The sequence below is a fragment of the Accipiter gentilis genome, chromosome 7 (genome assembly GCF_929443795.1).
Source record: "Accipiter gentilis chromosome 7, bAccGen1.1, whole genome shotgun sequence".
Lineage (NCBI taxonomy): Eukaryota > Metazoa > Chordata > Aves > Accipitriformes > Accipitridae > Astur > Astur gentilis.
The window spans coordinates 30362559-30434647 of record NC_064886.1 but is presented as its reverse complement, the minus strand read 5'-3'; the positions used below and the strand labels follow the sequence as shown (position 1 = coordinate 30434647).

Sequence of the window (72089 nt, the reverse complement as noted above, 5' to 3'; positions counted from 1 at the left end):
TTTTTGAACACAGACATAAGTAAAGATCTTAAAGCCTTCTACTGTACAAAACTCCATGGCTGAGACAACATAGTGCCCATGATGGCATTGGCATATGCTGATTTCTGGGATTCACTTCTCTATAACGATGTGGTAAGAAGGCAAGAAAGGACCAGCTTCACCAAAACTTAATGATTAATACTTTAAAAAAATGCTGAAAAATATGTGGCAAAAATTATTAAAAGGAAACAATTTCATCACACTGTTTTGCTTCTTAGCTGAACTTTGAATGTGGAAGAGATCCAAAAAAGAGTCATTAGTCTCTGTACTAATTTGATACATTTTTTTACTTTCCTGGCCAAGGCCAACTCTGCATGACAGAACTTTGCCTTTAAAAACTGGAGGAGTTAATTTTCAATCTTGATCACTTCTAAGATAAACGTTTTAAAGAGATGTTGCTCCTGGCTGAGCTACTGCTCTAACATATCTAATATGTGAATTACCCTATTCATTTCAATAGGGAGTTAACTCTGGGGACTAATGATGCCTTGTTAAGAGTCAGTCTCCAAATGCTTTTAGCACATATGTCCATTTCACTTTTCTCCCATTTATGGAAAAAATTACTGCAACTGCACAGGCAAATTATCCTACTAAATAGGAGAACAGCCAAATAAGCCAAGAATACAAACAGTGTATCAACACTGCATTTATGTACCTTTTCTTTCTCTGCAATATGTGTCCCTCCTTTTGAAAGGCTGAGCACCTGCGATGCAGCTCAGGGGGAAGCCAGGCTCCAAGGGGCCCAGTTCGTCCCCAGCACGATGGCAAGCACTGTTTTTTTTCTTCTCTTCACAAATCCAGTTGACATTTAGGAGGATGGAATGACAGTTTGAAACCGTTTCTGTCTCTGCTTAGTGACTTGCACTCTCCCTGGGGCCCCGGTCCAGGTAGCTCTAACAGGGGGCTCTCTGTCTTGCATGACAGTGTAAGAAGTGGGAACCTTTCTGTTCCAAACACTGAGGTATCTTTGCAGGGCTACACTAGACTCCGGCCTTTGTCATGAGCAGGAATGCATGTGGACTATGCTTGCAGCCCTTCCTGCAGGTCCTAATGAAAAGTGTCATTTTGTCTTGCAGAGAATGAGTCTGACACACCAGTGAGAGCCAGAAGCATAGAGATCAGCAAAGGAAAACATTCAAGGGTCTATGTTACAACTCCTGCTCTATATGAACTCCAGAATGGATATATGCAAAAGAAAAAGCAATGAGATGTGCATTTGATAGACAAAAAGGGAACAAACATCTGTCACATCTAATTAGCAACTGGATGTGACTGTTGTTCCAGAGATCTATAGCTGAAAAGCCCTTTTTATTGGTGTAAGAAATGCATGTATGTGCATTAGAGAAAGCAGTTACATCATGAAAGATTTTGGAAAAACTGGCACTTTTCTGTTGAAAGCATCTGCACTGTAAGTAAAAGTATCATATATTTGTTTAACTAGCTGGGTAAGAAGGTAATATATAACATCCCTGAGATCATCATTAGAAAATTTAGCCTTTCCTGAGGTACAGAAGGCATTTAGAGCATAAGGAACAGACACTGGCCACCTCTTCTCCAGGCAGGATGCAAGCAGGAGGAGACAGCCCTGCAGGGATTAGCAAAGTCTAAGTGTTATCTCCTCCTGTTCTCAAAAGCCTGCAGAGTTCATGTAGGTCAACACCACTCAGTAATGCCAGCTGCCACAGCTTGAGGGGGCAAGGCAGACTCCGATACAGCACACAAACCAGGGGCAGGTGGACAGGGCTGTCTGGTGCAAGATTCCTGCTCCTGCAGACAAAGCAATAAAGTAAAAATCATGGCTACCACTGCCAGGGAAAATTTTAAGGGGATTGTGAAGAATAAAGCTATTTTAACATTATGCTTTGAAGGCTCATACATATTGTGGAGGATTGGAGACATCTGGAAGCAGATTGGTGCCTATTACTCAAGGCTGGGAGAAGAGTATTTGACCATGCATACCACCACCACAAATCTTATCTGCATAGTATGCACCTTATCTGCAAGTGACATCCTGTCTGATCCAGCACCAAACCCAACATCATCACTGAAAAGAAACCCCAAATCCAACAACTTAATGTAGAAAACTTTGCAGTCAGCTGCACTTACGGGTTTCCCTCTAATGCAATCAGCAGATATTGGCATATTGCAGCGTACACTGCGAGAGTATTAGGCAGAAAGTTACTGCATTTGTAATGGCTCTCAAAGGAAAAACAAGGAGGTAAAAGCCAAGTGGTAGCATGGGAGTCTGTTCTCTTTAATTAGTTAAACAAACTGTTTGAAAAGCTTCAGGGAAATAAAGACTTCTTTGCTGTTATACTTCAGGCACTACCTTCGCCATTATTGTCCAGAACCTATTGCATCTTTCTATTAAAGAAACATCAAAAATTATTTTAAAAATCCGTAAGAAAATCCCCAAGCCAAATGAAAAAGTAATCCTTCCTTCTGACCACTTCTTTCCCAGACACATCTATCAATTGCTGGAAAAAATGGCCTTGCAATTCAACCCAAAAGCTAACAAACCTAATCTAAATGCTGCCAGACTTGGTCGCCCCATGAGGATAAAGATATACCAGGGGTCTTTCATTAGAATGGAGAGCCACCTGCCCTCTCTAACAGGAGTACTACCATAAGCCAAAAGTACCACCTGATCAATCATATCACATCCACTTTTGTATACAGTAGCTCTTTTTAAAGAAGCCATAATCCATAGGAATTATTAAAAAAATAATAGCAGACCCAAGCTCTTTATGGTGTAACTGAAAAGTAGTAGGAGGCAGCAGATATTTCTATCACAAAGCATGTGTGAAGCAGATATATTGCATGACTTGCTGCCTAATAAAAAGGTTGTCACAGTTGCCCCAGCTGGGGTTTCCCAGAGGGTCTCAGCTGTGGGCTCTGTCCCCAGTGGAGCATGTTGCAGCACTCCAACTTCATGACCTGGAACACTGTGGCAACCAACCTCCATATCTCCAACACAAAGGCCTTAAAAGCAATACCAAGTGGAGGAAAAAGTGCACATGCTACCACCCCCCCTTGAACATTGACAAGACCACTCATATGCTGCATGTCTGACAGATTTTCTCCACTCAGGAGATCAGAAAACCTCACTGCCATTTAGTGTAGGTGCTATTAACAGCCTGTCAACTGCTTTGCTCAGCCAGCCTTCATCCAAGTGGAAAACTCCTTCAGACACTATTTAAATCCAGATTACCATCAAAGGCAGTTGATAAGTATCTGCTTGAAGTTTCAGTTTACTCTGTCTGTTTACTAGGCCTGCCAAAAAATATGAGAAGGCATAATATTTGACATGCAGTACATACTTATCTTCATCTGTTAACTGCTTGGTCACTTAAAAACCTTTGTATATGTAACATGGTTTACAACTACTTATATAAAGAATAATACAGAGCTACACATAGAGTACACTAAATTATTTCCTCTAATATTTTCTTCAAATATTAAGTGCAATCAAGAAAATACTTTCAAGATAAATTGGCATTTGACAGGGGAAAAAATTGCTCTTGAATCATTAATAAAAAAGAAAGGATATTATTAAGAAAGAATTGCTTTCAACCCTTCTAATTATGACCAAGCAAATACTTCCTAGCCCTGAAATATTTTGGATCTGTAGCAAGCCATGAGAACGATCATTCTGCCAAGACAGTTATCTGCTGAAATCTGAGACATAATTATGGTCACTGAAACTCCTAATCTTGAAAGACCTTAGATTTAATTCTTTACACTATCAATCTCTCTCTCTGGATTTCCTCCATGTTACATTTGGCATGATTAACTGTAAGTGGGGGATAGGTCCACAGAATTAGGTGCCTTCTGAAGTGGGACAAGGAAGGATTATTCAGTGCCTCATATAAGAGAGACATCTTCAGCATTAACCTTAACCTTTTGTGTGCTGGGATATGAGGCAATGATAGAGACAAAAATCCATTTCAGTGGCTTACTAAATACACAAGGCAGGTAGGGGACTGAGCAGATGCCTGAAAGCACTGTACAGTCCTATGCACACACTACACATTGCTGCCATTAAGTCTGTATTGGGTGTTGGAGCAGTTTCATCAGTGGGAGCAGGATAGGCCAAGCCAAGAAAGAACAACTTTCTAACCATGTCTTTGGAATCCAGCCACTGCAAAAGATGAGAGACTAGTGCAAAAATGACTGGATATAGCTGTGCTACCACCAGTAAGCCAGGCTGACATTCGAGGTAGACCACTTTTTTAAGCACACCAAATATATATAGATAAAAACATTATTTTTGGACGAGATTGCTGGCAGCAAGGACTGAACACAAGAACTGAGCTAAATTATCCAGATCTGCTAACTCAAACACCATAGCAGACTCACAGCTCCATGTGGCTGGGCACAAGAGGGAGAAAGAACTACTATGTCTTCATGAGTTACTATCTGTAAACAGGCGATAAATTATACTCCTAAACCCCATGGTTACAAACTAGAAGCCTGAAGCAGTATCTTTGATTTTGGGAAATCAGTCTAGAATGCAGGTGGACTCATTCTCCATTCCAGATCAATCCATGAAGTCTGAATCCTATATCACTCAGAAAGTGAAATGCAGCCTTTTCTGGTAATGATTACCAATTCTCTCAGATTTCAAACTATAATGGAAAAAAATAATCCTATTGTGATGTTATCTCATCTGGCAAAACATTTCAGCTTTATCTGGCAGGCATGACAGAAACCGTTTTTGCAAGCCTATAGTCCTCCCTAATTAGAATCTGAATTGAAATCTGATTTTATCACTTAATGACCCTTGGGACCATCCCTGATTTTTGCATCATTTTGGAAAGTGCTTCTATGTTGTTTTCACAGAACTGTCCAATACATATTGCACAAACAGCTAAGATGACAGGGTGTTCTCATGACAGAGAATGTAAGATGACAGAGCATCTTGAAGCATACAAGTATATTCTGAACTGTTGCCATATGTTTTTTTCCTAATAGCAAGAAAAGAAAGCAAAGGATTCTTTGTAAGAAAGATCCCTCTATAAGTGGGTTATAGTCCTAGCCAAGCACTTCTGCAAACCTGCTTTAAACCATGAACTAAATCTTAAGTGAAAGTAACTGGCTTGTCTCCATCTAGCTCTAGTGCATATTTAACAATACTAAAGCTAGAAAGACAGTGCATAAGGCACTTGGAGTCTCTGATAGATGCTTTTCACCAGAGCAGCAAGGGAGAATAATGTTGGGGTACTTTTTCTGTGTTTCTTCCTACAGAATTATTATTATTAGTCTCTGTGGCTGTATTCCAGTGGGTCTTATTATACTTTCATCTCATAAACAGCACAAATTGTTACATTTACAAATTTAAAAAATAATTTTTAAAAGTCCTCACCTGTTCTACTTCATAATTTAAAATACTCCATGGGTGGGTGGGTGTCTGAAATATTGTTCTAGCTGTAAAAAATCAACTAGTCTTTTCTCTTTTTGTTGGGAATCACAGAGCGTCTGGAATCTGCACTGGATTGACTTGATATTGACAAATGCTGAATTATGCAACCCTATAGGTAAAAAAAAGTTCAACATCAGTGTAATTTAGTAGCTGCTACAAGTGTGTGCCAGTATGAAAATACTCATTTTGGCAATCATGCAGTAAAATAATCAATATTTAATATTATTACTAAAAATATTGGCAACTTATATCTTTCAGCCATTTTATACATTCAGGTAATTCCTGTATTTATTTCTGATAGGAGAGAAAAAAATTATAAATAAATCTATTTCATTCCAAATATCCATTTGAAGAAATCGATTTTGCAGAACAATATAGTGTAGCATTTCTGAAATTTTCTCCCAAAAAGTAGAAATTGAGATCTTAGCTACAAGGTTAGCCTTAGTACAAGGCTAACTATTTTGCATTAGAAGAAAAACCGGCTCATTTATAGTAGGAAGGTTATGATCATTAATCTGCATAAATATGTAGAAAGCTGTGTTATATATGCCTGCACTGCACTGGCTGTGAGAGAAAAAAAACCACAAAACTTCATATTCCAGTGTTATGGGTCATTAATTTTTGAGAGCAACTATCTCCCTCTATTAAATCCCAACATATCCCCTTTTCTCCCACCCTCCCTTCAATTGGTCTAACACATGACGTCCTTCATGTAAATCTTAATGGATTTATTGACAAAAATGTTTTGGAATATTGGTGAACTCTGTTATTTGCTATGGGAGACTATTCATTACCTTGCAGGTGATTCAGGGGGAACTCCATTGTTTGGTGTGAAAGGGCAGCAAATGGAAAGTATGGTGTTCATTAAAATGGATCACACAACCAAGACTCAACCTCTACCTCATTCATGTGGATACTGATTTTTTCCATTTCTGCTACACTGAGCTTATCACAAGAGAGTGTGCCAGCAGCTGCATCTATGATATTCAGATTCCTTACCAGAGCTGATGAAATGTCTCAGTAATTCAGTGTTTGCTTTTTGCTTCCAAGTGACAAGAATAAAATGTATTGTCTGCACTCACTGCTTCTAACCACTGAAAGCTTATATTCACACAGAACAATTAATTTCTTCTCCTTTCTCACCCAAAAAGACATATTAGCTGTTTTTCCTTTACAATAAATTTAAATTGAATTTAATAGAAATGTCTTATTTAATAGAAATGTCTTTTATTTACTTTTCCTACTAAAATACAAAACAAAACCCCAGCTATTGATTCTCTGTTGTTTTGAAATAAAACTGTATAAGCTTTTCTCCTTTGGTTTCAACAAACAATTCCAAGCGGGACTTTTGATGAAGAGTTAGCAATACACTATCTTACTGTTAAGTACTATACTTATTTTAGCTCTTGCCTGCGGAAATGTTAAAGAGATCTGTCAGATTCTAATTCTAAAAGAGAAGTCCCCATATTTTCAAAGTATTTCACCCTGGACTGAAGCTTAATGCTGAGGTTAGCTCATCAAATCAGCCAGCTAAAAAAGTAACATCCCTGACAAAGGAAAACCATTGGATGGTCACAAACAAGATTCAGTTCTAGAAACAAAGGAAAAATATGAGACTAATATCTGGGATTTTCCACAGAAGAGATGCAGGATCCTGTGGGAGATACGTACAAAACTGGTGGTGACCATTTGCAACTCCAGACTGTACATCACACATCCCAGTCTGGGAATGTCACAGCCAGTGCCTCCACACTGGGGCCTCTCATTGGTTGCAGTCAGGAATGAATGCCTTACAAAACCATCATCTGTCCCTTCACAGAAGCAACAGCAGTGCAGCACAGAAGCATCATTGTCATTTACAAACAGGTTAGATATAATATTGGTCTAGCGCTGTCAGGCCACAGCTTGATATTAGTTAATTTTCCCTACTAAAAACTTTGCCAGAAGAGTTTTAGATGATGCTACAGATGAATCCCAGTGGCAGCTCAATTACTCGGCCAAGTGTAAAGTACACTTTAAAGTACAATGTCTTTAAAGTACAATGCTGTCACTCCTGCAAGCCTAAGGTAAACACAGCTTTAAACTCTGGACAATGGGGCAAACATCTCCTAGAATTTGGTTTCTGAATTGCCTGGTTGGCTGATTTGCTTAATATTAATGCAAGCCCAAAGGAAAACTTGACACCAGGGCTCTCTAGCAAAGGCTGCAAGGTATCTGATAACTGGGCTGTCAACTGTAGAGATAGGAGCTTTAGGAGAGGAGAACTATGCAAACACAGGAGAAGCTGATAGCAGGTTGCACACCTTGAGCTTCAGGGCTTATTTAAAAAAAACCAAACCCACAAAAACACAACAGTGTTTGAATCTGCTCACTTGTGTAATCCAGAATAAAGTCTAATGGCAAACCCAAGCAGTGACAAGGAGCAGACCATGCAGTCATGCTCCCTCATTCTTCCACCTCTTGGCCAGACAGACCCTTCCCTCTTGCATTAGCTCTCATGTTCATTGGGACTGAATTTAGTAAGCAAGAAGGCTTTTCTTTATTTTTGTTGTGCTAGCCAGCTGAATAATTTTAAAAAACATTTGATTAACATCAGAATGAGGACAAAGCAATGCCATGGTTTAACCCCAGCTGGCAACTAAGCACCACACAGCCACTCACTCACTCCCCCATGGTGGGATGCAAGAGAGGACTGGAAAGGTAAGAGTGAGAAAACTCATGGGTTGAGATAAAGATGGTTTAATAGGTAAAGCAAAAGCCACGCATGAAAGCAAAGCAAAACAAGGAATTAATTCACCACTTCCCATGGGCAGGCAGGTGTTCAGCCATCTCCAGGAAAGCAGGGCTCCATCACGCGTAACGGTTACTTGGGAAGCCAAACACCATCACTCCGAACGTCCCCCACTTCCTTCTTCTTCCTTCAGCTTTACATGCTGAGCATGACATTATATGGTCTGGAATATCCCTTTGGTCAGTTGGGGTCAGCTGTCCCAGCTGAGTCCCCTCCTAACTTGTTGTACACCCCCAGCCCACTCACTGGTGGGGCGGGGTGAGAAGCAGAAAAGTCCTTGGCTCTGTGTAAGCACTGCTCAGCGGTAACTAAAATATCTCTGAATTACCAACACTGTTTTCAGCACAAGTCCAAAACATAGCCCCATACTGGCTACTATGAAGAATATTAACTCTACCGCAGCTGAAACCAGGACAGGCAGGCAGGAGGAATAACAAGGAATATGTCTTTTTCTTCCAGTTTTGATAAAGCTGTGAGACCATCTCAAGCTCTGCAATGTAACTTCACTCACCCTCAAATTATATAAGCCCAGACACACTTCAGTGTTTTTCCATTGCTTTCAGCCATTTTCCAAAATGCCTTTTTGCTGCTAAAAGGCTCTTTATCACTGAATAGTACTGGTGAAAGAGAAGAAATGCAGGTATCTAGCTAGATGTGCATGATGATAAACAAGTGAGTTAAAGGTAAAATTTGTATCCAGATTCTGCATAGGAGCAAGCTCTACATGATTGCTCCTTGTGGGAGTAGTGTTTTTACTCACTTTCACCCCTTCAAAAGGGTGCTGTTTTCAAACTTCTTCACTCATTAGTTGGTCCTGGGTTCAGGCTTGATGGATAATACTCTCTGTAAATAGTCACAAACTATTTAAGAAGGTACAAACTAACAGCTCCATTTATGCTTTTGCTGGACACCTTAGAAGTGGATGCAAGCCATTACCAAAAAAAACAAAAACCAGAACAAAAAAAACCCCACCTTTGGTGTTCCTTAAGAGATTAGGTTGCCCCCACAGACACTGACAATGAAAGAACAGTTGAATCCCACCCCAGGAAGAAAAGATGACATAGCACTCAGATGTCATGGGGAGGGATGCCAGAAAAAGGACAAGAAGGTGGCTATAACCTTCTAACAAGTTTAAGGTCTGCTAAAAGAATTCAAGTCCTGTACCTGGTGACTGCATGAGAACAGGGCATCCAATAGCTGTTCAGTGACATGGTGATTGACATGAACATGATGACTGGCAGCAGAAAGCAAGTGCTGAAAGTATGTCTCCCCCAAGAGAGGTTTGCATCTTGATCCTGAGGAGGACTTTGCTGAGCTAAGCTGTACCATCCCACCCAGCATAGCTCAAGAGAAGGAGGTCACAGCCCCAGCAATATTTTTTGATCATATTTCTCTGTGGAGTTATCAAGTCCCACCTTTTAAATCACAGCACTGAGAGCGTAAGAGCTTATCATATTCATATTAATGGCTTACTTAGGGCTGCCACCAGCTTTCTTATTGAACAAGTGCCTCTAAACTCACAAGCCTTTTGCCATTTATCTGTTTGACTCTCAATGAACAGGAAATTAAAAATTGCACCACTAGGGTACCAAGATACCAGAAACTTCCCTCCAGGCACACTGTCAACGAAACTGAAAGTAGTGCAACGAACAGAGAAAAGCTTCAGACTCCTGTTTGAATCAGTGTTGTGTCTACCTAACCAGGACAGAAGGAAGCGACCACAGGAGCAGTTAGTCCTCAGCCCTGAGCTATTCGAAGTAGCTCCCTGAGGGAATGAGTAAAGTCCCAATTCTCATACCTGGCTGATGATATTTTACTGCAGGATATGCTGGCATCAAGCAAAAGTTAGAATCATTTTCAGAATACTCGGCTCTTGCTCATCTGCAAAAGACAGATTAATAATGAGCGTATGCTATACATACTCAGTAAAAGAATATTTTGACATGTCTATTTGTGTATTCAGGAGAAAGGCTAGAATAGAAATTTTTACACTTTTCTCACTTAACAACTCATTTTCCAGAGTCCCCTATGCTACAAGTTCACATGACTCAGAGAGGAGTCCTTCATCCTAGCTCTGAGAATGGCTAGATGCATGGTTGCGGGCCACAGAGCCTGTCCACAGCACTCCTGTCATATAATACTAAATCCAGAACAACTTTGCCAAGTCAAAATGGACATCCTTTAAAATTATACCATATAAAGTGTTCAGGGCCATTAATGGAAAAGACCACAATATAAATTCAGAGATGTATACATCACCTATTATACTTAAACAGAATAGAGGTATCTGCCCACTTAACAGCAGAATTTCAAAAGGTTACTATTGCATGACATATGGTAAGACACAACAAGGGTTAAACTAGACACTGCTACTGAAAAGTTTGGGACATGTTTTTAAATTATAAAATGTGATTGTTCAACTATGAAGCCTTAAGTTTTGCATTTTCAAGCGTCAATTCAGATTTTATGTTCTGTCATAAATCTAAGCCATTTCTTCAGCTGCATGGCCTCATGCACAGGTTTTAAAACATCTTTTTATGCAAGTGTCCAGCACGTGGACTCCAGCTAGCCTGAAAGGAGTTAAGTAACACTCATAATGAGGTCATGAAAGTTTTGTAATTCTTACAGTTACTCCGCCTTTGAATAAAACTATTAATGGAAATATAAAAAATTAAAATTTAAGCATTCAGCTCACCAGTTGCTGCAGCTGTCCAAATGGCAGCTTAGTATTCATCTTTCATCCTTCATAGGTTGCACAAAATTCAGGAGGTAATGTCAGATAGAGCTCTAGAAAAGTCAGAAAGTAAAGTGTTTTAACAGCTTCAAGCTATTTCTACATTGCCATGCTATATAGGTATTGCTGACAAAAAGAATGCCGTATCAGTCTTTCAGCTAAAATGATGTTATACAACTGAATTGAATATAAAAATGAAAGTCTTAGTATCTGTCAGTTATGTATTAGCCTGAGTTATTCTCAGAAGAAGATTAAAGTCTAATGGACTGTCTTGATCACGCAGAAGTAATGTGAGCCCAATTCAAGCTTGCTTTGCTATAGCATTTTTTTTCACAGTATTTTTTTTTAAGCCTATCCTGGGGATTTGTTTTCCTGATATGAATTGCTGGTTCAGGAAACCACATTCCTGGTCTCAGCTATAAGACTGTATGGGTCCTACAAAATCTAGGAGCAATGTTACACATTCCTGAACACCATTAATGGCGTTCTAAAAGCTTTAGAATCTTGTTCACAGGCTGTCAAAGAAAGAATCAAGACTGAACCTTTTTTCTGAATCAGAAGAGAGCAGAATCTTCAAATGCAATGGCAGCCAAGAAACTGATTACTCTAATCCTGCTCAATTTTATTTCAGGAGTTGTTAATATAACTGTAGTACAAATATGTGATGTATCTGAAATAGTGCAAGTATTACCTAGTTGATTTAATATTTCTGTGAAATCTCTCAAGTCATGAACTGATAGAATATGAGCAAAAAAAGAGAGCAATGATAGAAAATGAGGAGATGGCAGAGAAGAAAATGGTTTCTTTGCCCCAGTGTTGATCATACAGCTGTCCAGCATGTAAGTCTCCTCAATGGATTTTCTTCATTGAGCAAAACCACATTTTGTTTAGAACATACCTGCAGAGCCACTGATACACAACTGTTGTGCATCTGCTGATAAAGTTGGTTGATTAGCCTCGGTTAACTTCAGGTAAAAGAGTTAGTGAAGACATGCAAAGAGGGAAGTGACCCCCAAACTGACACACAACTATGCAAAGGCTAAAGATACATTCTGCTTCTTCATCTGTACTTGATCCTTTGTCATTCCATCTTCATCACATTTATTATCTGTGCTAGCTAGTTGCTATCATACATTCATGCTTTCAGTTTACTCTCAAGACAAACATCCAATGAAATAAATGTCTGGGTGAGATAATACTACTAGGTGTAGTGTATGGGAATGTAGGTAGCCAGAAGATTAATTACTGGGTTTAAAAATAGATTAAGAAAAGAAGGAACAAAATATAGGAATAAGCTTTCAACAGTCTGGTGAAAAAACACTGTTACAGAACCTCTATATATTCCATAATCATCAGTTATCTGGGAAACAGAACATCCAAGTGTTAAATGAAGGTGCCAATGGCAGATAAACACAAACATAAGCCCTTCTTAAACAATAATACAGCATATAAATCCTCAAGAGGAACACAGGACAACGAACAGTGAAAGCAGTTCACTTGGAGAAAACCCATGCTGACAAACTTGTATCATGCACAGAAAAAGAGCGAGTGTAGGCTCAACTTAGAAAATTTCAAGTTTTCTTAGAATCTGTAATCATTCTGAAGAAGTGGTGCAGTGTGAAAAATGAAAAAAAGGCAAAATAAGAGTGGCAAATACTTGCCACTTCTGAAAACTCCACTAACTGGAGAAAGCAGTATGTCTTGAGGATTACATAGCAGATTTTGTGTCAAACAAAATATATTGCTGTACCCTTGAGGTCTTCTAGATACCAGGTTGCTGTATGTGCCCCTTGACACTGTATCAGGACAAGAATAATGCATAGGCTAGCCCTGAACACCGGGTTTTCTAGAAGTATGCATAGACATGTTTTTAGGGAACCAGGACCCTGAAGGTGACAATAGACATGGATCAACCTACACCCAGCCTGAGGGATTCTGGCAATATGTGTTCCCCAGAGAACATGGCAAATGGGAAAATCCTAATACCATTTAAAACTATCCTCCCAGTAAAATTACAGTTGTTCTTCAACTGGAGTTAACAAAAGTTCATGTAAAAGTACCCTGAAAGAAAAAGACGTTTCAAGATTAGTAAGGTTATTAAGCACCTTTAAAAGACTCATGATTATATTAATGAGAGATACTGAAATGGAATAGCACTGTGCTTATTTCCATGAAACACAGCATTATAGCAAAGGGTGATACTTACTCACAAAAGATAACTATTTATCTTTTATATGTGTGAAAGGCCTACTGTATAATTTATACAGCATGGGCATCCTTTAGAGTAATGTTCAGTTTATGTACCTTTACAATGTCTTTATACATAAAAATTATATACAGCCATCTTCACAGTTATAAACAAGGCATTTATGGCAAAGCCAGCAAACTTTCTTGGAAGGATTATTCTATTTCCACATGTTAAATATAGTCAAAAGGCTATTTAATTTGTACTATTCCTTTACAAACACAGCTTCCTTGGCTGAGCCCTAGAGAAACCAAGATATTTGTCAAGCAGGTAATTTGTTTAAAAGGCCAAATATCAAGGATATATTAAAAATGTATCCCATTTTTCAAAAGGAAGAAAAGTCCTAGCTCAGTTGTTTGTTCATCATCAGCACAGAAAAAAGTAGGCAAAAATGTAGCAAGACACAATAGTAAAAACCTCTTCTTCAGTTAGTGATGTGATCTCCTATTGATTTATGTATTGTTTCCCTATTTATATGTTCCTCCAGAAGATATTATCAGCTAGAAAGACATCATTGAAGAGCTTCTATGCAGAAGCAGATTCCACATGAAGTATTTGGTGTGCCACAGAATTTTCCATTTCCTTTCCATTGCAGGTGCTGCTTCTAACTGACAACACAGAGTCACAGAAAAGACCAGTCCTCCACTTCCCTTGGCAAGCTGGAGATCTGCTGCTTAGGATCCGTCTGGCCACGAACGATACATCCACTCGCTCCTCAGCTCTGCATTCACAAATTTTAGTATCTCACAGAAGCTATACACAATGATGGATGCTAATTTCTCTTTCTCACACGTGACAGAAGTGTATGCTTTTAGAATAGCAGACCTTATGCATGCAAACAAATAGCTTCTTACTCATTTAGTCATAGCAGTAATTCAATTCTCTGTTTCTTTCCTTGCCTAGCTTGTGTAAGGTCACCAGAATAAGGGCCCAGGGATTGCCAAAGACTGCACTGGTAGTGTAGTATTTTTAATGTTGTGTTTGTTATCCATTCAAAGCAAATACTAACCTCAAAAGTTGGATATAATGGGGCAGATTACAATGCACACCATCAGCAAGTACAGTAAACTGTTAACCAACTTGCTTTTGGAGCTCTTACCTCCTAATCAAGCAGCTCCTCTTTTAGGGCAGAAACATTATCACATTGTCAGGTCTAAGACAGGCTACTATGACCAGCTGTGATCCTTGCTGGAGTTAATCCCACTTCCAACCACAATTATACTAGCACAACAATGGCAAAATACATGAACTCAATGGAGACTTCAGTACGAGCTGTTGAACCCCAATGAAGAAATCTATTTAATGCAAATACAACCTGATTGAATGATACCAAACTTGCTTATTCATCCAAAACCTCATGTATTTGTATTAGACTTTATATATGACTAAGATCTCAAAATAAACCTTGGGATGACACTCAATGTTCAAGTCACTGCACAACAAGACTTAATAATATACACATTTTTCCATGCCAGTAAAAACTTTCTGCTTTTTAGTAGTACAGACACGGCAAACAACTTCATCAGACAAAATACCGTTGTTATCCATAATATTCTGGTATGCCCCTCTTATCAAGCAGTCTGAACTCCCAACAGCATATCAATAAATGAGAAGAAAATATCACTGGTAATTTATTGACAGTTGTGACAACATGCTGATTGTTATTAACTGAAGAGTAAAAAAATATCACTGACATCTTAATGTCATTAATGTTTTCAACTAAATGCTTAAAATAGAAGCTCTCTGTACAACTCCTACATAGCTTTATCTGAGGATGCTGGGAATTGACTATAAACATTACAGTTCCAATGAATCTGCTGTAATAAATCTGGACACAGCATGGGATGGTTAACTTTGTTGACTTTCATATTTGAGTGAGTTTCCCTTTGCACTGAAGAACTCACTGTTAGGAGAAACCTGGTTTGTAGCACTGTTGGGGGAAATACCAACATCATAACAGAGATACCTGGCAATTATGCAGTCAGGGAAACACAAGAATGAAGGTGCAGTACTGGGCAGAAAACCAAAGTTATGTTTTTACAGAAACTTGTCAGTGTCTTCCTCTTCTATTATAATTCAAGGCTCATATTTTCTTTGCCAGGGTTTTCCGCACCTCTGTTAGCTTTTTATATCTCAAGGCCTTTCTACTCCCCATCACACCAAATGGGTAACAACAAAAGTGCTGCAAGTCCTGTGGTGGGACAGTTTAGTCTCTGACATTCGAATTCATAAGAGAGCAGTTCTACCACTGCAAACTACCTCAGGCTGCTTCCAGGGCATCCCACACTACCCAGAACTACTTCAGAAGACGGAATATTAGTTCTGTTATATACAGCTCTTTCCATCCTACATGTCTGCTGACAATTATTTATTACTATGTTAATAGTCTTCCAGAGTCATGTATGCCACTAAGTAATTATCAGAAGTAACAGAAAGGTTTAGGTCCCCACTACTGAAGTATAAGCTATCAGAAGATTTTGAAGTGGGTACAAAATTAGCACAGATCCCTGACCCTTCTCAGCTGCTTGGAGGAAAACGCTTCACCTGCAGTCACAGAGATGAAAAACTTCTCTAGCATTCAGCCAAAGCAAATTACATTTTGAGATATACATTAATTTGTAAGTAATCTGTTTTTAGAAAGGATTAAATTGTTGCAAAACTACCCAAATGAGACATTTTTATTTTCTTAAATAAGACTTTTTTTTTCCCTCTCCAGATTATCTTTTCAAAACCATCGTCAAAATTCTGGTCTTTACTGATCCAAGAAAAAACAGAAGAGAGGAAGGAGATTGCAAACTATTTCCCACCCACCTCTATTAGATGCTGTTCTTAGATACAGTAGCTAAGCATTTTTTTAAATGTTATTACTGTAACTGAAATCTCAGCAGATATGTCAATGATTTCTAAGATACCACCCCAGGACTGTACACCGTACTTAGATTCATCTGTTTAACGTTTCTTGCTGCCCTTTACCAAGGCCAACAGAACATAAAGTATATTCTGTGTGACAAGAAGCGAATTACTTTGCCTTTGCATAACTCTTTTTCTGCCCAGAAAGTACAATAGATCAAAGGGGTCTTGGATGGATCGTCCATTCAAACAGAAGTATTAAACATATTACTAACCTGTCATTCCTTGTTCATGCTTCATGACATGTTAGAATGTCTTTTTACTGACTCTGTCCTCTCTTGGGTTTGTTTTGTTTTGTTCTGTTTTGTTTTGTTTCTGACAGGGGTGTTTTGGGGGTTTTGCTTTTTGTTTTCAAAGATATTAAGTATAGAAGCATGGTAGAACTGCTTATATGTATGCCAAAAAAAGTTCACATGCTCAGCATTCTCATTTGACCACTTGTCATATCCACAGTATTGAAAATTTCCAAGGAGAAGCCCATTTGTAATGCTGGGGTCACAAAGAATTTTAAATGTATAAAACAACACATGCTTAGATAAGTAAATGATAGAACAAGAAATAAACCCCCAAAGTCATAGACGATAGCACTTTTCTTCTGACAAGTATACTTAAATAAGACATTAAAGTTACTTATTCTTATAAAATGTACCAGGAACATTGTGATTAGCTTAATGGAAACAAGCTATGACAGATTTTGGTTAAAAAAGATACAATTTACCCTGTTGGGGAAAATTATTTTCTCTATACTATTTTAGGACAGAGATTCTGTAGAAACACATAAGTCCAAATGAGGACAGTTTGACCAATAATGGTAATCCTATTATTTTTATAATTCTTACTTTAACTTTATTCGGATATCTAATATCTACAGAAGGAGGTGGACACTGCAGAACTTTAAGAAGGAAATGCAGTTTAAAAGATTCGAAATGTTGGTTTCGTTTTCAGTGATTTCCAAACCAGCACTAAAAGAAAATAAAAATATTATTATAAAAACCTTTTGCCCTGCCAATCTAAGAAACTTTTTTTCTTGGTCAGACTCCAAATGCTGTTAAAATTGTGCATCACTGAGATTAATAGTGATGTTAGGGGAGTTGTGAATTTTATTATGAGAATGTACTGATGTATTGTCTAGGGGCAGCAATTAAGCACTGGCAAGTATTTCTATGTCCTAATTCCTGGTAACAAAAATTCAGAGAGCTTGAAACTAGTACTTGGGTAGAATATAAAGTTTGATACTATGCACTTATTTGACCTGGAAATCAAGAGCCCAGTACACAATTCTAAATCCTTATATGTACAACTGGTCTCTCCAATCATAGTACACTGAAGTTATTTCTGTGCACTCAAGTTTTAGCTAGAAGAGAATCCTGCTGACATTAAAGTTCCTTAGCACAATTTGACATACTACTTTGATTTGGAAAACTCATTTTGCTGTCATTTCATCTATTACCCCAAAACTTCTTCAGGACTTAAAACCTTTGCAAAAGCCAACCAGCTGGAAAAAGGATTTCATATCTTAAGAGCCACAGCCACACATAGGCCTGCCATGCCAGATGGCTTATATAGGGCATATGTACTCCTCACCCTTCTGCAATAACATTTCTCTTTTCTGACATCCACCTCCTCCTTCACTAATATTACAATATCACTAGGCAGGGAACCAGGGAGAAGAAATAAGGACTATTGTCCACTTTAAATTCATTGCTTGCTCATTGCGTGTTACTTAGTAAATGAAGCACAAATACACCCTTCACACAAGAACTTTTAAGGATTCCCCATGCTTTTCTGTACATACCAATGCAACCTGTAAGAGTCTGGCTGGAACTGGGCAAGAGTGAGGAGAGAGTCTGGGACATCACAGAGATGTTGTACAGATCAGAGAAATGCAGTGTTACTACCTGCTGCAAGATAGAAGCACAGACAACTTCCATGGGACAGCACACAATAACCAATATTTATTTTGTTTGTTTTGGATCATCAGCAGAGAAGTCAATATATCCCCCACACACCAGCTGTCAGGAGCTATCTAGAGAATGCTTCACTGGGCACAGAATTGCAGAACTTAGAGATAAAAATGAGCCAGTCCAGGCCTTTTAGGAATAAAATTGTTTCTTACACAGCCCCTGCCTATGGCTTCTGCAGTTTAGTTTTAGAAGATCCTGATGGACAAAGTACCTGATATTCAGCTTACCTTTCCCTTTTTCTTAATTTCATCTTGATTCTCCTAATTATATTACCATGTACGACACTAATTGTTGTTCACACATGGTCAACTCAGCTACAGCTGGTCAAATTTACTGCGTCACACACCTAGCACAATTCGGGATTCCTTAAAATTCCAGTTGTGTTAGTTAAGCATTGCCAATAAATGTGAAAATACAACTGCACTATTTTCAGAGTTCTTTTTGTTTTTCCAATGGTTTGTGCTAAAGGAAAGACAGGCTCTCAGTTTGCATTTACTGTTTCCACCTCTTCCCCCCACATCAACTAGATCAAACTACCACAGATGTATTTAGGCACTGTCACAAGAGAAAATCCCGATGAGTGGAGAGAAGCCTTCCACTCACAACCCAAACACCACACATACCCCCCCACCCTACCTCCAGGCATCTGGGATAAATCTACTAGCAGTTTTGTTTGTGACACTGTTATCAGGTAATGACAATGCATTTCACCAAGAAAAGAGCAGCCTGCAAATTTGAAAAACCCACATAAATATCTGCATTAAGGTCATGGTAATGCATTCTAAAATGAGCTATAACAATTCTATGGTACTAACATCTCCCTTACTACCAATGTAATTGTTTCAGAAATTTAAGGTATGATTGCGAGCTTACGTGACATATCTGCAATGCAGGGAATTGCTGCAACCCATTTAACAGGACAGGAGGCCAAGTGATGTAACCAGGGTTATACGGACAATCCGTATTAAAGCACAAATCAATCTCATGCTAACACCAAGCCACAGAAAATGTCTTCCTCTGAAATTTAAGTTACAAAACTCTTGTAAATTTTACAAAGTGATAGGGTTTAAACAGATGACCACTTACATTCATACAAATACCTTGCCACTACACTAGCAAGCCAGCACCTTTCTCCCTTTGTCTAGTTAGCAAGAACACACTAATGTCCATTTCAGAATGCCAAAGGACACAGCACATCTCGGAGAGGTGCAGATTGAGATAAGGTCTATTCCACCTACATCAGGGGACTGGGACTAACTAATGTAGGTTAACGTAGAGCAATCTTTGAAAACAATCTCTAAGCATAGAGCAATCTTTGAAAACAATCTCTAAGCATGCTGACAAGAAAATGACTTTTGCCTGAGGCAAGCAGGTGGTTTGTGGGATCTCCCCAATCACTTCTTCACCTCTCCATATTTACCTGTGAAAAGCGTCTCCTCCATCAGAACAGCTGTACACAACAGGAGACCAGTTTAGAAACTCAAGGCATATCAAACCAGAGCAGCAAGGCCATGCCGATTTGGTGAGTACTGCATCTATTTTAGCACCATGCAAATTCACAAAATAGGTCATGATCTAACCTAGGTTACACAGGCTTCTACAGACTCAAAATCAGGCAGAAGAATAACACGGAAAAAAAGCCCACGGGAGACAAAGGTGCAGCATGACACAGTGCTACTGCCAAGGAAAAGCAGAAGGCAATAGAGGATAGATTTTCATCACCACAAATGTGTTGGTCTTTTTTGGTAAAAAGTAAATAATATTTATTTTTGTTTACTACAAAAGGCTTGCAGTGAACCAAAACCAAATGAAAAACATTAGCTATGGTTCAGTGGGGTGGCAGTCATCCGATATGAACTGTAAGTGCACTTGAAAGCAGGCTTTATTCATCCCAGTACTCACCAGGCTACTTGTACAAATCCATGCAGCCGCTGTGTCTTTCCTGGAAAGCTGCAAGGCTTTCTCGTGCCCTCGGTGGCAGGCAGGTGGCATGGCGGCAGCCACGTGAACTCAGCACAGGGAGGACCAGAAGACCATCATCTCCTTGCACAACAAAACTCTCCTGCCACTCTCGCTGAGACATTACCATGTAGCATAGGTTGCTTCAAAGGCACTTAATAAGAATGCATTCATCTTGAGTATGTCACCAGCAATTACTAAGAGTTAGATGGCAGCATCTGAGCACAGACACCAAAGTGCGTCACTGTTCACGCCTCGGAAGGACAATGCCCCTGTGGGGCAATCTCTATCTGTACACCCACACCCTCACCACAGGTTTTGGGTGTCCGTGCCCAGGCGCTGGCAGTGGGGGCTGTGGGGGGGTGTCTGGCTCTCTGTGAGGAGAGGCCAGGGCTGCCCCGTGCTGCACAGGGCCGGTTCCGGCCGGTTCTGGCCGGTTCAGCAGCCGCCCCAGCGCAGGGCACAGCTGAGCCCGTCAGCGAGGCTGTCGAAGCCTCTGTGGAAACGTGTATGAGAAAGGGCAAAACGCTGCCCAGCACCGAGGGGAAAGTGTGAGGGAGAGAAAGCATGAGGAGCAGCCGTGTGAGCACCCCGTGTTAGGAAGGTGGGAGGCCATGTTTGTGGCCCTCAGCCCTGCTGACTGCACCCCCTGGAGCTCCACTGAAACCAGAGGTAAACATGACACCAGAGAGGACACAAATGAGTCTTGAAAATGGAACAGAGCAGCTGGCTCCTTTTTACCTAGGAAAACAAAGGGAGACAAAACTTCTCCTCTCCCTCTGACAGGAGCTGATGCCTGGCACGATGCTATTGCAGGTGCTCTACCTGGTCCTGCCACCTTTCACCACAGCCACTGCTGGCCACGGCCAGTCCAGGCATATGGACAGAGAGCTGGTGACGCTCAAACCCGTCTCCTATATGGTAAGCTCCCCAAATTGTCACACTCTTCAATTTCTGCATCTTTTTGAAAGTAATGCATCCAAGAAGCGGATAAATGAGAGCATTTTAATTTGAGATCACCAAACAATTTAATAAGTAACCATGAACACCTAAGGAAAGAAAAAGCAATGCCCAAGCAAATTCCAGCACTCAAGCGCACCAAGTACTGTATTACACCACACATAACACCCCAGCAGTAAGAAAAAAATGACAAAATCACGATTCAAAGGACTCTGCTTCAGTGTCTGTGAGTACAGCTAAACAAATAATTCTGCTAATCAAACACTTTTAGCGTACTCACTCCCCTAGAACTATTTGCAGAGCTCTGAACTGCTTGGGTGCTGGTCAAATGGATTTGAACACGCAGAAACCAATCTTTTATTTTCATTTTTTCAAAATGCTTGAGAGATTATGTAACATTTAATAAACTACATCTGAGACTCAGTAATACACCATTCATATCTTTTACATTATATGGCACCAGTTTTATTGTGCATGCAATATTTTTAAATTATTTTTTCATTAGAGATGACAATTGATATTATACATTATTACAACAGAGGAAATATTCACCTGTTTTTCATTCATGCAAGTGAGATTTCCAAATATTAAAGAAATTTGAAATTTCTTTATAGATTTCTGATTACTAGTAGTTATTGCCATTGGCCAGTATGGAGTACAAAAAGGGAAGAAACCAATTCACTTTATTAAATGTGTCCATAAATCTACTATATTAAAATCTAATTCAAGGTGTAAAACACAAATATATTTCACTTCGGGGGAAAAAAACCCAAACAACTGGAAGGTTGACAAGCAGGATGAAATTTTTAAAAATCATGTAAGAAAAGAAGTGATAATGAAATTAATAAAACCATAATAATAATAAGCATACTGGCCTGTACTCATCGACACAGGGAATACCTTAAATCTGCACAGAACTGCATGGGTCATAATATAGTTCCCATCTATACAGACTATTCTTGGGAAATTGGGATGCCAAGGGAAATGAGGATGCTTATTGGGAGGATGCAAAGACAGAGCAGGCGGTTAAACTGCACAGTCACCCCAGGAAGAAAGATGGAACTGGTGGTTCCAATTCCAATTTTGTAGCAGGTTCCCAAGACTCAAACAATGAAAATGGTGCAAAGCAGATTTTGCCTCCTGAATTGCTCTAACCTCACTGAATCCCAAAAGAGATGGACACCAGGAAAATGTATAAATGTGTTAACCTCAGGGAGTTAGGTATTTTTGGTATTTCTAGGGTGGCAATACTGTCTTCAGCTACAGATTCTTATTTAATACAGCGACTGCCAAACATACTGGGCTTTGATTTATGAGAGATGATCTCGCAACTCTGCTGGGTGGGTTCTTGTGCTGTGGGTGTTATAGTTGACACAATGAAATTGCATTTTCATCTGAATCATCCATATTTAAAGTATTTTTTGCTCCTCCACTTCCCTGGGTTGTGTCTCCACACAAGAGCAGCTCCAAGTGTGATGTTGTGTTTGGATGTCTCTGAAGTTCAGAGCTGCCCTGAACATTTAGAATCAAGACAGCTAATATTTGCCTAATATATCTTGATAAAATGTTTTAGTAGACTCCAATTCAAGTTTTTGTAAAGGTCTATTGGCCTTTGTGTTGGTCCATTCCTACTTTCAAGGACCAGCCCACTCACCTGTTTTTCATGTGCAGTTCAGACACCAAAGTAGACTGATAACAGTTTCTGACATCAAAAACAGTGTTGCTTTTTTTGTTAAAAAAAAAAAAAAATAAAAAAATTAATTTTAAAATGCAATCTATCATTTGTGTAGAACTGGCAACAGCATGGATGTAAAGCTAAAAGAAAATGTTCAGACCACATAAACTTAATAATGTGGTGCTAGCAAGAACATTTAATTAATTTACAGTGCAGCTCAATATATATTCACTGTGCTCTGAGTAAAGCTATAACGTAGTCCATCAGTTCTTAGTGGGCTTCCTCAAGAGCTTCATTCACAACCTTATTAATTAGCTTGGGTCCTTCAGTGTCCACCACTCAGATTTAAATCACTTGTTTCCCATTACGCTGTGTACTATACACTGCACTCCTATAAAATCAGGCATTAATACTTCTATCAGCAGGGCTTCTGGAAGTCAACTTTAATTATTATAGGTGAAATCTTCCTCATCCTTGCAAACAAAAATGATTGAAATACAATGAAGTAGTAATTCAGGGATAGTGTTAAACATTGGAGTATGTTATGGTCAAATACCATAAAGTTTATTCCTCTTAGTAGGAAAGAACATTTAAGATAGATATCTTTTTAAAAATGCCAGAAAATTATGTTTTTTCAAGCAAATTCAGAGAGTGAACGGATAAATTTAAGAGCCTTTCAAGTTCTTTAAATGCTCCATTTTTCATCATACATCTTCTATACTTTGTGATTCAGTTCACAGGAAAAATAAGCCAGACCATACGGCTAAAACTGATAGCAATATTTGCCAAGTGTATCACATGCACAAAATAATTAGATAAAATTATATTTAATTATTTTTAATATTTAGTTATTCATTCAAATTGAATACTTCCATATAAAATGAATTTTAGCATTACTTAATGTCATGTTCCGTGCTTATATTTGAGCATGGCTTTGATTTACATTGCAAACTAAGATCTACAGATTGTCAGTCAGCTTCAAAAATAGAAAAAGGCAAACAAGACAGGATTAAACAATAATATAACAGTCACAAATCAAATGCTTTCTACACTTCTGTGGAATATAAACAGCTGTTTCCTGGCTTTTAAAAAACATACTATGATTTAAAGCTCCTTAACAATTTGACAAAATTACTTTATAGCACTTTAAAATATTGCCTGCAAATGAATCTGACAAGCAATGAAGAAAAAATGTTCTCGATACCATTTCAAATTATATTTGTTGTGCCACACAACCAACAAAATTTAGAACTTCACTTTTAAACTAGAGCTACATCATCATCTGTGACTGACCTGTGATACCTAGAAATATCAAAGAACAGCAATCTTTCAGGCTCACATCCAGTTCTGACTGAGGTTCACATTTCTTTCACTTACATTCCCTTGTACAGTGTTTAGCTGGTTCTTATTTTTTCAGTGAAAACACTACCACAATAGCAACCCCCTCCCCCCCCTTTTCATACAATAGCCTGTTTACAGATTCAACCTTGCAAATTACCCATCAGATTAGTATTTAGAAAAAATTAGTAATTGATGCTGTTACTAAGAACTTCCTTATCACATTACATAAGATAGAAAAATATAAACAAGCATCTCCAGTGGTTTATATTATGGTATAAACACTCCAACAGTCAGTGTTAAAATTAAAACCGAAGCAAATAGGAACTGTCAAGTTACCCCACTTGGCTATTACTAGATTTCTTGCACTGTCCTGTGAAGCAGCTGGTGCTTGCTGCTCTTGGGGCAGGGACATTGCCCCTGCAATACTATTGTTCTTATTGACTACCATCCTATATTCTTCAAATCCATCTTACTGGGATGTGTTATGCAACAGCTAAAGAAATTAAATAATTTATCACTTAAATGAAAACGTAATTTTTATCACTTAACTAAAAACTGGACTTCAGTTGCAGTGAAAACAATTCATTGGGTCAGCACTGTGCTAAAGACAGTAAATCTTACAGATGAGAGGGAGGAAAATGCTTATTGCAATGCCTCTGAATTACAGAGGATGTATTGCATTAAAACACACTGCTGGGTAGCATTTAGGAAATGCTAAAAAGAGACAAATTGAAAGAGATAAAAACCCATATCCTGCTATGGAGCTTAATGTAAAATTCCCATAGATGTCAACAGATAACTCTCTATCACAGTTTGCGGCCAAAGGCAGTTTGGCAGGTTTGGGGCCAAAGGCAAAACTATTAAAGATACTTTGAAGATTACACCAGATTTTGAGATTCCAAAATTAAAACACTTCACAGTGGTGACTACCATGAAAGTTTGGTTACATTTTGCAAACCATGTATAATAAAGCTTTGTAAATTAATGTACAGAAGTACCTTAATCTATTATCTCCCTTAAAGTCAGTGAAAAGCTGTTGAGAAAAGCCTGGCAGTTTCATTCTAGCTACAGTGTTATTAAGCAAAACACCTGGCAGATGTATTAAATAAAAACCACATTTCAGTAGCTGACAAACCTCCCTTACACTGTGTACTAGTGCCACAGCTTTGTCCGCGTACATGTTTTGCTGTTCTCTTTCACATCTAATTGTAGTTCCTGCTCATTAAAAGCTTTAAAAAATCTCTGGGAGTCTTAGAAAGCATGAAGTTATTAACTGGGTTGTCCTGTCAGGATTGAGACTGAAGGCTAACTCCATCTTTCTGTATGCCACATCCTATAATAGAAGTATGCAGTTCTCTATTTCAGTAATTGCTTTGTTCAGGGATGTTGAAGAACAGTTGTATTGAATAAGCATCTATTTACAATATGTCAGTCAAAGCCTCTAAATATAACATTAAGCTCAAGCAACATTCTTGCAGGGCAATACTTCTTAGTAAACACTCATGGGTGGATTTTGGAGGCTGTTTCTTTTAGCAGTGAAGAGCCAAGGCTACATACACTATCGCTGTTCACAACAAATAAGATCTAGGACAGATGTTCCTTTTTTAGGTGACAGCATGAGCTCTGTTTTAGAGCTTTGAAGAAAAAGCCACAGTCCTTGAATTAGTCCACATAATCATTTTGACACTGCTGAAATCTGTATAACACCGATGAGACATTTCACTTGTCCTGTTCAGGTGGAAGAATCCTGAAGCCCGGAGTAGTTCACATGCTTTCCATCATCACCTTCCACCTTCAGCAAAATCATTTACTGTCTTTCACTCTAAAGGTTTATTAATTTGATCAAGGGCAAAGATAGTATGTTCCACCAGTTAATAAAGTTTATAAAGCACTAGGGAATCTACTTGGATGAGAATCATCACAGAAATGCAAGACTTAATCAGACCAAAACCAGCTGCTAATGCCAGAGAGATGTAAAACTCATTTAGAAATTAGAAGGGGTGGCTGAGCAAGCAGACAAAATTGAAAAGTTGTATTATGAGACACAGGTGCAAAGACTTTTAACCTAAGTTAAGGTTAGCTTTTAAGGCTTAAAAAGAAAGTACTGTGAAACGCACCTGAGGTGAGTAGTTGAAAGGATACTCGGACACAAGGTATGCGCTGATCATAAGAATTTTCAAATGGGGGAGTAGGAGATTCCAGCAGAGAAAAAATGTTTTTTAAAAAATATTTAAACACTGAAGCTCTATCAACATTATAAGCTAGGAATTACAATAGAAGTGACAAAATTAGAGAGTTTTAAAAGAGCATTGTATAATCCAATGACGATTGAAAGAGTAACCTGCAAGCCAGTCTAAGCAGACGCATCAGAGGTATGGTTGTGTGTTCACAATGGTTCTGGACTACTAGTCACGTGCAGACTCAGGAACATCCATATGTGTAACAGCATTCGTCAATAAAGTACCAATATTCAAAAGGAGCGAATGAATGAAAACACTAACTTTACTGCACTTCAAGATCACTGGTGCAGGTGGAGAGTTTTTTGTAAAGAAACTGGGTGATGTAACAAGTGTTATTACAGTGCCATCTAGTGCAAACGAGGCATTTGAATGAAGATGGCAGATGGGTGAAATCTCTGCAGCCCACAGCACCACCACGGGAGGAGAAAGCCTCTCCACTAGGGCCATGGTAGGTAGAGAGGCCATCCAGCTTCTTGCTAGGAGTTAGATCTGGCTCAGACAGTAATTAGAAAAATATTTCCATTCTTGCCTTTGGATGAATTGTCGCTCTGAGTATCAGTGTCCTGCATTTAGCATTTTTAAGTATATGGATTATGTGCTGGGCTACTTTTCTCTGTCATAGTCACTTGCTCCTCCCTCAGTCACACAACGAAGAGCTTTGTGCTGTCAAACAGAAAAAGCTCTGAACATGAGAAAATAGAACTCTGATTTGCCTGAATGAGAAAAGGCTATGATCAGCTTAGCAAGTAATAATACAGACTGGTACTTGGGCTCTGGCCAACTTTGTACCTGCAACTGCTCACAGACATAGGAAGCCCAGTTCTTTCATGACACCTTAAATATTGACAAGGTGGTCGATGCATCAGGTGCCAAGCCGAGAACAATAAGAGAAACCGGTTAACTGTGAGTGTTGCATTTGTTAAATTCTAAAGTGAACCTCTTAGATCTACCCCATGGGGGGTTTTGTCATGACCCAGACTGGACAGACCAGGGAGTTCTGTTTAATTCAAAATTCCCTCGGGCTAAATTAAGGTGAAACAACACCAAAAGATCAGTTAAAGATTTTATTCATGACAGAAGCAAACTGAACTGGGGAGGCCTGGTAGTAGGTGGCAGGGTTTCTCACAACAGGAATTGGCATAGGACTACTTCTGTAAACCATGTAACCATATACATCAATTCAGGGAATAAGGAGATCCCTCCCGTTGAGTCACGAGGTTCAGAGCGGACCCCCTTGCTTTCCAGACTCCTCAGAGAAGGGTCTAGGGGCAGCTGTATCCACTCTTAGTCTCAGACTTGGTCAACGGTTTATATCTTGAAATGGCTGAGGTGTAGGGGTTGTGGAAAAGGAAAGAGAAAAGAAGAAAGAGAGAGAGAAAGGAAAAGAGAAAGATTTCACCGGTCCTGGGTCCAGCATTGGTTCAGTCAGCCGAGGGGTCCAGTCCCGGTGGTCTTGCGCACCCCGGGGCTTCAGTTCGTGTCCTTTCACCACCCTTGCCCCTCCTTGGGGCGAGCACCCAAACTCCTCAGGTTAATGAGCAGTTTGTGAGCCTTTGGGCTTGGGGGTCGTTTGTGGAGTAACTTCTCCTTTCCTGCAGATGTGGCCATTGTTTAATCTTTGTATCAGAACAGCTTATCAGAACAGGGAGCTGTGCACCCTCCAGCACGCCCTCCCCCTCCTGTTGCTGATGTCTGAGCTGATGGGCTTTTCACCTTGGCTCCTTGCTGTGCAAGGATTGTCTTTAAGCAGAACTTGCCCCACCACAATGTTTGAGACATTAACTCTTTCAGTCTCTCACAGGTTTGCAAATTCTTTGAGAAGGAAATACAAATTCCAGCTGCTCACAAAGCTACAAAGAAAGCCTGGCTAGTTACTGCACATGCAGGTGACCTTGGGGCATCTCAGTTGGATCCGCAGGGGAACTCCATGAAGGAGAAGCCACTCCAAAATGCTGGCTTTGTTATTCTATTCCATCTTTTGTAAAGATAGATTTGGGTCCAAAATGAGAAGGTCTGTTCATATCTGCCATGCAAGTGACAAAAACTCATTAAATCTACAATAGTTTCCATGTAAACCCTGGAGACAAAAAATAAGTTCTAAGGCACAGCTGCCATACCAGCTTCAGAGCAGTTTTGTGCATTTAACTTCCTTCGGAATTATACAGTCTTGTATAAATTTTGTAGGCAATACAGAAAAGCACAAAACTTCCTATAAAAATTCTGAGAGAATTGTTTTGTGACACATGGGCTATCCTTGCTACTTCACAGGGAAGGGCACCCAAAATGCACATCTTGAGCAAGCGCAGGAGGTGCAATTCCACTAAGAGTGCAGTGGAAACACCTTCTAGCACTGTATGAACAACCTTCACTCTCTTGCTACACACACTGCTGCTCGCTTTCTGATGTCAGAGCTCTGCAGCCTGAGAGATACAGGCAATGAATCAAACTTGCTTTACATGAAATGAGAAAATTCTTCTTGAAATCACAAACCACAAATAAGGAGCCATACCCTTGTCTCCTCTCCTGCCTACACACAAACATGCACCCATACACATATCCACTTTGTTTTATAAGAGAAGTAGATGATACAATTACTGCCTGCCTAACAAACACAATGCATGCAGAAATGTTTTCTGTATTGCTTTACTTTCTAAGGTCTTTCACGGAATGATTGATCATTCATAAAAATAATGTATGGGCCCAGCATGGTTTCGTTGGATGGTATCAATGTCCAAAAGCCAAAATAAAGAAAGAAGACATGTTTGTTTGGATCTCTCTGATCCTGAGCTGGCCAGAGACTTGGCTCTGCTCAAACTACAATTGAAACTATCCTTCCTGGATGCAGGGAAGAAATCCAGCGGTTTTGTTCTTCCTTAGCTCCTTCCAGTTAGACATTCTGTATACAGAGGTCCCACATAAATCCCAAACCCTTTGTTTTGCCATTTATGGTTCCCTAGAGTCATATTACAATAGCTTTGATTAAAATACAAACCAAGTGAGTAATTGCAGGCTTTTTAATTTTACAGCATCAGTTTGTCATTGTAATGGATATGTTGGAACACGAAAGTCTCTTAATGAATTAAAGGAAATGCATATTTAGAAGGACTTAAAACTTCCCATGACCAGCAACCTCATACACTCACACAAAATAAGAGAGGGAGAACAACTTTTCTTGTCAGTGATACAAACCCCCAATAAAAATGATGAACTGTATGTCCTCCTGACTGCAGCTCTCAAAGTGGCTTCATTGAATATCATTAAGCAGAACTCTTGTGTACTTATTTTGAACCGGCCCTTCCATCTATATGTATCCATAATGCTGAAAAAAAGTTACTTTTACAACAAGAGTTGAATGGAAAATAAAAAAGAAATCGCTCTGTTAATAATTTTTGTCCCCTCCAATCTGTAACATCTCACCTTAAAAGAAGCAATACATTTCAGGGATGTTTGTTTCCAGGAAGCAGGTGCTTGTTTTCCCTTCTGCATGTTGTTCATCATTCAGCGCATGTTTCACAAAAGCCACAGTGAGAAGCATATTGTAGTGGAAATGCTGGAATACCATTTTTATTGTGAAAATCTAATTAGTAGATCTCATCACACTTGGACTACCCCTCCGATAAGCAGAGTAAACCCAAGTACCATTAAGGAAACTGATATATTTTTCCTGATGCACACTCCAAACAAGTAGGAAATCCATTTCGACAGCTGTGGTAATTAGCAAAATACAGGGCTGAATATGTTTTGTTATTTAAAGGACAACAGAGTAAAATAATCATTAGGGATTTGCACTCATATTACAAAAGTAGTATTGGCTGGTAGAGGGCATTTCATAAAGGAGAGACCCACTCCCACTCCATCTCTGCTATCAGTCTTTTGAAGTAACAATAGGGAACAGCAGAGCTACAATGTCGCTGCTGCAGTCATGCCACAAAGTATTTATGCATCATTGTCAATGCCGCTAGCTATTATTCTTCAAGTAACACGTACCAGATTAAACTTAACTGTAAAATAGAACACCACTTTTTCCTTCCAGTTTATGCATGAAAATTACATGCACATGTGTGCACACAGAGTGGTAAATGCAGAAATGAATGCAAATTTTATCCCTTTCAGGGAAGGCATTTCTGGGCATTGGAAAAGCAACAGACCCTAAAAATAAAATTTAAAAAAAAAAAAAAAAAAAAAAAAGGAAGAAAAAAGACCAGAAACAAAATATCTTTTTCCACTTATTCCAGAGCTACCAAGGCAGGAGTAGAGCTTTCTTCATGGTCCATTGCTGCACTCCGAGTGTCTCTTGGTGTATACACAAGACTCGTAAAGATTTCTGGGTTTGGTGGTCTCTGCTTTCCATGGCAAAGCAATTTCTCCAGCTGAAAAAAGCAGAAGATGGCACCACACTAAGCTGTTTAATGCAGCTGTAACTCTTGCCTCGACTTCCTTGGCAATTTGCCAAGTTGCAGTCAGAATGACTCAATTTTTTCCCTGATTTTAACTTAAATCCTCAGACGTGACAAGCACCTGCAATTTGTAATGATTAGAAAGTGGGAAGTACTCAGTAACTTTCCTATTCCAGCCCTGAGACCATAAGCTTACTCCACACTCTAAAGATTTTAATAGCTTTTCCTTGGCGTTTACGGAACAACCTTTTAGGAAAGCATTTTCCATTTCTGAGAGATGCAGCTCTAGCTGGACCTAGGCAGAGTGGCAGAGCAGGGTGGCACTGGACTTTGGAAATGGGAAATACACATTTATACTCTGCATCTTCTTTCCATAGGGCTCCTCCCACACCAACTAAGTGTGCTCCAACATGACATCATTCTGCTACCTTCTACCCACATCCCAAACCCTTCTTTTGGGACTTGCAGCTCTTTAATAGTGTCAACACTCCACTGCAGCCCTCAAGTTTTACTGAAATTGCTGTTTACTCACATTGGTGACTACATTGAATAAGACTCCAATTCAACAAACACTTGTGCACCCACTTGATTTGAAGTATGCACATGGTCCAATTGACTTCAGTGAAGTAAAGCATATGGATAAGTGCAGGGCAAGGACGAAGACTGAATGCAAAGCATGTTTACTGGACACTGCCATACAATCATATGTAGTATTGCTTTACTTATGGTGACTAAACTTAACTAGATTTTTGTCCACAGGAATGTCCACATCCACACCTCTTACACCAATTACTCTGAGCAAAACTATTCAATACAGCGTCTGTTAATATGATCCCTTCACAACCACTAATTTTATAACTCTTGCAAAAATACCTCAGTCCCCCAATCTTATTTGGCAAGCAATTTCTAATACATAAAGGAAATAAATGTACTTTAACAAATTTACCTCCCTTCACTTGCATATCATTTTCTGCTAAAAATCAGCCCTTTTCCCAAAAGCAGTATGTGTTTGATAAGCATAAATTGTCTCTGCTTCCATTTTTTAGCAGAGGGATGTAAGTTAAGAAATAAAAATGCAAGCAATTGTTCCTCCTGCTTGCTATTCATTCCTCAAATACTGAAAGTCTCTTTATGAATAACATGAATTGATGTTCTTGTCAGTAGCAACAATATTTACAGAATGTATGTGACATTAAAGAGGAAATTGAAAGTAAAGATGTGATTCCACTAAGAGAGACATTGAAACATGCAGACTATCTCACCCTTGCAAAGTCTGCTCACCTTTTGTCAAGATGTTTTGCTTAGTATTCATAAACCTTTTGTATTTGATGTTGACTATTTAAATCAGTTATTATCTGTCAAAGTGGGTCTCTGCAAACATTTGTGATACCACAAAGAAATAAACAGCAAGTTACTATAAAGCATAACAAAAACCTGGCATTTTTCATAAGCTATAGAAAGTTTCCACCATTCAGCTAAGGACGTTCCTTGTGGGAAACACAGAGGAAATGTTCTGAAAGTGAAATACAGAACTAAAACAGCTACTCTGATTCACTAAAGTCTTTCAGTGTACCTAAGGAACTACTATAGGCTCCATTAGCATAGCAGCTTAGCGCCAAATGCTATCATTAAAATTGACATAGAGCTGATCATAGTGCAGACTACAAAGGTCCCATCAATACCAGTGAGCTCAAGAAGGAACCTCATCTGAATAAATGTATCTCCACGATTTTCAAGCTGGTGGAACTACGGTGCTTAATTCCTTCCCAATATTCTCTTAAAAAAAAAAAAAAAAAGTAGTTCATTTTCCTTAAAGTAATTCCTGAACTCCTGAAAGGAGAAGAAGAGTGCATTCAGCACATAGTTCTTAGGGTGCATAGAAAATGATCACATTTTATTATTTACTTGGAGATCAATAAATATACTTCTAGCCCAAGTGTTTTATGGCCCACAGCCATTGAAAGTACAACCAAAACTCAAACTCATAAAATCCAAATTACATTTCCTTTTCTCCATACACAGAAGCACGATGCACCAAAACATACCACAAAAAAACCCAGTGAGAATCTAGCTTTCTTTACATTATCCAAAACATCTTTTTCAGATGCTCTTTGACCACGGGAACAGGGGAGAGAATTCCAGAGCCAGACATCTGAGGGCAGTGTGTTTTGTCAACAGTGCCCTCTCCTCTCTCAAACAGAAACCAAGCCCCTTCCCAAAGGAAGGAGGGAATCTGTTCAGGAGATTGCTGAGGAGCCTTGCACAGAGTCACCATAGAGAAAAAGAAGTGTAAAATAGGCCCTTTTAAACAAATATTTTGAAATTATGGACTTGCTGACACTTAACAGAATTTACAAAGTACATGTTAACAAAATACACCTCTGGGTAACCAGCTCCCTCCACCCCAAAATACCTAAGCCAAGTAATAGAGTGTAGTGAGTAAAAGAAGTTAATTAGGAAACGAAACCAAAACAAAAATCCTCCAAACCAAAAAAACACCACAACAACAAAAAAACCCAACCTAAAGAAAAGAGCAAAACAGGAAACCTGGAAAAAGAGGAAAGGTGTAGTTATTATTTTACCACACTGTATTTCATCTAAAAACAGCTATTTTAAAAGACCGCTGCAAATTAAAAAAAAAATAATAAATCCTAATGATGCTGAATATATGCAGTAGGGGCCATGCATGAATGGAAAGATGATGCCTTTAACAGGTTTTTCTCTTACGGTTACATTCAAAGCAGACAATTATGCAAATAAAAAGAAGGAAAACTCTGTAGAGGAAAATACTTCTCTCTCACAGAATGAAAATGAGAACAGTATTAATAATATGGCTCTGGAGAATTTGGTATTAAGCACTACTAGTTATGAAAGATAAAAAACAGTAATTCAAATGCATTTCAACTGTCAATACATCCATTAATATTCTTTTCTCTCAAATTTTACATTTCTCATTTCTTTCCTCAATGAAATAGCAAAAAGGCTTATGAGGGGGGATGGAAGGCAAAGAAAGCAAATCAAATGGAATTGCAACAGGTCGGTAAAAAGCAAGCCATGCTTCAAGCCAAGACAGCGGCTTGAATGGATTTATATTACTGCATAACTGAAGTACTGTGCCATGATTTTTGGATAGATTTGCTGAGGAGTATATTCCCAAAGCCAAATTGAAAACACACAGTTATCCAGAAAATGTCATAAGAAATTGTCCTAATTTGTCCATAATAATGAAGCTGTCACAGTATAAATGCAAATATTTATATTTTTCAGTGAAAACACACTTTTTTTTTTTTTTTTTTTTTTTAAGTATGTCTCAACACTTCATGCTTTTCAGTAGACAATTTCCAAAACTGGCATTGGCAGGCTTATACATCTCATGGCAATACTTGGTAAACTGGACTGATTCCTAAGACACTCTCCCTTTTGGTTGAGAAAAAGAACATAATTTTCTTCTAACTGGACAGTGAAACAATGCACAAGTCAAATGGCAGTCAGTGCAAGAAACGAGAGCAACAGTAGAAAAATCATGCTATTTTTTTATACTAAATCTGAAATGGAGAGTCAAACTGCCCTTAACTAGAGGAATAATTAAAATATCATCTAGAGGTGAAGGTTCAAACCCCCTTTTGTATGAAATGGTTGATAAATATGCTCCAGTAAAAATGCTGTTCTGTTCCTACCAGCACTTCTGACAATGCTGTTATGGAATTTTACCTTTCTCCTCTTCAGTTCCTCAAGCAAGGTGTTCTGTCTCAAAATCAAGACAGGTATCTATACATATTCTCTCTCACCATCAGCCCTGCCGATACACCTAGACATGTGCATCAGTAGCATTCATTCTGCACACCCTTGTTCACATCTCATCTTCAAATCATGTTCTCATTACTCCTCCGATATCTCATCCCATTCACTGTATCCATAAAGATACATGTGACTGAACCTATTTCCTTCATACATTGGTCTTCCAAGTTACACTGTAAACTGGCACGGCTTATTCATGTTACCAACTCACTTTCATATGCTGCTCGCTGGCCCTTATATTTCAATATACTGCTTATCCAACAGAAATGGTACAATGGCCTTTCTCGAAACTTTCCTGAAATCCCCAATGACCAGAAATCTGTACAGCCACATGTATTTGCAAAAGAGGTTTTCCAGGACTTTTTGTACAGCCCATGTAAAAATTGGACATTGTCCAAGAACAGTTTTTGCAACACAGAACGCAACCACTAATTTAGGAATGGGTTTCTGTTTTATCAAACCCAGTATCTTCTTTATAAAAATATGATTCCCCTCCTACCAAGCTGCTGACTGATATATTCTGTTTCTTTTCACTGAAACTTAGTATCATGCTGTGTATTCATGTTGAGATGAAAATTGGAAAACAGGTATACAGGTTTATTCTGTCATGTTGACAATCTGTTCTTTCCCTGTGATATTTTAATCCACTTTCCATACTTTCAACAATAACAACTTCTGACAAATTTTTCTTCACCCATGAAGATAACATCCTCATAAATGACCTTACACTATGTCTGAGGCTTAGAACATGAATTTATTTCCTTTTATCGCTCTGTACTAAAAAGGAAGAAAATGAACCATTATTGAATAGGGCTTTCCTCCCGTCCTTTTTAAGTCTCCTTAGGAATAACAGTTTCTTTTGCTTTTACCTTTTCATTCTGAACTACAGGTACAGTCCTATTATATCACTTGCTGATACCTTTAAGCATAATAATTCAGCTCAAATGCATTCCTTAAAGCAATGAAAATGAATTAAATTAGTATCTGCAGGCAGAATAAATTAAATAAAATGTATAATAATACAATTCTTACACATTTTTGTCTGTGCAAAAACATTAATATTCTGTGCCTGACATTCAAATAAACAATTTTATCCCATTAAAATAAAATATCCATATTTTCAATTTTTTTCTTATTAAAATTTAAGATTTTTTTAGAATGACAGTATTCCAAGAGAAAAGGTAATAATCTGTTTTCCCACAGAGAAAAGGAAGGCAGAGGATTCTCATTTACATTTTAAAGAATTGTACCACTTACAAAAAATACTGGTTTTCTAGGACTGAAAAAGTGAATTTCCTTCTTTACCCACAGGACAAAACAAAACCAACTGTGGAAAAAGCAACCCGCGTTGTTTCACACAGACGTTTCTGCTATCAATGTGGTATTTTTATAAGCAAGCAGTTTGTACACGTCCTGGTCTCTGCTTGAAATATGAGTAAGGATTGAACTTCTGATAGAGTTACCCACAAGAAGCAAGGCTGAGCGTACACACACACATTTAAAATGAGACACTGAATATTGAGTAACATTGTAATCTGCAATTATTTTAGATAAAATTGGGATTTGCATCAGTTCTTACTGTTAAGTGTTCAGCATCACCTCCAACACCCTTGCTTATAGATTCTAAACTATGTGTTATGAACCTTTTCCAGTTGACCCACAATAAAAAAAAAAAAAGCATCTTGATTCAGAATAAAGGTCAAACTGCATTAGAAATTCCATAGTCGGATAAATAAATTGTGAAAATGAACTTTTTGCCAACGGCTATTTCCATAGCATCAACAATCTAATCTGTGTGATAGCCATAAATCCAACAGGAAATCATTATTTTAGGAAGTAATAAGGTTGCTGTGAATGGCATGCACTCACTAGGTCAAGATCAGGGAGTAGCCCCAAGGGATATTCCACTGTTCCCTCTCTCTTCCTCCAAATTATCTAAAGGGAAAGGGGTTTACGCATCTCCCAAAATTCATTTTTCCTTTGGAAAATAAGGAAAGATAGAGAATATAGAGAAGAAATAATAAAAGCTTTCAGACTTGCTTTCCTTTGCTCCTTTCTGCCTAAAGTCTACCTAATTACCTTATTTAGCCTCAGCCTCTAAGCACCTCTTGATTTTTCATGTATTAATAAGGCACATTCCAGATGAGGCACAGAGGCAAAGCAATTTGCCCAAGCTGCCCGCAAGCCCACGGGTTTCTCAAACTCCAGCCTAATGCCATAATCAGTAGGCCATTCCCTGGCTTTGCAATAGGTGAGAACCCAGGGTGTTTTTCAAATGTTCATTTTAAGTTTCATTGTAGCATAGCTAATGTTGCCTACAAGAGAATTTCATCTTATGTGAGAGTGTGGGGAATCTTGTGCTGACAAACTCAGCTGATGACAGCTCTCCAGAGTCCACTGATAATATGTCTGTGGACAGCCAGTGACTCCCTGCTGGGTATCAGTGCACAGCATTCATCACCCCGCTGCCAAACAGAGCCTGGTGTAGTGAAAGAAGTCAGAAAATACATCCTGGCCAAAATGAAATCAATGGCAAACACCTGTTCACTGGTGGGCCACAGATTAAACCTCACACCTGGAACACCTTCCTTTTGAATGGAAAAAGAGACAGTGTTTATGGTAAGCTATTTTTTAAATTTTGAGGGTGGTAGTCGTCTCAAAGACCTGTGGAAGCATCTACTAATTTCAGATGATGTCACATATAGAAAGTGAGTGAGCACACTTTCTTCCCCTAGGATTTGAAACAGACTAAAAAGAAAAATTATTTCCTCTTATTTTTTAATTAGAATTGCCCACCCCTCAGCAGGTGGAAGGACACTGCCTGCAGGAGCTTTTTTGTTGGCTAAAAACCTGGTTTATATAATCAGCATGGTAATTAGTGAGCTCTTTGCTATTAAAAGGAACTCATTACTGCTATATTTTTCTGATTGATCCATACTCATGAAGCAATTTAAAAATGTAAAAAGCATTTTGTGAACCACTTAAAATAAAATCTTCGATATGAATATCAAGAAAACGTAACTGACAGTTGTCTTTGACTAACCTCCAATCTATAATTCTCTAGCAGTTCGAGCAAATCTACATGGAACTGGAAAGCCAAAATAATTACCTTAAGTCATATATTGTTCTCTGCTACTTGTCAGATTTCCTTTGCAAGCGATGGGGTCTGTTTAGATCAAGTAAATAGTTCAGATTCTGTGACACTTTCACAGGTGATGCAATCAGACAAAGCAACCAAGTTCCTACACAAGTAGTTGTAGAGTCACTGGATTCCCCCGGATGACTCCGCAACTTGCAGTGATGCTGCTCTTTTCCCTGAGGGCTCCTGGGAGGCTTGCCATATCCATGAAGTCCTGTTAGTCACATGGAGAGATAGCTTTCTGAGAAGCAGTTTGAAAATAAAATCACCTTTACTCAAAATTAACAATAAGCATGGATCTGCAACTGTTACTTTCAGTTTGTACTGAAAGTACAGAATGAGTTACTTTCAACTTTGTACCCTCTGCCAAGTTTTCTCATGCTTCAAAAAGAAGTGATAAATTATCCAACAATTTCTAATATTCAAATTCAAGGAGAAGGGAGAAGAATGAAGGAGAGATGACAAGAGGGTGGACACATGTCAACTGCTCAAAGAATTTCCCTTATTCAGGAAAATCTCAAGTGAAATTCTGCCTCCAATGAAGTCAACACACAATTCAATGAACTCAACAGTGCCAGTATTTCAGCCTTGACCTCCATCCTCTAGTGCTTCTAATAAGCAGTCTGTTCCTTTCTCCCTGACCAGCTCAGGTGCCACTTAATTTCCAAGCTAGCTGTGGCTCTGAGGTTGACCCCATTCTTTTAGGCATTAAAAAAAAATATTTGATTCTTCCATCACGACAGCAAGCCAATCTGGTGTTTATAGGCCTCACTACAGCACCAAATACTTCTACAAACTGAAATGGCATCACTAGTAACTGAAATGGGTACTTTTTTTTGACAGGGATCATAAGTAACTATGGCTGGCCCAATTCATCTGCTATTAAAGTGAAAAGCAGACTTCAGTGAGAGTTGGGTCAGGCCCTAAAATCATGCAGCATGGTCACACAGTGCTTACAACAGGAAGGCAATATAGATTTCAGTTCAGACGTTCATGAGAATCAAGGTAGGTCACTGTCCTGGAGGGCATGAAGACAGCCATATCACTGTTCATGTACTTCTGGGCACTTTATGTGGACAAGTGATCTCCACGACCTATTTGTATAATTTTCATTCTATGCTCTCACAGACACACTCTCCTGCCAGCATGAAAACCACCGATGTGCCGTTTCAGAACAATTCCTTTAAGATAACGAATTTCAATATTTAAAGGTCTATTTCCCTACCCTGTTCCTTCCCATTTCCATATTTCGAAGAGGCAAGGATTATGCTATTTCAGCCTTTGCTCTTGTTTTTTTTAGTGCAATAAGTATTTTTAGGCTCTTTTCCCCTTCCACAAAAATGAGTGCTTCTAGCACTCACTTTGCTTTAAGAAATTTATTCTTGCTTTCAAGCTGCGGAAACAACTCTTACTGAATATTATTTTTATCTTTCTTGGAGATGGATGACTTATTTTTAATTGCTTCTTTAGGTCAGGATGCTGCTTACCACTATGCCTACATTTACTGTGTTCATTAGTTTAAGCTTTTTTAAAAAGTAAAATGTCAAATCACTTTTTTTCTCCTGGAAAGGGAAGTCATGGTAGAGAGAGAAATCAATTATTAATCACCATTAACTGAAAGTAAAAAAAAAAAACAAGAAGCATCTTAAAGACTCAAGTGCTCTTGAGTGAATGAATTTATACCAGATAGCAGAAGCTCTCCTAGGAAATTAAAGCACAGGGAGATAGAGGTCTAAGTCCTCAGAGCTATTGAGGTCCTTTATTTTTATTTCAAGGCAACCCTCCCCCCCCAAACCCCACACTTAAAATTAAAACAAAAAAAAGAAGGAAAAAAGAAAACAAGAAGAGAAAGAACAACCTCCACAGTTACAAAGATATACACAAAACCAAAGACCACAGCCAGCTCTTCCAAATATTAAACTCCAGTTAATGCAAATCCAGCTGTCCAACCCCTCTGAGTTAATAATTTAATATAGTCCTAGAAGTACAAGATTGTAAACCCAGCACGATAAATTGTAACATCTACAGATTTCAGCACATGCAAGTAAATATACCCTTTGTTATTTCCTGCACTTTAATTTAACAAGTATGAAAAAAAGTACATGCAAAAACCCTGGAAAAATGCCACTGCTTCTCAATCCTACATATTTATTACATGGATCATAGGGGAAAGCCCATAAACATCCATTAACCGATTTATAGCCTCTTCTGCTATGAAGCAGTGTTTTGAAAAAAGCCAGCCCAGAACTGCCTTGAAATGTGATTCAGTGATCTTGTATTTGCTGTATTATATTCAAAGCATAACACTAGCTTTTAACTCTAACTAATAACATTATTTTTGTCTTTTTATCCTGTATTTGGGAAGGTAAATTTGGACATAATACTGTAACTATTCACACTGCCACTGAACTTCCTACCAGAGAATAAAGTCAGTATACAGATAAGAATACATCCATTTCTATAAATAAATAAATAACAATTAGCATAACAAATAACCATCAGGAATTCAACGCTCCTAACAGATTAATTCTAACTTTGCGTAACTGATGTTCAAAACCAGATATGCTAACATCAGCCAGCTGAGTGGAGTCACCACGTGTGTAACCATGCAAGGACTCCTCCATTTAACACTTGCAGTGAAATCACTGCCACAGGCGGTGCTGCGTGCGCAGCTCTGCACCCAGCTACGGTCAGGCTGCTTCAGACTAGGGTAACGGTTGATGCAATAGCCTATCCCTGACAGAAGACTCTGCGGTGTGTCAGATGCCCAAGAAAAGAGCGCACAAACCGTGCTGAAACTTTTATTGGTCAAGGTCATCCTTCACTTGGAAGTACAGCTTCAAACCCAGAAATGCAGTCACTTGTAACCCTGGAATATGCTGCTGAGCACCAACCCTTTGCCATCACTTCTGTTTCCCCAAGATCTGCTTCAGATCAGATCCCTGGAATCCTATGATCTGTCAGTCCTCATCTATCTACTGTTATTTCCTGATATATTATAATTTTAAAACTAAAGTAGTGTGGGGTTTGTTTGTTTGTTTGAACCAAGGACAAGGCTGTTAGGGAACCAGGGTGACACCATTTTAACAATGTAATCAGAATTCATTTCCTCTTTCTTTTGTCACGGTCATCTCCTGCCCTTCAAGAGCTTGCTGGGACATACTTCTGTGCAATATATTGCTTTATTTTCCTTTCCTTTCAATTTTAGTCAGTTTGACACCATAGGCATTTTTCAACTGGATAAATTGTATTTTCTTATTTTTCTAAGAAATCTGGTCAAGAATATGCTACAGGATCCACGGTTTTATTGAGAGCTTCTCAGCATATCTTCTGTCCTCCTTAGACTATCTTTTTTTGCCTGTTTTAACTGCTGTTTGTCTAGTAACAGGCAACTACCTTCCTTAGAAAATGTCACTCATGGACCTTCACTGCTGTATGAACCAAGTATTTGAATATGAACCACTCTGGGAAACCCATGGGCTTAGGCCTGTACTAATAGTTCTGTGACCTACTCATTGCTACAGGCCGTACTAGGAAAGAAAGGGGATATGGTAAGAAACCTAGATGAGAGTTACGTAGAAATCATAAGCTATGGCAGCATCATTGATCTGTGTAAGAAAAAGCAAAGCTGAGAGCATGTGAAATGCATTTTCCTGGAACCACTCTTTCCAAGAATTGAAAGCAGAAAGTAAGATCACAGACCAGAAGTGGGAAGTCGGCTGAAGAGTCCTGCTCCACTGGGAATGACAAGCAGGTCATTCTTCTGAAGATTTTAGGGAGAAGTGTGTCAGTCCAGCTAATGAAAGCAGATTAAGGAAGAAGTCAGTAAAGGAAAAGTATTCCGTAAGTCCACACAAAGGTAGCAACCAGAAAAAATATAATTAAAAAATGGCTCATCTCCTAAGTACCACATGTTAACTTTGTGCCAGCGGTCTTGTTTTTTTAATAACTAATTTATTCATTACTCCAGACTAAAGTGACTTTTATTACCAAATGAGTCTACACTGTCAGCTGAACTGATTTCTTCTTTTATCAAAGAGTTTTTATCTCATGGACCTGACCTTGTGGACAGAAGTCAATCTGTACCAAGGGGCTGAGTGTCAGAGCTGTCCCCAGTGTGGTTGATGGAGACAACACTAATGTGACCACCAGGAGCTGTAGCTTACTTTGGGGACGTATTCCAGTATGGCACTGCGGTCAATTTTCCTGCAAAGACAAACCCGAGAAAAACATTTCAATGAGGCTTATGTTGCTGTTAAAGAACCAAACAGCATCACCCTGTTCACACTTTTAAAAGCTTCTTTGCTTACAGTGTCCCCAGAGTGAAATTGTGAAAATACAAAGCGGCATTTTAGAATCCCCAGTTTCTCCTGTAACCAACATCCTTGCACATACTTGCTGTGTCTAGCAAAACATTGGTTAAAGTGAGCCCAGACAGAATACAAGACAACTTTTTTGCTCCAAAGTATTATTTATCTTAAATTTAGATATGGAGTAAATTACTGCTAGTCCTGCTACATTATGTTCTTGCTGTTCTTTTCATGCTATTCTTGATACTAAAGAAGGCAGTGCTATTCTTCTAAGATTTTATATGGGGGGCATGAAGGTGCCCCACATAAACTAATGATGGCAAAGGGACCTTTGGGATTAGGGGAACTGAGACCTTTAACCCTACACTGCTTTCATTCTGGACTGTAAGCTGCCTGCCAACTTTTCACCTGCTCCTTTGGCACCTCTTTATACTCTTAATTTTCAGGACAGGTAGTAATATATTCCTTTGGAAACATGGCACAGCTTGCAACATCTACTTTTTGAGAGACCCCCTGCAACAGTAGCAGCTCCTCCATACCTACATAAAACTCATGAAAAATGGGCTCACGATCAATTACTAACATTTCTCTTATATCATATTACCCACTTTACATAGCAAGGCAGCTTCTAAGTGCACCAGTCTTGTTTTAAGCAAGCCAGCAACTTTTTGCAGGGAAAGGCCATAATACAGAATTAGTGACGTGCCTCAGTGAAGGATACTTTGGAAACTAGACCCTTTTATAATGTATTACCTTTTGTCTCTTCAGATTTCAGTACACATGTGAAAATTTCAGATTTCTTCTCTCCTCAGAAGGTATTTGTCTTCAACACAATGCCACGACACAGTTTGTCACTGTTCAGCTAACTGCAGTAACTAAACTTATTTCAAAAGAAAGAAAAACAAGAGACTGTAGCAGTATACAAAGAAAAGAGAACTAACATTAATGGAAAGCTAGTACCAGGCCTCCTTGTTCTAGCTAGTGCAATTAGTATTTAATGCTAATAATTCATATCTTCAGTAAGACACATATAGTTAGCACTGACAATAACACAGGCTCCAATAACATGGGATAAAATTATATGCATGCATTTACATAAACACTTGAAACTCCACCCTTTTTCACTTCCCTGCAGAGATAACCCCACATCAACATCATTAAACTAATTTATATCCCTGGCTGGAGAATATCAAAAACCATTGTGCAATTTTCCATTTCCTTTGAATGAGCTTTCAGTCATAATCTACATTTTTATTCACGTCAACATCCTTTGCTAAATTTATAAGGATATGTGTTTCAACAACTGAAATCAGTGTATTTGCTCTCAAATGCACTGCTCATTTTAGATTAGTTGTTTATTTAACTGAACAAGCATTCCACAGAAACTTGTGACAACCAAGATTATCATCTGACCCCCTGAGATTACCCACAGAGAGCCACTCACTGAACTATTTTGAAAGTTGTTTGGCAAATTGAGAAAAATATTTGCATATTCTGTGACATAGGAGGTACCTTCTACTTGCATGGGCATGAAGTGGCCTTGTATAATAAAATTAGTATTTCCTGTATCTACTGAAAAACACACGCATCCTAGTATCCCACCGACCTACTTAACAGACACATCGCAGTTACACTTTGATCACCCACCAGATACCTAGATCTTCCTCCTTCTCCTGTTACTTCCTACGATAGATCTATATTTTGTGGGAGAAATGTTTGATATGAATCTCTAAATGACCTTGTATGACCTTGTACTTTGTACTACTAAACTTCATCCTAACTTTTAAAGTTTTCTAATTCTTTCCATATTACATTCTGATTTTTCCCTGAGTAGAGAATGCTTTGTAAGTTTGCCTCAGCAGATTTCATTAGTATATGTCTACTTCTTGCACGAAGGGTAACTAAAAATATTAAAATATGAAATATAACCAATCTGAAACTTGGAGGAGCTCCACTGGGAACCATTAGGAACAGTCTCAGTAGCATGATTATTCTCCTAACTATACATAAAAAGAGAGGAAAAGGCTCTTATTTATCATTTCTACATAGAAGGACAGAAAATAAAGGCATCACATAAAAAACAACAAGCAGATAATAAAAAAAAAAATCTTCTGCCTTATAGGCAGGTTTCCACAAGCTACTACTGAAGCCCAGTACTTAGTAGTAGTCACAAGAACATTAAGATGATTAAGACTATAGTGTGCAAATAGCTCAATTCAGGTACACATTATACACATATTGTTCCCGATTCCCCGAGGCACACAGAGATCAATACCACAGTTTGAGACCAAGGCCAGCTTTTTTTTTCTCAGCACGATATTTTTAAACTAGACGCTCCTTACAGTAACACAGATCTGCAGCAATCCAGCTGAAACCAAGTGAGATCCATATGTTGCAAACCAGTTACAACTTATTTTAGAATCAAGTCCTATAATTCAACTTAAACATTCAGAGGAGAAAAGGCTACAGGCAAAGTCTCTGCATACCTATTGTAAGGGGGAGGAAAGGGAAAAAGTTATGACATGCACATGCTTTCATTGCATTAGCTCTTAATGGTATGGCTTTTTATTGCCAACAGCTCCAAGTATTACAAAAAGCTCTTACTTTGCCATTATCTTCTTCATGTTGGTTTTAAGCTGGTTAGAAGCCAAGGTCCAGCAACCTCTCATCAGGGAAAAGCTTACAGGAGAGTCTAATGATGATCACGACCTGTACTGTACATCATGAAATTGAGAAAAAGTTACTTCCTTTGTCACTCTTTTTATGTTGCCCTTCTTATTCTGCCTCTTCACCCAAGACAGGTTTCAGAGTGGCATATAAATACACATGTAGTAGCAGGTGAGATTTTTTTGGCCCTGCATCAAGCAGCATGCTTAGTCCTGGTGCTACTATTCCCCTTCCTTACTTCTGCTTTTCTTAGTCCTTGAAAGATCTCTGTTCTGAATAATCAACAATTTAAGGCCCCCTGAAATGTTATAAATTATCTATTTTTGTAACATTTATGCTTAATTGTGCAACTATGACAGATTCGTTAGCAATGACAGAGGAGTGAGTTGTTCCAGCATGTACAGCTAAAGCTTGAAGTTAACACCTGGGTTTTGACCAATAGAAACTGTGGCAGTGCCATTATCAGCAGACTGGAGAAGAGATGGTCACTCTTAACCAATATGTACAGTTGTGGGGAGAATTTCTCCCTCACCCCACATAAACATTGTCAGCTGAGCATCCGACACAACATGGGAGTTCTTCAGATGGATTAATTGTAATAAATATGTAAGCAAAGCAAAGGAAGTTTGGATTCTCCTTTGTAAAGCTTTTCAATTTTTAGCCAGAGGTGGTCACAAAGTTGAAAACAGTTTGGTTTTGTTTCCATCTGCAGGTATCATAAAAAGCAAAGAATATGCAGTAGTAGAGACCAGATGTGAGTCGTACACATGCCCTTCAAGAGGTAAAAGTGTCAGGGGTTTTTCAGGAAATGTGAAGACAGAAAGTGAGAAAGTATTCTCCCTCAAACCAGCCTTTGTACTAGCTGTTCTTGATGATGCTCCAGGCAACTTCATTTAGCCTTTGGCTGCTGCCTTGCCAAGCAGCCTTTGATGTTGCCCCAGGCAATTATCATCTAGCCTTTGGCTTCTGATTCATTAGACACCTTTTGTTGCCATTTCTGATTTGTGTGATCAGATCTTATAAATTTCAGGTATATATGACTCTTTTTGTCCATCTGGACAATTATGTAAATCTGACATAATCTTGGTCTTTTCATTTTTATTTAATTCACTTCAATGTTTTTATTTTCTTTCCTCTCTATAATAGACTCAGAAAATCCCATTCTTCCTGCCCAATGGGATGCCTCATCTGCTTTGATTTTTCTATTCGTTTTTTGGGTGGGGAGGAGAAATATGCATTCTTTGTATTTATCTCATTTTATACTCAAAATGTTGAATGCATACCTTCCAGAGCCAGATCTTCAATGCCCGTTTGCTCAAGGCAATGTATCTTGGCCTTATCAAGCAGCAGTGAAAGAGATTTCGAATAAGATGGCTGCTAAAAGCTGTGAACTCCTGCCTATTACTCCTGCATTAATAGAAAGAGTAGTAAAAATCTGCCATCAGATTTCTTTGCTCATGATACTTTAACTTATTTCTTCCTTGACTAGGAAAAAGCTGAATTTAGATTCGACTGTAGCTGTGAGGTGTCATCATTTCAACTAATTTGGGGAGTGGGAGAGGAATGTTTGACCAGCTGAATGTTAGCAGATATTCTGAGTTTTACTATACATTTTTGATCCTCACTTTTTGTATACATTCCTTTTGATCACATCTCGTGACTTTTCAAAGTGATAGGCCAACTTCAAAGAACAATAGTGTCTAAATATCAAAAGGTCTCCACAATTTTAACCTTAAACAAACTGTATTGCATACACAAATCTATCTTCAAATTTATCTAGCAGCTTCCCTATTACCACACCACAAAACAGGTATCACAGTAATGAACATTAATTCTGCAAAGGAACTAACTGCAGACATTTGGAGCCACTCTAGCAGTAGGGTGCTCTTATCTAAATAGTCAATGAACTGGAAGGCCTCATCTAATGCCTGCAGGCTGTAGACCCCAAAACGGACCACTACATTAAAGATACATCCCCTGGTTTTGAAAGTTTACACAAGAAAATTACAACATAGCTATACAAACAAAGACATTAAATAAAAAAGTATGAAGTACTCCTGCTAGAAATAGCTTTTAAAGGAAAGGCTACATAGTGCAAAGAAAGCAGCAAACTCTTCCATTTTAACTTCCAGAAACTTCTCCTTGCTCAGTGCACTCCTAGTTCGTACATCCGTGCTCAGCAATGGCACCGTGCAGGCACCAGAGCCAGGAACTGCCATCAGCCCCACTCTACAGGTCAGGGCAGCGATGTTTGCACTGTATTTCACAAGAACGTCTGAACGCTTCTAAGCTAGCAGCTTTCCCTCGCTCGTTAGTAAACGCACTAACATGAAAGTCTGAATGCTGCAAAGTCACAGGGTCACTTTGGTTGGAAGGGACCTTTTGAGACCATCTAGCCCAAACCCCCTGGGCTCAGGCAGCATCGGCAAGAGCAGGCTGTCCAGGACTGTCCAGTTGGGTGTTCAGTGCCTCCACAGACAGAGACTCCACGACCTCTCTGAGCAACCTGCTCCTGCATACACAGCTGGACTGTGTTACATCATCTGCACTCTCCCATCTTACAGACGCGAGATCACGCAACGTGACTAGAGGTGTGGGGGCGAGGGGCATCACTGGGCCACGTGGCACTTGTTCTCAGTCATCCTCTACAGCACAGCGTGAAAAACATCATCTTCCAGCGTGATGAAGCAAGGGCATACCTGCTTTACTAACAACGCTCCACAGGTGAAATTTGGTGGCTTGTTTGCTTTTGGTTTTTTTTTCTTTCTGAATAATCTTATTCAAGGAGAAACAAAATGCTCATCAATGGAAAACCAAAAAGCAAATGCAAATCCTAAAGTCTCAAGTTTAATGGCACTGACTTTTCAGAGCATAAAAATAATGCAAGATGGCAAAGAACTCAAAGAAAGATAACTTTGCAGTAAGATCAAATTGCCTGGAGTGACCAACATTCTAGCAAAAAGCCAGCCAAGTTCTGCAGTTAATATGCGAAGAAAACATAAACACAAGAATAAAATACTATGCAAAGAAAGGCACTGAAGCACCACTATACCTGCCCAAAAGCATTGTAACCATACGCAGCTACTATTTCATAATACTGCAACCCTGACATTATGTAGCTTTTGCATTAATGCAAATGAACTTTTAACTTACTTTAAAATGACAGGAACATTAAGCAGTATAAATTTTCATGTGGCTAACACTCTTGTGAACGCACAAAGGCAATCGCAGAAGTCTGTTTAGATGGTTTACGCAATACTATATTGGCATTTAACTTTCAGATTTGGCTGGAAAACGCTTGCTCAGCATTGACGCTCAGGAACATAAGCCTAACAGCAGTTCTCAAAGAAACACCTATACTCTAGAATATGCTTAGTCATTTTAAACTGAAAATTACCCTTTTTTTGGACTCTAATAACAGAATGTGGTGCCTTTTTTGGTGAAGTATTTTCATGTTTTAATCATCCTCTGACCACACTGTAATTTGAAATTAGTCTTATGTCTTTAAAAAATTGACAACTATGTTTTCAAAAAAAACCCCAGCTACCTCATTTTGTCAAAATTCACTAGAAGTAGGAAGCACATTTTGCCAAACATCGCTGGGAATAGCACCCAGTCAGAAAAACATATAATTTGGGATGAGGCCTTGCTTGCCCCATCCCAAACAGCTGAGCTGGGTTAGCAAATTCAAAACTTACATCACTGTCAAAACTCAGAATCCTTAAAAAAAAAAAACCAACACCACAAAACAACAACAAAAAATCCCCCAAACCCGCAACTGGTAACAAACCCTTCTACAAATACTAGCTCAGATATTTAGTCTCGGGGTGAAACACCAAATATCTACAGCATATTAATATCTGATGGCCTCAGTAGAAACTCCTCTTGCGCTGTTAGAACTTGATTGGTTCTGATCCGCTCTTTACCATGACAATTTTGTAATCTGTTAGAGAACAGAAAATAAGACCATGTTTCTGTAGCTCTTTTAAATAATGTTTGTAAAACTTGTGCTGTTAAAACAGGTCTTCCTAGTTTTCTCTCCCCCTGCTTGAATATTGTTTATTTCCACCTGCACACTGATTCATAGCCCCAGTAGTTTCTACAAATTACCTTCCCTCTAGAATATTATTATGGTGCCCTATAATCATTACATCACTACTAACTACAGTTACCAATGGTACAGTGTGCGGAGTTGGGCTAATCATTATCTACCCAGGCTTAGATGTCACAAACTCGCTGGAGAGAAATAAATTATAGATCAATACTACTGGAACTGGAATGATCCATCCCAATTAATTAGAACAACCATATTTCAGTACATTTCAGACAACAGTTACAAAGATTCAGTGAACTACTGATAGGAAAAAGTCAAACCCTTAAATAAGCCCAGTCCCTAAACTACCATTCCACAGAGACAGGGGTTTTTTAATGCACAATCATAAAATAATTTACTAGTAACAGCATTACCAACAGCTGAATTTCAAAGCAATAGCTCCATATACAACCAGTATGAAACACAAAACCTTCACAGCCTTGCATGAATGGACTGGGTTGACTAGGTGAGAAATTGTGCCTAGACTTCTAGCAGATGGTTTACCTCAAATGTCTTCACAACATATCTCTGTGTCAAGTTTATCCCAAATTTTGGGAAAATACCTGAAATAGTTAAAAGGCTTCACTGGAGCAGGTATGCACCTACTAGCATATCCACCTAGTATCAAACTAAATCTTACCATTGGAAGCTGTGACAAGTCAAGCATGAGACTGATGCTATAAAGTAAAATAAATTTGGATGAAAAAAACAAAGCACAGATATTTATTCACCCTAGTTGTTAGTGGAAGAATGGATGTTTTAGTCTGAGATTCATCTATGTGATGCATTTATTGTCCTCTTATCCTTGCAATTAACCCAAACAAGTTTTGGGTAAGAATATCATCCCAAATTGAGTGGTTACTACAGAGAACTGGAACCTTGCCCAGCGGAAGGACTGTCAGAGAGACAGGTTGGTGCTTCCAACAAGAGCCCGAGACACTCGTTCTGTTTTACGGTGCCACTGCCTGACCAAAAGCCTGTCGGTACGTCAAGGCTGTAGCTCTGTGGAAGCAGCCAACAGCTTCCCTGTTGCAAAGGGAGGAAAGACTACTATGGCATTCTGCCTTCTTGTCTCTTAAAAGCGCTGCCCTTCCTCAGCGTGAATGGTCTGTATCTGCCAAGATCCATTTTATGAACTGAACTAGCACCTCCAGAATAGCCCTTGGGAGCGGATTTGGTTTTAATTTGCCTAGAGGATGTCATGTGCTGCTTGTTGCACAGGGGAAGGAGCTGACAGCAGCATTGTTTTGTTAGAGATTATTTTTCAGTGCAGTCAAAAGGATGAAATCACACGTATTATCTAATTAAACCAAATGAATCGGTATTTCTGTCTTGCATGCTGCTGGCATGTCATCTTACAAGATGTGCTTTTGAAAACAAAAAAACAATTTTATTTCCCTTTGAGAAGCTCCACAGAGTAATACCATCAACCATTTTAGGAATACCCCAGCAGGTCAAACCAAATGTATTGCTGTCCATCAGACCAGATCTAGAGTAGTCTTAAAGGAAGAAATATTTAAATCTATCAAAATATTTTCTTTAGTATTAATTTAACATTTTAAAATACTTCAATTTGCCTATGTCCACACAGGGACAAGCACTGTTCACGGCCAGAAAAAAAAATAAAAATCCTGGAAACAGAGCTTTTTATTTAGCTTTTTGCTCCTCAAAAATATAGCAGGAACTTCTGGAAAATAATCCATTCTATCTTCAGGAAAACAACTTTGCATATTGTTCATAAATAATAAAAAATCTTAAAAGATATCCAAAGAGTACGGAAATTTTCTCCCTTAACAGAAAAGCATTTAAGGTATGTGTGTGTTTGGGGGGAGGGGGGGGCTTTACATTGACTGCACAGACCTAAAGGTGCAACAATACGCAAGCTTCCCGTACCATTCACGCAGCTGAACGGAACTGAACTGAGCAAAGATAAAAATTGGACTGAAGTGTTTGCATCTCTGCCCGTGTTTGTGATTGAGAATGGAAGAAATATATTTGGGGCAATAATTACAGCTGCTTTGTTCCTTCACCCTGCTGATCACCGATTACAAGAATGAGTTTCTGGGGAACTATTTGACTTCCCCAGCAGTCTGATCTCCAGACTGAACCTGCTGATGAGCAACGGAAAACGCTGAAGGTGTGGCAAGCTGGAGGCTGGCCACAGAAATGCAGTTATGAACATAAGTGTATTGTAAGACATGCTTCCCGGTTTTCAAACTTGATGTGAAGTCCATCACTCGCCAATTTCCAATGACAAGCTGAGAAGCCTAAGTTTCTTCCCACTTTGCAACTGATCCAGCAGGACGATGAAGAGACAAAAAATTAAATGGATAAGCTAAGAAAAAAGAAACAAGGAAATAAAAAGGGGCAAAAATCACACACTGCACAAGGAACAGGAGAAATAATAAAGGGCATGTGTTATCCCAGAAGCGGCGCAGTATTCTTTCAAGTAATGTTTCTGAATAGTATTTACACACCTCCAAATCATATCAGAAGAGCAGCAAGGGAAGAGAACATGTTAACCCCTCCAAGGTGTTTTGGGATGACATTGCTTTGTTTAACTGAATCCTGCAGAAAAGGCACAGGACGACTCCCTTGTCCCCATGGTGTTTCCTGAACCCTTCTTTGAAACGTTTGAAAGTTTAAGGACTTGAATTTGCTCGCAAGTATCATCAGAGGTATTCTAGGACGGGACTTCAATATACTTACTGTCCTTGCAAAATATTGAACAGAAATACCTCAACGAAATAACTGATTACAGTAAAACAGGAAAAAAGTATGTTTCTAATAGCGCTTAACTGTTTTGCATGACCTAACACCAAAAAGAGGAAAACCAACAACCAAAGCACTTCATGTGAACAGACCTGCCCAGAGCGCCAAACCCAGCACTGACTCTGCAGTTAAGCGCACTGACAAGACAGCTACAAACTTCCCCAGCCAGTCCCAGACCTGGCAGGAGAGAGGCACAGGTGGGACAAGCCCCATCACCACCTCCAAGTTACGCTCACCGTACTAGAGGGGAAGCCTCAGATTTGGACCCAGAGCTCTCAGAGGGAGCGCGAGATGAAACCCATACCTGGGACACAGTCAGCAGGGGTATTTTCAGACAGTAGCTTCTGAAAAGAAAGTAACTGTCACGCGCATGGGCTAATCCGATACAGAACTGGTTTCCTGATAATGCCCAAAACTCAGCAAAGACCAAGACCCTTCCGTGCTCCACACTGTACACAGTTGCTGCCAAGTACTCTTCACCCTCAAGGTCTAGCTGCTTCAGTAGGTAAGGTAGCCAAGCTTTTGGGAGGGGAAAAAAGGGGTACCCCGAGATAAAAAAAAAAAAAAAAAAAAAAAAAAAGTTTGGAAGGTGAAAAGTTAAGAACGGAGCAAGGAATTAATTCTTAGACTCCTGACCAAGAGACAGGCAATGCTACCTTGGCAACGGGCACGCTGTGACTGCCTCTGCTCGCCTGCCAGCCTCACCACACCGAAGCACACGAGGCTTGTTACTTATCGCCACTCGTGACGCCCCCCGCGTCACCTGCGCGCCGTATCCCCCTCTACCGCCAACCCCACCCGCTCCGGGCTGACGCTAACCCCACGATGTCGCCCTCCCGCTTTGCGTCACCGGACCGGGGCGCTCCCGACCGGTCCTGCCGAGCCCCCTCGCCGTCGGCATCCGACCCCTCCCGCCTAAGGCGGCGCTTCTCCCGGCCAGGCGGTTCCCCGCTCCCGGCCCGGCGGCCCGAGGGCTGCTCCGCCGGGGAGCTCCCGCAGCCGCCGTTCACGCCGCGCCGCCCTCTCCCCCGCCGGGCAGCCGCCGTCACCGCGCTGCCGCGGGACCGGGGCCGGGGCCGGGGCCGGGGCCGGGAGGGCCGGCGCCGCCGCCGCGGCAGCTCTGCGTCACGGGGAAAGCGCAGAGGCAGGAGCAGCGCCACACCCCGCCGCCGTGACGTGTGGTGACACTCTCGCCTCAACGGCGCGGCCGTGACGCCCCCGTGGCGCGCCAGCGCGCGTGCGCAGTCCCCCCGCCGCCGGGAAGGTCGCAGCGGTGACCGGCCCAGCAGCTGCCGCCGCCGCCGCCATGTTGTCCGTGGCCGCCCGCTCCGGGCCCTTCGCGCCCTACCTGTCGGCCGCGGCGCACGCCGTGCCCGGCCCGCTGAAGCCGCTGGCGCCGGCGGTGGCGCGTCGGGCCGAGAAGGTGCCGCTGGACCTGAAGCGGCCCCTGCTCTGCCGGGAGTCCATGAGCGGCCGGTCGGCCCGCGGCGGCCTCGTCGCCAGCGCCAGCCTCAGCGGTGCGTGCCGGGCCCTGGGGGAGCCGCTCGGGACGGGGGGAGGCGGGCGGGCGGGCAGCGGCCGCCTCGCTTCGCCTCGCCTCGCCTCAGCCGGCGGCAGCCGGGCCTGGGGGCCGGCCGTCGTCCGAGGCGGGCCGGGGGGGCTTAGGCGGCGGGCGCCGGGGCACCGCACGACGGCGGGCGGCGAGCCGAGGGTGGTGCTGCCTTCCTCCGCCGGCGCTCCCCGGTCACTGCTCGGCCTGTGCCCGGCGGGGAGAACGGGACTCGCCGCAGCGGCTGGAAGCGGGGCGGGGGTGGGGGCGTCCTCCGCGCTGGAGGTCTGGCCTGGCAGGCTGGGAGAAAGCGGAGTCGTGAGTTAGTCGAGAGGTTCTGGGTTTGGCTGCTTTTTCTTTTTTTTTTTAATACCTGATTCCAAGTCGTCACGAGTATGGTAGCACGCATTCATGACTGTAGAGTTAGGGGCACTTGGAAGGCTGCTTCCTTTTGATGACTCGGGTGGATATTTATTTTGCAGTTGGGAAGATGCAGGAAAACTCCGTTTAGTGCGGTAAGGTATTTAACCGAGGGGCATCAAAGCAGAGACGTGCAGCGAGAACACGCGGTGTGCTTTATACTGTTGCAGAAAAGCAGCTCTAACAGTGAATTTGCGACGCCAAAACCATAGCTGTTTTCTTTCTTGGAATTCCTGTATTTCCTCCCCAGTTCATGCAGTGCTCAGAAGAGCATCAGCCAGGTAGAGGTGCTCCCAAGTCAACCCTGCAGAACCTGACTTCCAGCCAAAGGGCAGTGCTTCTCCATGAAACGGACAGATTTGCATTTCATGGAGAACTGCTGTCCTGGCTCTGCTGATGCTGGGTATGCAGCAACAGTTTGCTGCGTGCTGTTACAGAGGATATTCATACAAGTCTTGGAGGTGGTAGTGCCTTGTGGAAGGTGATCTGTAGTGATTAGAATCTGGCCCTCAACTCTAAAGGATGTGTTCAGGTGAAAATTCTACAAATCTATAACTAATATAGCTGTCATTTAGTCTTAATTAACATCAAGCGCATTTTTCACTGAATCTAAGGAATTTTTACAAGTTAGTTGTATTGCTCGTTGCTAAACATGAAATATTTTAAGAAGCCTTGATACCGAGATAAATTAGTATGGTTTACTCTCTCAGAATTTTGAATTTCAGTTTAATTTCTCTGCAGTTAAAATCCTACAGCAAATACCTTCTTTATGCTGAGTTACTTGTAAAGAAATGCAAATATTTTCCCTATTATATTGCATATAAATCCCCGAGAGTTATCTTAAGTACTTGAGAGAATGGTTTTTATGAACCTGTGGTAACTTTGCACCAACTGCTAGACTAAATAGTTCTTTTCAGATGAACAGAGGTTGCACTTTGGCGAGTAATATGTTCTGTCTTCAGCGTGTTCTTTTCTTTGGCTTACAGATTTTCATTGAGGGAAGCAGCTTTCTTTTGCTGGAAAAACTAATGGAAGGCCTCGTAGCCGTCACAGCTTGTTAGTTTAGCGCACAGATATGACGTGGAAATCCCACTTGAAAGGCTTGGGAATTGGATAGTTATCCAGTCCTTCTGTGAAGTGAGCCTGGCAAATAGGGGACTGCACGTTTAAAAATTATTTACTGGTACAGTTAGCTTTGACAACAGTTGACTATAAAGGGGGATGCCTAATACTTAACCACACACTTAAGATTATTAAAGGCATAGAACTTAGGTCAAAGAAAAGCACAAAAGTGTTAAGCTATAGATGTGCGAGCTTTACTAAATCCAATTTCTTCACAGCAATTTTTTTCAGGGAAACATTTGAATGGAAAACAGGTCTGTCGTGTCTTAACTAGTCATGGTATCCTGCAGGAGTTTTGCCTTGAAATCTTCTGAAAAAACAGTTTACTTGAAACCCAGAACTTCTTGCAGATTCTTCTGCACCCTTATCAGGCTTTGTGTAATTTTCAAAGAATAGGTAAAATAGTTTCACTAATCACCTGCTTATCTACTAAAAATACCTTCTGGAAACCATTTTCCTACAGCTTAAAATTGAAAGGTCTAATTAGTGGAATCCTACCTAGACTTTGGAATAACTTTTACCCATTACTCCAAAAATGCAATTTAAAAAGTATAACTTAAAGTACATCATAATGTTTTTTACTTGAAAGTGTGGTCATTTCATATCCTTTTTCTTGCAGCACCTGCCAGTGTTCGTTGGGTCCATAACGATGTCGTGGTACCTGACTTCTCTGCCTATCGTCGTCAAGACGTGCTAGATGCCACCACATCTTCTCAAAGCAGCAGCGAAGCTAGAAAAGGGTTTTCCTACCTGGTGACTGCAACAACATGTGTAGCAAGTGCATATACTGCTAAGAATGTTGTCACCCAGTTTATTTCCAGCCTGAGTGCCTCTGCTGATGTGCTAGCATTGTCAAAGATTGAGATCAAGTTATCTGACATTCCAGAAGGCAAGAACATGGCTTTCAAGTGGAGAGGGAAGCCCCTTTTTGTGCGTCACAGAACCCAGGCAGAGATTAATCAGGAAGCTGAAGTTGATTTGTCTAAACTGAGGGATCCGCAGCATGACTTAGACAGAGTAAAGAAACCCGAATGGGTCATATTAGTAGGTGTCTGCACTCATCTTGGCTGTGTACCCATTGCTAACTCTGGAGATTTTGGCGGTTATTACTGCCCTTGCCATGGGTCCCATTATGATGCCTCTGGCAGAATCAGGAAAGGTCCTGCTCCCTATAACCTCGAGGTTCCAACTTACCAGTTTCTTGGTGATGATGTAGTGGTTGTTGGCTGAATAACGAGGTGCTTGCTCACTTTCATGTTCCTGTGAATGTACACTCAAAAGGGTTAACTGAGATTCTGGAATACTGTAAAACCAGATGATCCTAAAAACATATTAGCTGTGTAGATTCTCAACCAGAAGTATGTTCGAATACAGCCCTGTGTTCAATTTTAATAAAAACTTGGAGTAAGCGCTTGTTCCTGACTTGTGTATGGACTTCCAGTGTGTCTAGTCAGAGAGATACTACAGCAGACCCAGAATATGTTTATGGAGCCCTCCTGAAGGGCTGCAGATTCAAGATAGACACTGAACCACAAAGCCATAGTTTCCTTCATACCACATGTTTTCATTATTTTTTTGTTGTTGTTGTTTTTACTGCATTATGGGAAGGAACATCTAAAAAAAGATCTTGCTGTGAACTTCTACCAGTGTTTGGAGTAAGTTTCAATATAGAATCCTATGAGATGTAATCCTTCTTTCAATGTATTTTTTGTTTGTTTGTTTTCAAAGGAAGTGAAGGAAAAAGTAAATAAAAACCTACCTAGAAAGAAAATTCTTTTATGTTGTTCAGAGGCAGCTTATAATTGTTTAACTAGAATGATAGCAATGTAATTTTATTATGATGTGGACAAAAATAAGCGTGTTGTGTTAGAATTATAAAATTATTTTTTTACTTGCAGATAAGGCTTGATCTTAGGCGTATCTAAACATCAGATCAGGTGCTTAGGACAGTGGAAAATTTGTGACGCTTTTCCAAAAGAAGTAAGTGGAGAGGGAAGTAAAATTGGAAATCCCAAGTTTTACAGAAGGTGAAAAATAAATCATATGAACGACTCAGTCTGGACTAATCTCCAATGTTGAACATAGCAAAAGGTTGAGATGCCATCAGAGGTATTTTAAGACTCAATGATTTGTGTGAAAATTATCATTTCATATTGCCTACAGGCTAAGCCCACTAAAGGCCAAAATTTTGGGACCCCTCTTACCTTGATGCTGACTCTGAAGGCATGGAGAAATAAATGCAGCCTGAAATAGATCATTTAAATAGCCTTGATCCTGCCAGTACAAAACAAAGCTAGCAATTAATTGCCTGCAGTATATCAGGAGAAATAAAGTTTGCTGTGTCCAGAACAAGCAAAAAACCCAAAATGACACCAAACTATCTTGTATTTCCTGTTTGATTCCCAGTTTTTACTGCTGTTCTGTGAATGCTTGTGTCTTGCACTGCACCGATGTGCGCCCTCTTGTTGCAAAATAGAAAATACAATCCTCAGAATTCCCTGGGTCTGGAATGTTTAGCGTCACGTATATCTCTAAAGCTGTGATGACAGTTGGGCTAAAGCTGAAGTTTTAAGTAATCAGAATATTGATGCATTTGGCTCACCTGTTCTCAGACAATTTAGTGAAAAGATGACCAGAGATAACTATTACAGAAGTTCATAGGTATGCATTTTACACCATTTCATAAATTTGAGCTTTACACCTTACTACTATGTCCACAAAAACATTGTCAAGAAATTTTTTTGGTATAATGAATCATGCTAAACCAATACTGATGTTCCCAAACTTGTATCTAAATAATTGGTATTCGTGTATGTGCCTTGTATTATAGGGTTGATCTTTCCTCAGATTTTCTATTTCAAGGAAAAAGCTTAGTAACTCCTAAAGTAACATTAGAGCATTGTTTATCTGCTCACAAGTGGCTACTCTCACCTCATCCTAAAAATGTTTTTTAGCCCACAGGTACATTATTTAGGCCTAATCTTTGTTTACATAATCACTAAGTAACTGTGGTACCAGTAAACTTGCCCCCTGTAAAGCAAGGAATGGCCAGGGCTGTTTCTGAGTTGGCAAGTGAACACAGTGAAAGCTATAGAGTAGTTATGTCGCAGCTGGGCTTAAAGGGTCCTGCATAAAATTACTTGCACAGAATAAGCTGTTACTTAAATTAATCGAACTGACTGGACCAAATCTTGCCAATTACAGCTAATGCAGCACCATGACATTGAACATGTTTGAGAACAAATTGGCAGCTTTTACTGCGAACATGAGATGCCAGCAATACCTTTATTCACCAGACTGATGACATAACAGTTGAAGAAGCTGAAGTATTGCTTATATTATAAGCTTATATTATAAGCTTATTGCTTAGTGCAGATCTGATAGTCTCCATCCTCTCTTCAGTTCAAGACTTTGTTCTCTTTATAGTGACAAAAAGATCATTCCTAATGGGCCAAGCATGCCCTAGAAAAGAATCAGGATTAACTAGAATTTGAGAATTAAAGAGTTAATAGCCTCAAATCTCCAAACCCACTCAGTTTGGTATTGGAAGTATGGTTGCAAATTAAAACCCGTGAAATTTCATCTCAACACGTTAAAATACTTTTTTACTGTTAAGGTTGTCAAAAACTGGAATAAGTTGCCTGGAGAGGTTGGGAAGTATCCATGGAGATACTCAAATCCAACTGGACAGTCCTGAGCAACCCTGCTTGTGTGAGGGAGTTGGACTAGATCATCTCAAGAGGTCCCTTCCAACCTCAGCGACGCTGTGATTTGCAAGGAATAATGTCTAATTATTGTATAGTCTTCTCTGGAATCAGAAACTCCAGAAGGCCCAAACTCCTTGAGGGGGAAGCATGACTCAAGCAAGGGTAAAACTCCACATAGTGACGAGCTGATTGCCAGTAATGAGCTCATAATTACCCTGTGGGCTAAGACATCCTTGGAAGGAGGTCTCCCTACTGCCACTAATTACAAACATTACCACCATACAAATGGGTAATGTTACCCTTTTCATGGCTAGTGTACCCCGTGGGGCTGGAAGTACAAGTGTTCAAGTACACAGAAAAACACCACTATATTTTATTAAATTCTGAAGATTCATTGTATTAATAAGAAGCAGTGGCTTGCTGGGCTTTACTACGTCTCTGTACTTCCACTTTGACTCCCTCCACTTCACTAATGGCCTTAACAGGGCTCTATTCCTAACATCAGATCCTTTTCACTTAAACCGTTTGCCAGCGAAAACAAAAATCAAACTCGGAGATTTCACCTAGCTAATAGGGCACCTTTCCCCTTCCAGAAATGTATGAAGCCCCACGTCTCTCTTCACATCTGGGGTTTCCTCATATTTGTGTAAGACAACTCTGCGCTCTGTACCGTCTTCTTTTTGAGCAGCAGTATGAAGTCACACTTTCCCCTGTGCCTCATACCGTCAGCCATACGATCAGTCTGCTTCAGCCAGCCCGGCCAGCATCATTCGCTGCTGTTGACTTGACGTGGTGGCAGGAGCTAAAAGCAAGGACAGTCTGATGCTGGTACAGGTTTGCCAGGTTGATCAGTGTTAAGGCCTGATGTTTTTCAGCAGCAAAGTTGTAAAGCACAAGCCTATGCCAGAGAGAAGAGCTGCATTGCCTGCCTTTCGATTGTGTGCCTCTTAGATAGGAAGAAGCAGCCACGTGTCTGTTTGTTCTCATCTAGCTACTTTTTCTCCTTTAGAACAGAACAGTCTTTATGAAGTTGCTGACCAGAGTTCATGTTTATTTAATAAAAAAAGTTCTTCAGATAAGGGGAATAAAGATACTAAAATCAAAACATAATTTTTAATATTTGACATTTCAAAAGCTTTGTCTTTCCTTATCTTTAGAAGAGAGACAATATTTGTACTGTTTACTGCTGCCAAAGGAATAATTAGTGCAGAGACTCTAACAGAAAATCAGAATATTAAGTCATTTTCATGGCTAAATAACACATGGGGTTTTTAACCCTTCTGATTTGTTAGGGCAGTTTCCCACACTGTACAGTCATTAACGTATGTTCTTGCAAACCAAATGAGGCAGCATTCTCAAAGGCCGTGTTGCACAGCAGCACAGTTATCAAGGACACTCTTGCCACTGACCACCAAAAAAATCTACATGAAGGAGAAATTCCTGAGCAGTTAAGGTATATCTGAGGAACACAGTAGTCAGTTCCCCAGTTAAAGGAGCATTCAGCGTCCAAGCAATACATTTCTCATCAGCAGAAGTGACAAGTGACAGAATAATCATGACCCTTCTCCAGCCCTGAAAAAGGAAAAAGTAAATAATTTATAGAGGAAGGAGAGAGTTTAAAGCTACTGAAGGTTGGGTGTCCTCCATGGATAAGATTTTCTCAGCTAACTACAGATGATTATTTTATGTGTTAATTGCTTTTATCCTCCACAAACTGGTAGCACCATGCATTATTCAAATGATTCACATTCTAAGACAATTTTTGATTATTTATAGTGTTGGGAAGCTCTGGCTGTGATCTGTATTAACTGTGCCAGGTTTCCTGCTTTCAAGTAATTTCTTTTCCTTATGTTTCAGTAATAGTTTTGAAGAGATGGCTAAATGAAAAATACCCTTCATGTTAATAATGCAGGTGATCCTGACTGAAGGACTTCAGCACTTCATGTCCATTAAGGTCTTGCAGTTTTGCTGACCAGTATACATTTTGCAATCACCATGAAAATCCAATTTTTCTCTTGTTATAACCTTTAAAAAATATGCCATTTACACAGGCTCAGATCAAAAGTATCCATTAATCTGGGGGCCGGGTTTGATATACCTAGAATCTTGTGCTGATCAGGGTGGTTCCCCAGGCTGTAGCACCTAATATAGAATAGAGTTCCCACTGATTCAGCTACTATTATAAGTACTTGACAGTCCTACAAATCATGACTTTTAAGTTAAAAATCTGGAAGAGGAGAGAGAAATGTGATGACCACCTGCAAACAGCTAGAGGAACTGCAAAAGCACACAGGAACCACAGCACAACCAAGGATACACCTCACACCTCTGGAGTGTCATTCCAGAGCATCCTTCCTTTCTTTTCCTGCAAGCTGGGAATTCACCCCAATGCAGCTACAGCAGCAAATAAAGAGGGAACAGCTTCCAAGAATTACTTTTGTCCAAAATCCAACCAGTTAGCGGCAAATGTAATATGCCGCACTTGACAAATTATTTAGCATAATTATGACATTATAAATCCTACTGTAACAATATCAATGATAACAGCCTTTATTCTTGAAAAAAAATATTTAAATGGTTGGGGTGTTTTTAGAGGACAGTACAATTTTTTTAATGCACTAAAAGCAGGGGAAGAAACTATTTGTGTAATCAAAAGGCTTTATCAAAACATGGACACAAAATGATGTCATATAAAGCCTTTGAGGAAATACTGACCTCAACACTTCAAAACTTTTAGATCTCAGCTGTGATTTCAACTTTTCAAATGATACCATTGCATTATACTTCTAGAGAAAACCAAATAGAATACATACATTTGTTCTGCTTGCAAAGTTGGTATCTACTCCCAAGATAAAATGACACCCTTTCTGCATTCTCATACTCTTCCTGGGAATCAAAGAGGCAAAACACAACATAGAGTGCTCCAGTGGATAGTACTGTATGTGCCCAGGGAGCCAGGCAGGCTCACCTTTCAGCCCACTGGATTTGTTTTGCATTCCTGGCTATAAGATGTGTCTGCCAGGGTGCAGACAAGCTGAGCCAGAACCACAGGGGCATTGGGCACATCCCAAATCTGGTATTTCTGAAATCTTTAAGCTGGAGAATACCTTGTCATTCAGTTAACCTAATCTAAGCTGCCATCAAACCCCAAGATCTTCAGTGTTAAACTACAGCCTACAAACCTTCCCAGCTTTGGTTCTTCTTTTTACAGAAAAGTCCAACAGAAAATTTTCAAGATTCAAGTAGTATAAGCGTATTCACTAATAAAATAGTAAAATAAAGAACTCAGATTCATAGAATTAAGCAGTATTAACCGGAGACTACAATATGGTCTGACATAATGCTGATATCTGGATATATAGAGCCACAATTCTGTCTGACACCAGCTTTACAATAAGTGTCATTCATTTCAGGGACTCTGTCTCAATTTATGCAAGTAGCAGTCAGTGAAAATTTAAAACCATTGTGTCCAGCCTATTTCGTGAACAACCCACATCCTATGTGCATGCAAATATTAATTCTAATGTATAATTTTCTTTGTGCTTCATGAAAGAAGAAAACTATTAGATTGCTTTCTCCCTCTCCTTTTCAAATGGATTCAGACAACACAAAGTTCCTGTAGTTGAGGCAAGTGGACAAGTACAATAAATGGTGTGTTGCCCATATTACAATGGGCTCAGGATGTTGAAATATGTATATGGTTCTGCTGAGGCACCTGATTCTGCCAGATGCAGTTAAAGGCCAACCCCACAGAAAGATACCGAGATTCTAAATCTGACTTGGATACCATAAAGTCCCCCAAGAGGAGTCTTTCGTTGACTACTGAGGAAGCCAGGTTTGTGTAGATGGTTAGGGTGGATGCTTGCAGCTGGTAGTGCAACTGTTCCATTGACTACATGCTCTTACTCTGACTGAACATCCCCAGCAGATGACTGGAGTCTGTGTGGTGGGTTCTAGGAGAGTCCATGCTGCCAGAAACAAGGGCAATAACTAAGAAATGTTAACCAGCAGCTATATTTAACATAACTTAGCCTCAGGTATTTGTGTTTTAAAGAGAGAATTTTTATTTTCCACATACCTAGCAATTTAGCAAAAAAATCAGCTATAACTGAGAAGTCAGACAAAACTGATAAACTCCTCCTAGCAAACAAGGAAATGTCATCAAGAGGAACGTGGTTTCAGGAAACAGTTTGGTCACGCTTCCATCTCCTAGCCCCAGCCACTGCTAATATACTTGCCTTGAGGTGCATGTTATCAAATCCTGGGTTGGTAGAAGAGGCACAGCCAGGTGCAATTTGCTGATTCCCATTCCTACTGGATGTATTGCAATCATTTGTTGATAGTGTTTGCAATGGGAGGAGGAAAAGGGAGTACCGAGTACTTCAACAAGGCTCACTGTATTTAGAAAATTTGTGTAGGAATTGTAAGAGGACAACAGCTACAACCCATAATGCAGTCCCTTAGATGAACAGTTGTATTAATAATAATTTTTCAAAATTAATAATGCTTCAATTTACTAAAGCCTTCATTCAGATTTTGTGCATATTAAAATACAAAATAAATCTATAATCCTATTTGTAAGCAGCTAGAGTACAATAAGGTGATAAGTAATGCCCTCCATAGATTTATCAAGAACAATTCACGTCAATGCAATTACATTTGTTGCTATAATAGGATAACAGGCCTTGGAAACAGGGCAATATTAGCAACAGATATCAAACTTTTAAGTAAGATATTCACGCCATCTCACAAGACATTCTCATGTGTACTAAGAAACCTGATATAAGTGGAAGTATTGTAGAGTACAACTGCTTCAAAAACAGTCCTTATAGATGAACTATCAACAGCTCCCTGTTAGACCAAAGTGACATGCTGTGAGGAGTTCTGCAAGAATCTGTTTAGGTCCAGCACTGTTTAGTATATTTGTTAATGAACTAGATGTCAGAAGAGAGAATGACCTTTATAAAGTTTACATGTGGTAGTAAACTGGGTAGAGCTGCAAATGTTGATGAAAAAGGATTAGAGTTAAAAATAATCTCAACAAATAATGCTTTACAAAGCTAGGATGTGTTGTAATAGGAAGTAATAACTGGGTAGCAGATCTGCAGAAAAGGATCTGGGGTTATAGTAGATCACAAGCTGAAGATGAATCTATAGGACCATAATGTGATGAAAAAGGCTGCCCTGTTGGGATGGAGGCTTGTATGGAAGACGTGAAAACCCACCCCACTTTATCACTGATAAAGCATTACCTGAAGATGATGTGCAGCTCAAAGTGCTTTATTTAAAGAAAATTGTGGCCCAACTAGAGTAGTATCCAGAGGACTGCAACAATTATGCTTAAACATACATACAACTGAAATATAAGTGGAATAATTGGAAAAGATGAAGAAGACACAACAAAACTTTTAAAACTATTTCAAAACAAAAATATAAATAGATAAATGTGAGCTATTCTCTGTAACCTTTGGGTATAAGCCATGAAATAATAGGCTCGAATTAGAAGCAAAGAGATTTAACTGAGACTCTGGGGGGAGGAAAACGAGTCTTTCCAACTGTAGAATATTTAATACTTAAGAATAGTTCAAGATAGCATACCTGAAGAGAGACGTGGCATGTCTGCACTAGAAACTGTGAAGAACACTTCTCTGTAGCAGCTCAGCCATCACTGATGGGGCTTTGGGGACCTTCCGAGATAGCTTCCAGCTGTACACCTCTGTGAATGTATGAAAACAGAAGAATAGATAGTTTGTAACATTTTTAATGTATCATATTTTATCTTTGAAGATTAAAATCTGTGGTGATAATATATAATGTTGAAATGAATGGTATTCTTGATACAGGAATAGGGTAAGCTGAGGAACCCTCATGCTGAGGGACTAGACCAATCAATGGAAGAAAAATGATTACAAAACATTTCTCAAGTCAGGAAGTTGCAAAATAGGGAAAAAAAATGAGGGAAATATCACTGGATGCATGCTCTATTCTCACATTCTTTCCTTAGTATCTGCTTATAAAGGTAGGATACTGAGCTATATAGACTTTTTGTCTGACTTATTAGAGCTGCTTTTATATTGTTTAACATCCTGCATCAACCATGACTAGTATCTAATGAAATGCAAGAGAGAAACAACAGATTATAACTTGGCTTGCTTAAAGAAAACACAGAACCGTTGGCATTTATTGTCCTAACACAATTAGCAACCAGTTTGTGTCACAACTATGGTATATTTTTTTCATGAACTATTTAGCATTAGAACATTTTAATAACCTCAAGACATTAACTATGACATTGCCTTGTTCTAGCAATGCATTCTCAAAATGGAATGTACCGTATTGTTGCTACATGCACTTTTTTTTTTTTTTCAGCATTAGAAATGTATAATAAGCAATTCTGGAATTAAACCACATTAGAGATGCATATGTTATTTGGCTTTACCTAGCTTTTACAGGAGCTAGAAACATGGGACAGGGGAGACAGTCTTTTCTGCCTATAAATGGCAGTAAAATTAGTAGGGGAAGATAATTTCCATGTTTAACAATATTAAGTAGTAGTGATGGCTGATGTCTTTTGTCAGCCAGCTACAGAATTGGCAATTGTACTGACTTCATCCTCTCCCATGCCAAACAGAAGTTACACACCTAGAGGCAGAGCTGGGATCAGAAGGCAAACGGTACACAATAGTTAGTCCTGCTTCAGGACTTAGCATCAGCCTGTATTTGAGTGATCTTTAGCAGAAAATTCTGTAGTAAAAATCACCAATATGCAGATGTCTGTACGTAATTTTCTGCAAGCAATCTAATAGTAGCATTAGACAGAACTGGTTTACTCCCACCACGTAACATGGTAACAGAACTCCAGATTTTCCTCTGTGAGCCTTCACATAATTTGCAAGCAATTGCAATACATGTCAGCCTCTAGTTCCTATCACACATAAAAAGTGCCAGCTTCCTGCAGAGATCTATCGGTTTGCACAGCCCTAGGACAATCAAAAGAGCTACTGAGAAATGCATAATGTCCTAGCAGGTCCAGGAACTTATATATGTATAGGGTTTTAATGGTTAAAAAAGGGCACTTAAAACCATAATGTAAACCATGAGAATATGCGTCCCAAGAGGATAGACTTTGTGTGTACAGAGATTATCCTCCCTTGTCTACACTTGAAGAAGTTAAAGGAATAGCAAGAAGCAGCTAAATGAGGTTAAGTTTTATTTCATATGTTAACAGCGCTACTTTTTATTAGTCTGTGTTCAAACCAGGAGGAGGAGTATACCAAGCAGATTTTGTAACCATAGCTGCTGTGTATAAGTCACATATAGTTGGTGACTGATGACAGCACCCTTTAGGTAATGCTGCTATTTGAAAAAAAATAAATGGAGCTCTCCATTTGGATTGCAACAAGTGTGACAAAGCATTTCAGATGTCGGTCTGAACTGTCACCTGTAGGACGTCACCCCTACATACATAACAGCCTGTCAGTTGTGACAGGCTATAGCTGGGGTTTTCCCCTCTATTTTCAGTTCCAACTGAACTGTAATTTTGAATTAAATAGTTTCAGGAGTTTCAGTAGCTTTTCTAAGAGTTTGCCTGGAATTGTATATATACCAAAGGTCTAAAGTACATTGAGGTTTTGTGCAAGCTAGAATTTAATACACACAAGATGCGGCTCATAGATTTCCTGCTGAAGTACCTATAGTGGCACGACAAATTCTGACCTAGCAATTATTCTTTCCCTATAATGACACCAATTTTGACTGCCTGATATAAAACCTGCATATTTAGGTCAATGTGTTTTTCTTTTTACACTTGTATATGCTTTGATTTAGATGTTTTTATTTGGACTGTAGTGTTTCCACAAGCAGAAGCCACTATTTACTCTTCTCTCCAATTCTTTTAATACCTCTGCTTCAGACTACAGTACAAAATAAAAATCTCTCTCCTAGTCACTGTACTAGACAGTGATTAGAAAGATGAATAACTGCTTCAAAACATTTGTGTTGCTTCTAACTAAATAAAACATTGCTATTAGCTCCGAAGGCATATCTGACATTGTATATGTGATAATCAAACTCTTGCATTATGGTACAAGAAAATTAAAAACCTACCTACACGTATATATATATTTCTACATGCAAATGAGTATATGTCAGACTCTTGGAATGTAATAATTTAATCTTTACAAGGGTATTTTCTATAGCAGCTTTTAGAAGGTTGGACATTCATCCAATAATTTTTTTTAGGCCATAATCACAGTGCCACTCAGCTTGTCCTGCTCACTTTTCTTAAACTACTGGAAGAAATGGTTGTGATCGTTTCGTTTAATTGAATGTGACAAAGATCTTCTCACCTTGTGCCAATCATTTTTCAGAAACATTTGGTTTTGAAGACAGTTTCCTAATTTGACAGATAATCTGTCCTTACTAGTAATTCATATCAATAGGTACGGGCCATTCTTACATACAGTCTATAAATCATCAACCTTTTTCAGCCCGAATTTCTTGTCATCTCTAGGCTGCTCCGCTGAGGTCACTAAAGGTTGCCATTGCCAGTGCTATTTATCTTCCAAATTTTTTCTCCTCTCTACCTTTTCAGTTCATTTCATTTCCCAGGCAAACATACTTCCACTTATGTCAGCAGGTCACCTGCTCTGCGGTAGGTTTCACATCCATTCTCTCGTAGACAGGAGTGACGCTCCATGGGCTCTGCACTGCGAGCACACTTCCCAACTCTGGGTCCTTCACTTCAGTTACGCTCATAACCCCAGTGAAAAACACAAGGATTTATCAACTGGGTAGGTTAAAAGAAGCCTGGAGGATTCGTGATAAAATCATGGAGTCATGGTCTAGCTTGTGGTTATGGATTAAGCAGGCTTTATGTCTAGAGCCCATCAGCCTAGAAATAATTATTGTCATAATTAATCCAGTATTCTTCTACAAAGTAAGCATAATATCTTCAAAGAGATCTACAGTCAGCATGAAATAGGTTGTTGCAATTGAAGCACGTAGCACACAGAAGTAGGTATATCATCCTACAGGTACAATGTTAGCCTAAATCTTGTCTCATTTTAAACTGAACAGTGCCGTGGGGCTTCAAACTTAAGTGGCAAAATAAGTGCACCATGAACAGTAATGAATTACAATTTCCTCATTGCCAAAGCCCCACTGCATACAGCATGGCCAGAGTCACAGCCTCTGGACCTTTGGTAGAAAAGATTTAGCAACCTATGAAAAAAAATCTCGAATCTGTGACTGCATTTCTCCCCATTATGTTTGTGATATTTAAGTCATTTTCCCTTCCATTTCCCTTCCACAAAGCTCAGAGGCAGCAAAAATTGCCTCATTCTGTGGTTTTTAGCTGTCTTTCGTTCATCAGTAGTCTATCATCAGAATGTTTCTCCCAGGTGAGATATAATCTATTAACATTTTTGGCAGCTTCTTGCGTGCTGCTTTTTCGCTGTCTTTACCCAAGCGAGCTTTAAGGGAATTCTTTGTAGCTGATTTGTATCTGTTTGGACAATACAAAACAGTTTTCTCCATTTTCTTCTGTAATTAGTTTTATCAGTATCAGTTTGTTCTTCATGAAAAAAAAAAAAAAATCTATCTTATATTCTTTAGACTTAGTTGCAAAGCCATTCTTGTTTCCTTTGGAAACATCAACATTTATCTGTTGATATTTCTATTTTGAAATAAATTACAACAATTAAATAATACTGAAGTCCTTGACTAGAATTATCTTTCACAACTCATTTAACTAATGTTTATGAAAACACTTTCATCTAAGGATCTTAAAGACTGCTATTACCATTATCTTCTAAGCTGCATCCCAGTTGCACTGCAGCGTGTATTCCTGAATGACACGCTGCTTTGAAGTCTTTAAACTACACAAGAAAGTCATGGCTTAGGGATGTTTTTGACAACTAATTGTAGTTTTTGATAAAACTCTTCCAACTCACTCTGTGAGAACATAAGTCTCAGTGTTTTCATTATTCTTGGTTCATATTTTATTTAGGCCACGATTAGCTTGTCACTCACTCGTCTCCAATCTCTGACTCCCCAGTAATGTCCTTCAGTGTAACCACAGAAACCCCTCTATATGCAGCATAATTTATTTCCGTTTCATTTAAGTACTAATCTTTGATATATCCAACTCATTCTGCCAAATGGTTATACTCGTACATAATATTTTTCAGATGTGTTGGTTTAAAGTCACATTTTCTTTCAGCTGTGAAAAGCAATTTCGTTACGACATATCTACTATTTAGACGCTAAGCACTGTAGAAAAGTCCTTGTCCTTTCCCCCATGACCATTTTAACCCCAGCAGAATGACACCATCTGATAAGGAATGGCAATACTCAGAATACAATTACTTGCAGAACAGCATGAGTAACTTGAAAAACTGATTAGCGTGATGTAGTCCACCACTACTAGCCAGCTCAATATACAGGTTATACTGGTTCACAGGTTCTGTAGATTCTTCACAGACTTGCACCAACCTCCCACTGGGCCAATACATTTGATCAGTGATTGACCTGAATTTAAATTCTTTTAAACTCATGTTTCATGCAGTACAAATCAGAGGAGAACAGTATAGCAAGAAGAGTAATCGTAAGAACGTACGTTAGAAGTAGGCTACATCGTCTGCTGGCATAGTATTTAACACCATCTCCTTTCTCAGCTTGTAAATTGTAATTGGATGAGTCTCCCCACACAGAGAAGGAGAGTGAGAAGATGCTCAGGAAGCATTTTACAGCTCTGCAATTGCACAGGAACCTTACTTACACTGCTCAAAACACTGCTCTTTTAAAGACATTTAAAGGAGCAACAGAGAATTTTCTGGTTTCAGGAGGAAGCACATCTGCCATAACACAGATACTGTTCAGCCACCAGTTAAATCTTTCCAATGCACTATTTAGATCATCTCCCAAATTAACAACAAATAAAAGGGCAAAGAAGGAATAAAAAGCATGCAGAGAAATCATCAAACAACAAACGTAAAGCAAAAGAAAGGAAATATGGACTACACACAAGATCATTGCTTCAGAATGTGAGGAAGGCAGAAAAGTACAGGTCGTTTAACAAGGGCAACAGAAAATTCATGGGGGAAGGTCCATCTGTGGCTTTTGAACACAATGCTCCAGGCTCAGTCTCTGGTTCAAGAGAAGCTTACAGCAGATAACTGCTGGAAACTGGGACTGTAAACCCAGAGGAAGGACAACTCTAGTCTTGCACGTTTCTTGTGCTCTTTCCAAAAGTATTCGCCACTGGTTAATGCTGTAGATAGGGTGGGCCAGCTGTGACCCCAGACAGCATTTCTTACGCTCTGAGGAGAGCAAGGAGCTCAGTGGCACCGGTAATTATCTTTCTCGGTGGCAATAATCTACCCCTCATTTTATGCTATCTGTGATGAAGCAACAGACTTCCACAGATTTATTTAGGGCTCTTGGAATAAAGTACCCTATATATAGTGGGTGACAGTTACCAGTAATGTTATTGTTATCATTATTACTGTAGAGAAGATTTCAGCATAAAAATGTTTTTAGAGCCAAGGTTTATACAGACTGATTTCACATTGCACTTCCTACACTAAAATACTCCACTGAATAGAACAACACAATAATTCTAAGATACGCTGAATCCAGAGGTTTGAATAGCAACTGTAATGGCTCCCTTAAAGCCAAGCCAATTCCAAAGCAAATATATAGCTCACATTTCATCTCCCAAATGAGACAGGAAAAGGCCAGTAAGAACATTCCTCATAAGCAAAAAAGGTTTAAAACTTGAATATAGACTTTTAAAACTTGCATATATTTTAGATTATTGGTACTTGGCTGCTCTGTAATGAAAGCTATGGTCAATAAATATCTCTGGGCAAGATAAGGATGATCTTTGATATACCCAACAGCTAGGAAGAATATCAGCATAGGATACTATTTGGGTTTGCATCAATTCACTTTTACTGTGCTCTTTGGCTCATGTTCTGATCTCTGCTACCCCAAGCACCACAGGTAGTAGTATCTGAAATATCACAGACTTCTCTGAATTTTTCCAAATCAGCTTGTATCCATCATGGTTTAATGTCTTCAAAGTACTCATTTTTAAGCAGAGGCTGTCACAACCATAGCTAACATGTAGCCTTTAATCAAAGTAGCTAGAAGATAATGCACTCATTTGCTTAATAACAGTTGTTGCTAACGTTACATACTGATGGACCATTTCATTACAGAATTCGCTAAGTTAGGTCAATGTATCATAGAAGTTGCTTATGAAAATAATTTAATAAATTTTGGACCAATCCACAGTACAGCACCAACCTCCAGATTAAGTGGGGAAAAAACTTCACCTAGTAATACAAATTTGTAGGAACTGGTCCAGTGTTTTGAAAATAAAGTATTTTTTTAAAAACATTCATTATTTAATCAAGCCTATTTACTTTAGAATGTTTATCTACTTATTTAAATCTTGTTATAACATTTATTATTCTTCAAGCATTTATGAAAAAATAGGTAAGCTATCCGATTCCTGTAAATAATATATTAATTAAATTTTCTTCACAAAAAATAATTAATTCTGAACAGTAACACTGCATTATAAAACAATTCCTAATAAAACATGCTCTGATTATAATTCCAAAGCTCACATTATTTTTGAAACTTGTGTTGGCTTTTTGATAGATTATAATAAAAGCACATTATTGTATGTTTTAATAACATAGTTGTCAAATAAAGCCATAATGCCCAACTGATGACTAACCACAACGTATAATTCCCCATAAAAGCTAATTGACAATTGATTTTCTTAAATACTGAAAGAATTCATCATGACTAACACTAGTACAATGAAATCCAAAGGAATTAGAAAAGATTTATCTCTAATTGAGCATTTCTGTAAATATTAGACCTACTGAAGAGAATAACAAAGTAGGTTAGAAACACAGCATCCTCTTCCCTGGTTTGTAGACAGAATATGAATTACAAGGATGTAACTGAGGAGCTTGGTGCTTTTTTGTAGGTGCATCACCGTTTATATACACGGTAGCAGCATGGCGCATTGCACTCTCAGTACTCAAGCTCTGTCAACACACTCAGCTCTGGGATCATCATCTCGTTGTCTCCAAATCCTCATAAATTTGCTCTCATAAAGAAATTTTTTTTTGGGGAAAAAAAAAAAAAAAGTAATGAAGAAAAGAGTAACCTTATGGAAAACAAGATGATGAAACCAACAGTAGCTATGCAGATAATTTTTAAAGGTAGTGGATGTGACAGCCTCAGCTGCCCTCTAACCACAGTGGGTGGATTTCATGCTGGAAGGGAGCTGACAAGGGAGGCGCACAGTTCTTGCTGCTCCGCATCAGCCCCATGCAGGAGGCATGTGGCCTCAGGGGCTTGAAAAGAAGCTGTGCTGGAAGCAAGTGTGCCAGTAGTACCCAGAACGAAGCAAGGTAAGAGGAAATGGAAGCTAATGACGGAGACAGGCAAAGACCCCCACTGCCCTTAAAATTGGATAATTGGAGCAATAAATTTTTGCATGCCATGTTAAATACAAAACAGGAAAGCCAGTGAGCATGATTATTATATATCAGCTTATCCAGGGAACTTTAAGCAGTAATTAAAATAAAAAGACATTTCCCCGCCCTGTAGAATTTTTGGTGTGCAGCCCAATGTCGTGGTGACAGGCAATTCATGTCCTTCACTAAACCTCAGTAGAGTTCTCATGGGGAAACTTTAAAGTTGTCACTGTGGGATACATCAGAAGGTACAAGTGACACAGAGTAGAACATAATAAAAAGGTAAAAAAGGCTATTGCTGTATGAGCACATGGCCAATTTAAATTAGTC

The 72089-nt window shown here is 39.4% G+C and overlaps 1 protein-coding gene and 1 long non-coding RNA gene across 3 annotated transcripts; one reads left to right on the top strand and one right to left on the bottom strand.

The window, feature by feature from the left end:
• Positions 1-30431: 30431 nt before the first annotated feature.
• LOC126041220 (uncharacterized) lies at positions 30432-45738 on the bottom strand. 2 transcript variants are annotated; one of them, XR_007506781.1, is made up of 5 exons: positions 44529-45738; positions 42678-42799; positions 41676-41820; positions 37585-37828; positions 30432-30650 (listed from the first exon to the last, which is right to left on the bottom strand). It is a non-coding gene; the product is annotated as an uncharacterized LOC126041220 (long non-coding RNA). The 2 variants fall into 2 exon arrangements; XR_007506780.1 differs by lacking the exon at positions 44529-45738 and having other exon boundaries at positions 42678-42911.
• A 6991-nt stretch (positions 45739-52729) lies between these two features.
• On the top strand, positions 52730-55969 carry LOC126041078 (cytochrome b-c1 complex subunit Rieske, mitochondrial). The gene is made up of 2 exons (XM_049806340.1): positions 52730-52973; positions 55167-55969. The coding sequence occupies exons 1-2, from the start codon at positions 52763-52765 to the stop codon at positions 55775-55777; spliced, it is 822 nt and encodes a 273-aa protein (XP_049662297.1). The 5' UTR covers positions 52730-52762; the 3' UTR covers positions 55778-55969.
• The last annotated feature ends 16120 nt before the right edge of the window (positions 55970-72089 follow it).

Coding starts and splice junctions, on each gene's coding strand:
- LOC126041078 (XM_049806340.1), top strand. CDS start 52,763: ATGTTGTCCGTGGCCGCCCGCTCCGGGCCCTTCGCGCCCTACCTGTCG. Junction 52,974..55,166: donor CGCCAGCGCCAGCCTCAGCG/GTGCGTGCCGGG, acceptor TTTTTCTTGCAG/CACCTGCCAGTGTTCGTTGG.